The following is a 72,089-nucleotide window of genomic DNA, read 5'->3' as shown; positions in this document are numbered from 1 at the left end:
CTCTTTATTGTGTTTTCCTGTGACTGAAATGGTTAAGAGCAATTGTGACCAATTGGCTAGGAAACAACTATGTGCTCTTTCATGTTGATGTGTTAAAATCATTTTGAAAGTGAAATTACATTTTCATTTTGAAATTTATAGGAATGATAAAGCAGAACTTTCTAACAATGGTAAAGTAATTTAAAACAAATACATCCTCTCACGCAATGAACTGTGAATTTGATGAACTGTGGAATTTGATATAAGGTTAATTCTTGATATATCTTGATATATCTTGATAATCTTGATATAAGGTTAATTCTTATGCAACCTCCATTAAACAAGCATGTCACAGAAATAAGAGAAAATCTGATTGTAGCACTGCATTATTTTTCATACAATTTTATTGCCTAAGGGAGATGATAAATAATAAAATTAGTATGCAATGGTTTTATTTCATTCAGCCAAGATATGTAGTACATACTATATGCAAGGCATTATAATCTAAGCATGTTAAAAACATTAACATGTTTAACCCTCCCAGAAATTCTCAATGGCAGTAACTTTATTATCACTAATTTACAGATGTTTAAAAATGGAGATACAGAGAGGTTAAGTGTGCTCAGAGACACACATCTAGTAATCAGGGAAGCCAGGGTTTGAACCCAGACAGACTTGAACAGATCCCTGATTTTAATCTATATGAAAATGTTATTCTAATTAATTGTTAACTTTTTTCATATTTATCTTATTTATATATTAATAACTGGGTTGCATATGTCAAAGTTCAGGAAGAGAGATTTGCATTTTTACTTGAATAGGCTTTTGATGCAGTATAGCCTCTGGAGTTCAAGATAGTGACCACAATCCTTCATCTTTCCTGGAGAGATGCCTTACTTTATGCAACGATCTTATAAATTCTCACATCTGCTCTTACTTTCTCTTCTCTGTCCCCTATCGTCCAGGAGACTAAGCAATGTAGGTGTGGTGTAGGTGTGGCTAACTATGCTTTCTCCATTCACCCTTCAGAAGGATTACCAAAGGTCTAAAGAGATCTATTAATCCAATTCCCTAACTTTTCATGGAAAGTAATCCAAATCCATTCGGGTAACAGCGGCATCAGTGAGGACTTAATCTAGAATGGCAATGGCAAATTGATTCTATAAAGGGCCAGATAGTAAATAGTCTGTGCTTTGCAAGCCACATACTGTCTGTCATATATTCTTCCTTGTTTATTTTCCAACCTTTTAAATTGTACAAAACCTTATTGGCTCTCAGGGCCATATAAAATCAGGCTACAGTCTTGATTTGCCTACTGGTTATAATTTGTACACTCTGATCTAGATGGCACTTTAAAAAATTGCTCAATTCTAGTTTTACATTTTGATTACGAATCTAATTAATATTTCTTTCCTTCACTCACCTCTCTACAAATATTTAAGCATATAGTACTTGCTCCAATGCTGAGTTGTGTCAAGCAGACCAAGGCTCTATACTTGTTTGTCCTGTTATAGGACAGAAAATAAATACATTTACAAGTAGACGGAATACTATAAAATCAAAAATTAATAAGTGCAGTAGAGAATATATAGCAAGGCTCTAAGATAGTTTCAACAGAGCCTACTTTATTTTGGGTGGTTAGGGAACATCTTTCTGAAAAGATGTATTTCAGTCAGAGATATGAATGAACACATCATCAGGATTAGAAAAATCCCAGCGCACAGGGCTGTTGACGTTAGATAGTCTAAAACCAGAGGCTGGCACTTAGGTGCATATTAAAGCTCGGTCCACTTTCTGGAAAAACCAGGCTGCTGGAATCTGTCCATATAAAATTTTTGTACTTGTGGGGGTGAAAGAACTCAGTCAACAAAGAACATGGATCATAGGTGAAAATGTTCAGGAAATAGGCAGGAAAAAAACGAATACTTCTGGACCACAGTTAATTGAGAAGAGTGGTAATAAATGAAGTCAGGAATATAGGAATGACTCTTATTATGGGTTTTGCAATTTATTTTCATTGCAATGGTAAATTACTGCAGGATTGAAATAAAGGAGGAATGTCATCAGATTCATGCTTTCAGAAAAAAAAAAATCACTCTGGAGAATGCAAGGGTGCAAGAGTAGAATTTAAAAATGTAGATGTAATTCCTAAAAAAGAAAAAAAAAATCAGGCAAAGTCACCAAAAATGCTCTACAATGCATACTTTATTTTCAGAAATTCTAAATAAGGATTTATCTTAACATCTTAACAGTAACTATTTATTACACATTCCAGAATCTCAGGCTTCTCTTTCAAAAAAACATTTTAAAAATGCCCTCTATTCATTATCTTTTCAGTGAAAAAGAAAAGAAAAGGAAGAGCACTTCTGTGGTGTCAATATGAGAAATACAGCGACAATAGTTGGCTTAATTTTAACAATTCATGTTTTCCAAAATATTAGAAATTGGCAGATTCCGGAAACTCAGGTGCCACATCAAGTTGTATTGATTTTCCCTGGGTAATTAATTTGTGTTCTTTTATAAAGAACAATTTAAAGATATTTTTACTTGAAATTGAAAAAGCCTAACAATAGGCGAAAGAACACTTGATGTGCACCAATGACTCTTCTCCCTTTGAATCTATTGATTTCTAGCATAATCATAAGTATACTTGATGCATTTTGTTTAAAAGGAAAGTGAAGTTTTTCTTCCTTGTCTTTCCAAAAGTATGCCCGCGTATTAAAAGAAAACGAAAAGGGAACAAATGAGGAAATAAAAAGAAAACAGGGAAAGGAAGGTAATAAATATAAACAGTATCAATCTGTTTCTCACACAGACAGTCATTTCAATTGCTGTTTCTGTGGGGCATGTTCTCTTGATGCACCAAAAGGAAGCTGAGTTTTACATGTTCTCAAGGAAAATGCATTTAGTTCCACAATAAAACGGCTTTTATACCTGTTTCTCTTCTAGGGTTCTCCCCATTAGTAAACAACTAAGTAGCCTAAATTCTTCTATCCCCTTTCTGACACCCTTACTTCAGTATTTTAATATTTCTGTGCATGGTAGCTTCTTGCAAGAATGATCTGTTCAAAAATCCAACCAGGGGACGCCTGGGTGGCTCAGTGGGTTGAGCCGCTGCCTTCGGCTCAGGTCATGATCCCGACATCCTGGGATCGAGTCCCACATCGGGCTCCTTGCTTGGCAGGGAGCCTGCTTCTCCCTCTGCCTCTGCCTGCCACTCTGCCTGTGCTCGCTCTCTCTCTCTCTCTGACAAATAAATAAATAAAATCTTTAAAAAAAAAAAATCCAACCAGACCTTTAATATGCCTCCTTAAAATTCTTCCATATTATGAAAATGCTGCATTATTCAGACTCCATGCTGTGTATACCTTCCAAATGAACTGACTACCTCCACCTGTCGACCCCCCATCCCCAAGTTCTACACAACATCATCTTCTCATTCTTGAAGTCCATGGAGAGTCTCTTAATCACTCTGGTGAAATCTCTCTTCACTCTCTATTAGAACATCTTTTTTATTTCCTCCATAGTCTTTATTTTTATCTATGATTGACGATGAGTATTGGCTTATGTTAGTTTCCTTCACTCCTTGATTCCACGAAGTTCCTCTAGGGGACAGAACGTTTCTATTGACCCATTTTAATCACCAGTATAAAGTAGATAAAGAGTAAATGTTTGTCAAATGGATGGATAACTAAAACTATGAGCTTCCGAACATAACATACTATGGGAAAATAAATGACAAGATATTCCTGACTCTCTGTTTTAGAATATATAAAACTATATATAATTTTGTTTGTTCATACTTCTGGGTAAAAAGGCCATGTGAAGAGCATAGTATTTGATTTCTCTGTTAATTGTCATCTCCTCCATATCCACTGACATTATGCTTGATATGAATAGAAAAATACCAGAAGCCTAGAATTATGAGATATTAAAGAAAAGTGTTATTTGCCTCAATGTCATTAACTGAGAAATTTCTACTACATTCTGTACTAATGAAAGCCCTGCTTTGTCGCTTCTCAAGAAAAAAGTACACTATTGCTAGCAAGCAAGCGTTAAAGAATCATGAAGAATAACACTGACATAAATTAATTTAGAAGGCTATGGTCCAAACGGGGGCAGGTAGTGGAGACTAGGGGAAGGACTATATTTGAATAAACTTATAGTAGTTTCTGAAATCAGAAGTATTAGACAAAAGCGCTGGACAGTCTCTGGGGTCATATAGTAGATATGCTCAGCAAAATCCTTGTGGTGTGATAAAAGCTTAACTCTAACAATGAGCCAGACTGAAATGTGATCTTGAACTTGCCAATAAACAGGGAAATATTCACTTCATTCTGATAGTACAGATAATAATAGTAATAATAATAATAATAATAGCTAATGACAAGAGCACTTTTTCTTGCAGACTGTTCTAAGCACTTTGCATTTATATTAAATCAATTCTCACCTCAAAGTTATGATATAATTCTTATGTTTATCCTCATTTTATAGACAAAGAAATGTAAACTTCAGAGAGAAGTGAGAAAACTTTCTTAAAGTCCTATTCTACTGGGTGTTGGAACCTGGCTTCACATCAAGGCGGTTTGAGCTCCTCACGATCATATGCTGCCTTGGTCATTGGATCAACCAAAAGGAGAAATTAAAAAGTGGCAGTGTGACAAATGGTATTCCCCTGATGAGATTTAAGAGTTTTAACAATAATCCCTACTCTTTGAACTACTAAAATTGTTCTATCAGTGACCCAAATTCTCTGTATGAAGTGCAGCAGAAAAGTCCCAAAAGCATGAAGGTGGATAACAGTGAAACCAAAGAGGAAATTATCATGTAGTTAATTTTTCAGAGAGTCCATTCCTTATATAAAATAAGTGAGAAGGGGAAAGAGTTAAAACAAATACAATACAAACATCCCTCAAAGTCAACCAACCAAGAATGCAAATGAACATGAAATCCTAAATGGAATCAGCTGAAAATTCTACAACTTTAGAAAAAGAGAATAAACATCGAAAATGGGTGATGCAAGTAGAATTTAGAACAATAGGATGTTTATTTACTTATTTATTGAAATGGAGAGGGGAGGAGAGAGAGAGAGAGAGAGAGAGAGAGAGGTGGGGCAGAAGGAGAAGGAGAGAGAGAATCTTACACAGGCTCCATGCCCAGAGTGGGGCCTGGTGCAGGACTTGATCTCACAACCCTGAGATCATGACCTGAGCTGTATATCAAGAGTCAGACACAACTGTCTGAGACACCCAGGTGTCCCCCAAACAATAAGAAATTTAATGAGGGCTTCAATAAAAGAAGTTATAGGAAGGATAGAAAAGTGTTATAAAGCTGATGGGCATACTTAACTATTGCTATTTATTATATCATCAAAGAGCAGAATTGTCACGGCAGAAAATCAAGTCAATGATTCATATGACAGATTTGAGAATTCTCCTTCAATGCAGAGGAACTTAATCAAGTTTTTAAACAAAAAAAGAAAACAAATATTCCTAAGGAGAGACAGTATAATCTTGCCTGTTGGTAACTGGAATTTAAGAAAGATACAAGAACAACTGGGATAGAAGCAATCAGACTATTCTTAATGATGGATATAATATGAAAATATGACAAAAACTGAGCAAAACTAGTTTTAAATGTATCAATGTTGTATATACCTATATTTTAAATAAGAAAATAAAAACACTGATAGGCCCAAAAAAAAAATAATAATGGGGTTGGCCTCAGATTCTCTGTATCATTACATGTCTGATGAGAAGAAGAATTTAGAGAGTATGCAGCTGCCATCTACAACTATCTGGCAAATTTTCCCTCAATTTTTAAAAAGCTACATATATATATATATATATATATATATATATATATATATATATATACACACACATATATATATATACACATACATCTTTACATATTTAAAATTATAAGTACACTAGCAGAATACTTCTTCTGACCAAGAGAAAGTCACATAGGGAAGAATCAGGAGGTAAAGTATAAAATAATTGTAAGTGAACATTAAAACCAGTTATATATAGATATAAATTCAAATTATCCTAAGTTGATACCATCATCCTATGTGTTCACAATGTATTAGAAGCAGGGGAGACTGAGATGAATAAAGGAATGTCCCTAAACTCATCATTAGTTATCAATAAAAACTTGGTACCAAAGAATTGCAATTTATATAACTAATTTAGTAGATGTAAAATAGTAACAAAATAGGAGAACATGATAGTAGTGTGAAAGATAAGTGGGCCTAACAGATCCCAATATTTTAACATAAGACATTAGCAGACTCTGGCTTATAATTTATTAGCTTTTATTTGGAAAAATCCATGTAAAATGTTACAACATATTTTAAGCAAAAAGGGAAGTAGAGGGAAGTACAAAGTCCAACACGGTGCCTGGCATAAGATTGCATGACAATCAGTATTTCTTTATGGAATAAGTGAAGGAGTGTGAACATTAAGGCTCTACTTCAAACTGCAATATGTCTTTGAAAATGCTATTTTTCCTACATGTAAGTGGATAATAAAGTTGATACTAAAGTTTGTTTATTAATCTTGTTCGTTCTTGGAGACAAACTGTTATGTTGACTGTTTTGATACTGTGGGAAAAGAAATCAAATCTTTAAAGCGTGCCAGGACCTCATCGTTACTACTTAAAATGTATTTTGCTGCTTACCTTTTTTATTTTTTTTTCTTTTTAATGAACAGCTTGTTTCTGAAGAAGACACACACGATTTGGCACAGTTCTCTACAGTTCAGCACAATATGGTTGAATTGGCAGTCTCCATTCTGAGGAAGGCATTATTGTCTCGGTACCGAAACTTCATTAGTCAAATCCCTACAGAATGAGGTCTTTACAAGGCAGAAATAAGACTAATGGCATGATGAGGGCACTGATACACTAATCTGCATACTTGAAGCATTATTTACCATGTAGAAAATACAGCTAAGTAGCTTATAATGCATATGAGTTTTCCTTCATAATTCATTATGAAAAAACAACGTTTTTTTCTTTTTTTTCAGAATTGATTTTAGTAATGGTAATTTAAAGAATTTTTTTTTACTATGTACATATATTTCAATTAATTTTAAAATACTTGAATATGCTTACTAGTGGCATAAAATATAATAATAATTCACAAACATTAATTTCTTTTAAAAAGTGTCTAAAGCATTTGTTTGTGGTATTAAGCACTGTATTTCATAAACTCCCCAGCTAGCCAAAATTCAAAAATGATCAATCTGGATGATAAACACTTCTCCATATGCTAAAACTTTTTCTTTCCACTGCTTTTTGGGACTAATTCACAAATAAGTGATATATTTCCTAACTTAGCAAGGTATAAGAACATGATAAATGTATTTTCTTAGGCACTCAGTCACTACTATGAGTCATATTTATGCTAGCTTATAAAAGTAGGTGTTAAGATATTAAGTGAAATATTTAAACTTATAGAAAAAAATTACATTGGGCCCAGATTTTCCCTAAACATACACACACACATGCATGTACACACACACATGCACATGCACAGATGAAATTATATATATTTAATCTCAGGCACCATCAACATATAAAATTTAAAATGTGTATATTTAATACTTGAAGGAGTTGAAAGTTCCAACTGAATTGTAGATTCTAATCCAGACCTATTATGGAGTCAATAATATATTTTTTAAGAAAAAATATACATAATATAGATAACTTTTAAAATGTACATCATGAGGGGGGCCTGGATGGCTCAGTCAGTTGAGTGTACAACTTTTGATTTCAGCTCAGGTCATGGTTTCTGGGTTGTGAGATCTAGCCCCATGTCCAGCTCCCTGCCCAGCGGGACATCTACGTGGGATTCTCTCCACCTCCCTTTATCCCTCCCCACCACTCGCATGCTCTCGCTCTCTCTCACTCAAATAAAAAAATAAAAATCTTTAAAAATAAAAATAAAATATACAGCATGAGTCATAATGTTTAAAATGAGAAAAAAAAATTAAGACATTGCAAATTACTATCAACAGTAAACTACAATAGTTACTGTGAGCAAATGGGAATATTTATTAAATATATTATTAATTTGTATACATGATTTTATACTTTGAATGAAATTTTTGAGTGTTCTGATTAGATGATATAGGAGAAAATTCTTTAACATTTCTAAGATAAATGCATCTGAGTAGTTGTTCATAAGTGGTATAGTATACTTTATATTGTTAATATTGGCAAGTAAAATTGTCATATATCAAAATTGTTCATATGAATTTTTTAAATTTTTATTTATATTCTTTGTTATTTTTTAATGGACTTAGTTCCCCAAGATCATTCACAAATAGAGAATATATTTTCCTTGTCAGAAGAGTTGATTTTTTTAGTATTTAATACAAAAGTTTTTACATAATAGGTGTTAAGTATTTCCTCCTTAATTGTTTGACTAAAACCTAATTATTTTGTATACTCTTGCATATCCAGGATCTAAAATATGTGATATAATTCGTTAGAAGAAATATTATTTTAAGCTTAAATCACTAGGACAAAAGCGATATATTTGTGGGGCTATCAAGTTTTAACACAGGCATGCCTAGTCATTTTGCTTAAATATATGGAATGTGAAAATCTGGTATCTACCAGGGTAGACTTTCATAATTATTATTATTAGAATCAACTGGTTTTAAAGATATTGCATAGCTCTTAAGAGATAAACTGTTAAGAAACGGATTACTTAAAAACCTATAATTTCTCTGCATCTACAGAGTGCCTGGTTATCTAATTTATGTTTACTGTATGAAACACTGTAGTCTAATAACTACCTTGAAATGCTAACATCAAGTAAAATTCAATAAGTTGCTTTTGCACATGATACATAATTTTCCATTTTAATGACTCAGAGATAGGGACTTCTTCTGGTCTCTCCTAAAACCTCTATTATTGAATAAAAACTGAAGACACTATTGGTGTCCTGCCCATATTTCCCATTCTTCCTGGAAGCTCATTTGCTGACTGCTTTCTCTGTGTGAGAGCATTATCTGAATGCAAAACCCCCTCCCCTGTCTCTCCAAAGCCAGAGTTGGGCAGAGGGTGGACAGAAACAGGACCATCAACCAATGAGCATCAGCAATTCTGGGGCATGTTCTTAACAATTTTTTAGAAGGTTCCTAAAGAAATTGGAACCCGTTACTCACATTAGTTACTCAATCACATATATACCTTGTATCAGGTTGGTTCCTTTCCCTGTCTGAAGTTTACATCTCTTCCCTTCACAGTATTTCCTAGGATCTTTTCCCCACTAAAAATTTCCTTTTTCTAAGTTTTGCATTGGGGGTGGAGTTGGGGGGGAGGACCCAAACTAAAGTAGCTATGACCAGAAGTGTTTCTAGAAGGGAAGTCCTCAAGATAGGGTCCTACAATGTGATTTCTTGCCTAGTAGGTGATAACAAAGAATTCATGTTGTAAAAACAAATGTGGTAACTGAATGCTACAACCTCATAATTGCTGAGACTCTTACCTGCAGGGAACTGGAATGAGACAGAGCTCAAAAGGAAGTGCTGGCTTCTGCCATACTTCCAGCACCTGAATTACATGGGGCAATGGTAATCAGAGAGACTGTGGAGTTGGGTGGCTTTTGGTTACTCTCTTAGAAGACTTGAAAAAGGGAAGTATAGGCTCGGTCATCCAACTATCAACTCAGACCTTACTGTGAAAGCCAAGAAGCCTCCTTCTCAGCATTTTAAAAGGGTCAATTCCTACACCCAGAAGGAGAGACTATGCTGAAAATGGGCTCAATAGTTGACCATAAGCATGGCAAAATCCGTGCCCTGATGGGTAAACAGAGGGAATCTGGATATGGGGACTTTTGATAGGATATGTCGAAGAAACTTGAATCTATATAATCATGGAAGCCCTTAGGCTCATTCAAATCTCCTCTTTTCCTTTTTTTCTTTTCTTTTCTTTTTAAAGAAATTATTTATTTGATGATAGAGAGAGTGTGAAAGCACAAGCAGGGGAGGAATGAAGGCAGAAGGAGAAGCAGGCTCCCCACTGAGGAGGGAGCCCCGTGTGGGGCCTGATCCCAGGACCCTGAGATCACGACCTAAGCTGAAGATAGGCACTTAACCAACTGAGCCATCCAGGTCCTTTTTCCCTTTGCTTGAGTAGAATAGCCGCCTGATGTTTGTACACCATGCAAAAAGCAGATGTGAGATGGATGCATTGTACACATTGATGTTTGTCCCCTTCAAGATCTTCCTGTCACTTGCTTTCATTTCTTTTAGACCAGTAACTGAGATAAAGACTCAATATGGCCCAAAAGTATTGAAAGGAAATGGATTTATTCACCTAAAGGCCTACAGAACATTGCTATTATTTACCAGAATAGACCAAGAGGGCCTGTAAGTGAATTGCTTCTTAAATATGTTGGAGTGGGGGAGAGAGGTGAAAATAAAAGGCAACATTGAAGAGAGTGAATTTATAGGGAAGGATTTTTTTATGAGTCAGGGTTGAATTCTCAGGCAAGGATACCAGGAATGAAACTTTGAATCCTGGAGATAATAATGGCTGATAGTAAATGAGGTAGAAATGCTGGCACATCCTTGGCAGAGTATTGAGGAAGTGATCAGAAGATGAAGAAACATGAATGTTATCAAATAGATTTATTATGTAAAACCAGAAAACTCCTTTACTGATTATGTTTCCTCAGAAGGCCTAGAAGACACTTCTTCACTAAAGCAATAAGAAATGTCCAAATTAGAGGAGTGCTCGAATTGCTGCAAAGGTCAGGGTTGGTTTTCCACTAGAACCCAGGTTGGGTAATAAGAGATAAAGTAGGAAATGGTGCTTACTAGCATGGATGCAGATAAGATTCTGGTAAAGCAGAGGTCAGCTGATAGTATTTCAGCTTGTCAAAGACAAGTTGGATATGATTCCAGTGTGTGCAACAAGCCTGAAATGGCCACCAAGGTCCTGACCTATCTGTCGGAGTGACTGATAGACTATTGGTTTCCTAGGGGCAAGAAATGAAGGCAGCCAATGAAGATATTGCTTGAAATACAGATGCCATAGATGGAGGATGATGTTGATGGCCATGAAAGGAACTCATGATTCCGTTCCCAGTTTCTAGGATAATTCCCAGACATGAGACCAGCAGTTAAAAAGAAACTAGACCCTCTTCAGGAAGGACTCTACAATGCCAAAATAAGGGCTTTTTGTTTTTGTTTTAGTATTTTTAAGATTTTATTTATTCACTTGTCAGAGAGTAAGTGAGAGAGTGAGCACAAGCTGGGGGAGAGGCAGAGGGAGAGGGAGAAGCAGACTCCCAGCTGAGCAGGGAGCCCGACACAGGACTCCATCCCAGGACCCTGGGACCATAACCCGAGCCAAAGGCAGAGGCCCAATTGATTAAGCCACCCAGGTGCCCCCCAATATAAGCTTTTACAGTAGCTACTTTCCCAAGTCTTCTCAATCAGGCTTACGGTATTTTACCAAAGTAATTATCCAGCAGAAAAGGAATACGTCATAGATATTTAAGAAATGTTGGTTAGAGGGTCTTACATGGTACTGACACTAGGGATCCCAAAAGTCATCATTGTCCACTTTCAGAATGGAGTCACATGGAGGCAAAATGAAAAATGGTATCTCATCCGTTCATCTCATCATAGTGAGATGAATGAGTCTGGTCTTATTCTGTGGTCATTTCTCCATACCTTAACTGCATACCCAGGAAACATACCAACTCACAAAAATCATATTGGTTTCTTACTTTATGGAATGAAAACTCTCAAGATAGGAAAGACCAAAGAGAAGTCATTTCTGAAATGACTTCCTGTGGCCAATCTAATTAGAAGCAATAGCAGTGCCCAAAGTGGAATGGTAAAGAGTTGAGACACATTGAAAGACCTAAAAGTTATAAGGTTGCTGATGATGAGCCCTACAAATACTAGATGGATAATGGCAGATGATTATAGATTACTGTAAATTTAACCTAGTGGTAACCTCGATCATACCTGCTATACAGAATGCAGTATGTTTTCTAGAAGAAATTAAATAGCCTTGGCACCTGGTATGTGACTATCAATATGGGGATTGTATTCTTTTTATTCCTCATCAACACAGCAGTACCTACTATTTTTTTTTTTTTTTTTTTTTTTTTTTTTTGCCTAAAGGCTATGTTAAGACTTCTGTTCTCAACCACAATATAGTACAAAAAGGCCTTAATTGCCCAGACATTCCAGAAAACTTTATGTTGGTCTAACATATTGATCGTATCATGTTAATTATTCCTGATGAGCAAGAAATAACAAGTTCTCTAGACACCTTGGTAAGAAACAAGTGGACTAGTGGTTAGGAGATAGGTTCAGTTTCTGCCTCATCAATAAGGTCAGTAGATTATCCTAATGAGGGAAGCCAACAGTTATTTAAAATTAGTAACTAGGATATTTCAAGGGATCTCCAGACACAGGAACTGGACTACAGAGTTAACATGCAGAGCACCAAGGTCATGATCCAGAGGAAGAGATTCACCTTCCAGGTATGCTGATATTAACCAGAGGAGGCCTTGTTGTCTCTACTCAGGTTGACAAGCTCCATTTGAACTGATTTTCCTCTTTGCTAACAAATAGGGGAAAGAAACCAGGCTCTAGAGCCCTCCACATTTGTTTCTCATGAGGGTAAAAATGTACTTCTGCTAATATAGCAGTTTGCAGAACAGCTCTTTCAACTAGTTGTTCCAGCTTCCACTTTTAATGAAACAATTATGAGAATTCTCTTTGGCCCACATCATCACCAATACTCAGTATTAACAAACTTTTTTTTTTTTTTAAGATTTTATTTATTCATTTGATAGAGACATAGCGAGAAAGGGAATAGAAGCAGAGGGAGTGGGAGAGGGAGAAGCAGGCTCCCCACTGAGCAGGAAGCCCAATGCAGGGCTCGATCCCAGGACCCTGGGATCATGACCTGGGTCGAAGGCAGACGCTTAACAACTGAGCCACCCAGGTGCCCCAGTATTAGCATACTTTTAAAAATTTTCCTATCTGTTGTGCTTGAGAATGAACCCCATCATGGCCTTAATTTTCCCATTTCTATTCAGCTTGAGTACTTTTTTTAAAAATAGAATTCCTACTTATTTATTTATTTTTAAAATTTATTTGACAGACAGAGATCACAAGTAGACAGAGAGGCAGAGAGAGAGGAAGGAAGTAGGCTCCCTGCTGAGCAGAGAGCCCGATGCGGGGCTCCATCCCAGGACCCTGGAATCATGAACTGAGCCCAAGACAGAGGCTTTAACCCACTGAGCCACCCAGGCACCCCCAGCTTGAGTACTTTTTTTCTATCTTTACTGACCATGCAGATTTCCATCTGTCTAAACTGCATCTTTCACCATTTTTAAAAAGTGGATTCTTAAAATCATTATTTTTAAACCTCATTATATAATCTGGTTATTAATCTTTCCCACCTTTATGTGCTGCAAATGTCTTCTTCTAATCCATGGTTCACATTTCAATTGGTGTGATGTATTTGGATGCACACAAAAATAATGTGAATGTTAATTATTGTAGTATTTCCTTAATTTTTTACTTGTCTTATATGAGAAATCATTTCTTGTATCAGTGTCACATAGATAATTGCATACATTTTGCTTTACACTTAGTTACATAATGTATAAGAAAATGATATTTGTGTTTGGTATATTTTAGAAATCATTTTGCCCCCTCCTATTCATAACTAGGTGACCTCATCATAGTGCATTGAGGAATCAAATCATTACTTTCTTCACAAATTTAAAGACATTTCCGTAATATATCAAACTTCCACATAAACATGGATCTATGTCTCTACTTTCTCCTTTATTTTATTAACACATTTATCTCTACTGGCTTCACAGACAAAATGTTGCCTTAATTCTTCCGATTTGATTATTAGAACTAATATATCACAGAGTACATCCTCTTACCTTGTTCTTGTCTTCAAAAAGTTTTTCTAATCTTTAATCCTTTGTTCTTTTACTTACATTTGAAAACCAATTAATCAAAATCCACTATGAAAACTGCTAGGATTACAACTTATTGCTTAATATTTATAGCTTAATTTGAGGATAGTTGATATCCCTACAATGCAGTTGCTTCTTATCCATAATCATGTTAAATTCACTTTATTTAGTATTATCTTTTATGTTAATTATTTTATAGCAATTTTGCAAATACTTTTACAATGTAAATTCCTTGAACCCCATTCTTCCCAAAGGCATTCCCTGGTGACCTTTTTTTTTTTTTAAGATTTTATTTATTTGACAGAGATCACAAGTAGGCAGAGAGGCAGGTAGAGAGAGAGAGGAAGGGAAGCAGGCTCCCCGCTGAGCAGAGAGCCTGATGTGGGGCTCGATCCCAGGACCCTGAGATCATGACCTGAGCCGAAGGCAGAGGCTTTAACCCACTGAGCCACGCAGGTGCCCCTCCCTAGTGACCTTTTTATGTTATTTTATGAGTTTGGGGAATCCAGGGAGAAAGCTTCAGTTCCAACTCTTACAGCAGTTCTGTGATAACAGATCATAAACTGTAATTTTTAAAAAATTTCATCCAGAATCCAGATGAAGATAGAGACACTTTATTTTAATTTCTTTAGTTGCTGTCTAGATTTTTTCTGGTATACCCTTTCATGAAAATCGGAATCCTTTCTTGAGCCACTGATGATTGTGCAATTTTGCCGCCCTGCTTTGTTTGGGTTGAAAGTCTTTTTTTCCTCTGCCAGAGTGAAACTGAAACCCCAACTCCCAGCCACAGTGACTCCTTCTCTTACTTACTCCCAACAGCCAAACTACGGAGCCAAGCACCAGTCTGCTTTCAGTTTTCTCTTTATTTGTATCCTGAGGGGAATCTTTGTACCTAGTTGGGAATTCAGCTGTATATCTAGGTTTGTTCGATGTGCTTTAGTCAACATTTTGGGATACTTGCTATTCTATGGCTCTCGTATTTTCTGTACAACATGTTGCCAGAACAGGAAAACTTTTCACATGAGCTTTTTAATATTAGTATGTTCTAGTTGCTAAAAATTACCCAGTAATTTTACTACTTTTGTGAATAGTTTAAGTAGCAGAAATTTATGGGCATTTCAAATACAGCGAAGGGGAATGTTTTGGGATTTTCCTCAAGATTATTAATATATCTATTTTAATAATGGATATATAAATAATTCATATTTAAACAACAAGGATATGGAAAAACCATGGAACTTGAGTTTTATTGATGCAGATAAACATTCTCATTCACTGGGTGTTAAGCAAACTCTCAGAGAAATTAAGAAGATAATGATAGAGAAAAATTAACAGTCGTTTTCAAGAATATTAAGAACTGAAACTAAAATAAGTGTAGGCTAATAATGCACTGTAATGCACTGATTTCAAGGTGCCATTTCAAAATGTGTGGAAATTTGAATAACTTATATGTGTCCATGTATGTGATACCAAGTGGTCATCAGAAGTTTCAGTTGGATTCTGAATTAGATTTCTTGGTAAATCTGAACATAGTATTCAATTATGTTTTGAATTCCTTAATCTGATGTAAATTTGAAACTGATCCACCCATAAGAGAGCCCTCCCTCCCTTACACACACACACACACACACACACACACACACACACAAATCTTTGTGTTTGAATTAAATAACCACCTTTGAGGAAAATCTACTCTGGTCACTGCATTTTGATTATTAATCAATGAAACTGAAATCAGTTTCTTTACTGCTTTTGGTGGATTTTTCTTTTAGTTCTGTAATTTTTCATAGCTCCTTGGACAAGATTCTTAAACAATTTTCATCTTCTTTTAAAATCGGATGAAAATTTTTATTCTTTCTATATTTGAGATTGCTGTAACCACATAATCTAATAAAATTAGCTATTCATGAACTGAATCACTCCTGTGCTATGTGATGTTGTTGAATATTCTTATCATCCTGAATTTCGAATCACTAGTATAATGATAATTTGTGTTGATAATGAGGCTCCCAAAATGCTTTCTGAATCATCAAAGAAAGACTAGATTAGGTTCAGAATAGTTCCAAGTGACTCATCTGTCTCATTAATCTCCTAAATTGAGACTCAAAGTCCTTCAGAATCTTCAGAGAAACTCACACTCCATAGTGTTTTAATTAGTGTTACAGAGGGTTTCCTTTTTAAATTTTCAGTGGCAAAATATGCAGGTTAAGATAGGCTTGCACTTTCCATGCCCACTACTGATGAGGTTTGACCAATTTATATAATCTCCACCAACACTTGACTTTGTCTGTAAGACTGGGTTCATAATGCCTCACGCAACACATTGGTTGACAGTGCACACGTTATGTTTAGTCAGGACCTACCACAGTAGTTAGTACATTTACTCTTTTCAGTGTCATTATTTTACTAATGCCTTCTAGCCATTACTTTCATCATGTTCCCATTGTTTTCAGAAACAAGAAATTAACGCTTATATGCTCTTATACTCAGTCTAAAGTTCTCCAACTTCTTAACCAACAGAGGGATGGGACGAATGCATAGAGCCACAGTTCTCCCCTTGCCACACTTTTGGTGTGGTCTTAAGATCCTGATTCTCTCTGATTCAGAATTTCTCCACCTGATATAGAAGTTCACATTTACTCTGTGTAATTTTGAGTTTGTCTCTTTTTTCTCTGAGCTTCAATTCCTTCAACTGAAACATGAAGTTGATGGGGCTAAGTCCAAAGACTGAACTGTGACGAATGCTTTTGGAGATCATCTAGTACAGTGTCTGAGAAATGTCACAGAATAATATTAAGTCTCTGTTGTGTGACCTGATCTTTATTAAACCTCAGTTCCCGTGACACCATCAAAATTGCACTTGATTTCTCTTGCCATTGTCCTGTCCCCATTAATACTCATGTATCCATCATATAAATATTAATTATTATATATTAACCTTTGTCACTCCCTTTGCCGAGCAAACCTTCATGGCTCTTCAGGACCAATCCCAGAAACTGACATTTGCATGATCTTCTTTCACTACTTATGCCTCCATTAATATTTTCTTTATGTAAAATCATAAAATCTCACTTATTCATTGCGTACTTACTTAATAACTAGGAATTTAAATTATAAAAATAAGTTACATAATACTTGCATGTGGAAGCTCTAAATCTGCAGGAAATAAGTCATGTGTATAGATGAATTGCAATGTTTTATAGGAAAAATATTACTAATAATGCCATTAAGTGTACTATTGTACTCTTAATTCATTTATGTAATACTTTTTTTTTTTTTTTTCCGTGGGCAGCAAAGCAAAGTTTATTGAGCAATGGTATAAAGCTCCCAGAGAGGGAGGATGGCCCGAGAGGGTTGCCCTCAGAGTTTCTAAATCAGGGGTTTTTTTGTGAGCCCTTTTGCAGGACTATCTTAAGCAATCAGGGTGTGTTGAGTTGTGCCAATCAGGGCTTCGGTCAAGTATCTGTCTACCTATTAGGTTAATGTCCATGATGGTCTTTTTTTGCTGACATCTGGGGGCTTTATGTAATACTTTTTTACTTCTTAATTGTATTATGCATTTCTGAAGAGCAAGGATTGTCTCACGTTTCTATTTTATAACTTATGTCAATTATTCACAATGTTGAGCCCATTAAAAGGCCCAAAATAGGATTATTTGGGTAACTGAATAAAAATAATGTTTATTATTATAGATATTTTTCCATTATTCAGAATATTTAAATCTGAGCTCTATTTTGAAATCATGTTTAAGGTATTTAAAAATTAGAACTGCAAAGTCAATGTTATGTATAAGAGCTCATAGCAAAGACAGTTGGAGTTGTACTAAGGATACTAAAATGTTTTAAAGATGGATAGAAACTAAGAGATGTAGTAAAGAATAAAGTGCTTCTGATTCCTATCCCAGTGACAAACTAGCATCAAGCTAGCTTCCCCTAAAACCAACCCCAGAGAAAATTTAGAAGACAACATCATATACTTCAAGAATAAGCTAAGAGTGAGCAAACAGCACTTTTACGAACACTTGGATAGACTAATACTATCTTGAACTACAGATATGGATAGATATGGAGATAACAATGTCATTAAGATGATAAGTTTCACGAAATAATTTAAGTTTACCTTTTTTCTTTCTCTTATTTTGGACTTCACACAGAATTTTTCTGCAACAGCCAGGCTCTGATACAGGAGAGGGGAGAACCCAACACACTGTAAATGCCCATTGAATTAACAATCTACGAAAACTGATGCTTATGAACCAGTTGAACTGTCCATAAGCATTTGTTCTTCAATTTTTCCACCTTCAATTCCTAAAAGTTGAGAAAACAAGTATTTTCACAATGCTGCTGTTACTAAGAGTTAAGTGGAGAAAACCTCACATTTGACTCATTGGGTACCATGAACTTAAGTGGTACATAAGACCTCTGTGGTTCTTTGGCTCCCTTCCCTAATGTTCTGGTCACAGGGCTGGCGTTTAGCACATTTCCAGGAAAGATGACCAGATTGAGAAGTAAATACTTTCAGGGAAATTATATAGTATTTAAGGCTTATAAACACCCAGCCATCTGAGAAATGGAAAATACTGTAAAGAAAGATGACAAATTTATCATCTTATACCACTTGAATCTGAATTCTTAAAAGAAATGGACAAGAGCTTTACAAATAAGCATTTAAAATGTATATAATTAGATAACAAAGTAATTTATTACCATAAGATAATGCATTTAAAAATAGATTGTAATTATTGAATGGTATAGTATTTGAAATAAAGTTCTCAACATATAAAATACATAAAAAATGATGACAGCTGAAGAACAATTTCTGAGCTGAAAATTAAGACTGAAGAAATGCAGTGGAAAAGACAAAAATACTTCTTTTATCTTAAATTCAAGAATTTAAAAAATATGAAGAGATATGACAAGAAGACAGAGAAGGACCAACAACACAATAATTGGCATTAGAGAAGGTGAAAAATACAAATAAAGAGTAAAAAAATATTCAAAGAAATAATGAAAATATTTTCCCAAATTAAAGAAAGATGAAAGACCTAAAACCTAAAATTAAAAATGTGAATTCTGTGACAGAAGAGAAGAAAAATTCATGTCTAAGTACATATTAGTGAAATGTAAAAATATCAAATTCTAAAGGATGAGAGTGCAAAAGCAAATTGTAAAAAGCTACCATTATAAAAAAAACAAGAAGCAGATTGATAAGACTTCAACCTTGAATGTAAGAAAGAAATCAAATAATGGTTAGAAGAGTTTGAAGAAAAAGAACTTTGAACCTAGAATTTTATATCCAATCAAATTGTCGAAGTATGGATGTAATAAAAATATTGTCAGATATCCATGGTCTCAGAAGGTTTATCATATAAAGATCCACAGTCAAACACTCTTAGAAAGGTACTCAGCGAGAAGAGAAATAAGCCTAGGAAAGTGTTGCAATAGATATGATTATTGTCTAATGAAATCCTAGTAAAGAAGAAGCAAGAGGTAGAAGAAGAAGAGGAGAAGGTAGCAGAGAGCATGCTAGAATTAAAATCCTAAACATCAACATGATGGATAGATGCCAAGAGCAAGAGGGAGACCAAAAGGATATGTAAGCATGACATAATATAAGGTTTTGTTATATAAAGATACAACTATTATATTTTTAAACTTAAGAAACCATGATAAACATGGGTATAAATCTTAAGATAACTGCTATAAGAAAGAAAATAGATTACATAACACTTATAAAAATCTTACTATTGAAAATCAGAAAAGAAGAAAAAATACTGCAAGTAGGAAATAACAAGAACAATGAGTGATATCAGTCCCAAATGTTAGCAGTAATTAAATATATAGAAATTGCTTAAGCTAAACTATTAAATTCAGATGTTTTAAAATTAAATTATAAAAAACAAACAAACATAGGATTCAGCCATCTTTTATTTTCAGAAGAAACACTTAAAGACATGCAGACATTTCAAACATAACTGATGGGAAAAATTGTATCAGACAAAATATCAGTTAAAAGTCAGCTTGGGGGCACATGGGTGGCTCAGTTGGTTAATCAGCTACCTTGGGTCAGGTCATGATCCCAGGGTTCTGGAATCCTCCATTGTCTTTCTGGCTCCCTGATCAGCAGGGAGTCTGCTTTTCCCTCTCCCTCCACCCTTCGCCCCCACACATCCTCTCTCTCTCTTGCTATCTCAAACAAATAAATTTTAAAAATCTTTAAAAAAAAAAATAAAAGATGTGTGCTACCTTTGACAAAATAGAATTTAAGGCAACCAATGTTATAAAAAACAAAAGAAAACACATGCATTGGTAGAAGAAATGATAGAATAAAAACATTTAATTATTATAAAATACATGCCATTAACAATACATTTGCATAAATACACAAAGCTGTCATTGAGAAAGCTGTGGCTATAATAGAAAACTCCACAAGGACTTTAACAAATCTTTCTCAAGAGCAAATGGGTCAAGTTGAAAAAAAGTAAGTAGTAGTATTATTTAAAGATAAAATAGTATTATTAATTAAAATTAATGCATGTATGTGGTAATTATTAATTAAACACATGCATGTATAGGCTATATCTACATATACATGTGTATGAATGTACATATGACAAAAATACCATTAATAAATTTACAATGTTATTGTAGAACTCCACATTCAACAAAGAGAGAACATGCCAGTTTCAACCACACATACACATTTAGAAGAATATTTGATAAAGAGGCTTTCAATAAATTCTAAAAGCCAATACAGATTGTATCTTTCTTTGATATAAGATCATGCAGATAATATTCTGTCCAATGCCAAAAATAATAAGTTTAAAAATATCAATGTACTGATTGTTGCAAAATTTATTTCTCCAACCTGATCTCTTCTGAATCCAGACTTACAGAACCTTCCATCTAATTGGTCCTTCCACATGAATATTTATTTAATAGATAAATATCTCAAAAGCATACTAAGTCCAAAATTTAATTTTTGGCTCTTGTCTCAAACTTGCTCCACCCACTATCTACCCCACCTCAGCTGATGGCAATTCAATTGTTCTTTTGCTGAGACAGAATTTTTGACTCATGGCCTCCTGAGTAGTTTGCATCCTGTTTGCAAACCATAACAGGTAGAATTCTCTAGGAATCACACTCAGAGATGGAGATTCTATTCAGGAGCATTTGGAGCAAGTGTTCTTCTTCCTGAGTGACACCAGTGGAGGAGTGAATACTAGGAGAGTAGAATTGGGCAGAGGAGGGTTACGGGGAGTGTGGGCATAACCTGCCAGTCACTTCTTTCCAGACAAAGTGAGTGTAATAGCCCAAGGTTAGTCTGAAGTGTATGGCAAGTACAGCTGGTGGAATCAAAGGACATAGATAACCTAAGAATAAGCACTCAAAAATTTTAAATTATTGAGTACACCTATATAGAGTGCTGAAGGCTTCTACTACATGCCTCCAAGAGGAACTGGTGTGATAGCTTTACGAATTATATTACCTTGAAGATTATAGAGATACAGAGGACAGTTCCAGACTGGGGTCCTGAGCAAGAAAACTCTTTGGGGCTGGCTGCTATAAGGGCAGGAAGGAAATTACACTGAAATAAAGTTGGGGCAGATTCACAATGTCCCTGAACCTGGGTTAACCGATATAACTTCATTCCACTGGGGTCTACCTTTTATTGCTACGTACCCAAAATACTCATGTAATTATTCTCCCTCATAAATCATAAATTCCACTTATCCTCTCTGTTAAATTATTGGCAAGAACTCCATTCTTAACTGATACTGGGTATCTGGAGATCCTAGAATAATCTTCATATATTAAAATATATGTGTTTAGGAAAATTAGTTAATGTAAAGTATCATAAATACTAGAAAAGTAGAGATCTTACAAGTAAGCCAAGGAAACTTTTATCTCTTTACTAAAGTCGTCTACCAGAGTGTCCAATTTGTTCATTGAATTGTGGCTAATGGAAGATGCAGTAAAGTCTCAAATTACTAACTCCAAGCTTCATTTCTTTTTGCTTCCACTACCTGCTGGATAGAAGGAAAGGCAAAGAACATGGCAGGGGAGATGGGCAAAGCAAGATGTAGAAAAATAATAAAAGAAGATCGATGATTTAAAGATATAGAAAAATGAGGACTTAGAAGTTGTCTGTACTTCCGTTTTTACTAATTGTCATAAAATCAAAATAGAGGGATATGCGAAATCAGTGATTATTTTTGCTGTACTGAAGAGAACTGTACTCAAAAGGAATGAATTGATTGATGAATTTGCTTGTTAAGTATGATAAAACATTCTGTACTAGGAATTTAGGTATGTGATTTTAACATCTTTCAAACATGATGACATATTCCTTGGTAACTTTTATATTGCAACAAAAGAAATATTGATATGATAATCAAATAAAATAGCAGGCTAGATTTGTTTCAGGAAAAAAAATCACATAATAATAAAATAAAATCAGGGAAGCATATTTTGAAATAAGCAACCATCAGCTAAAGCTGCCCAAAGTGCTTTAAAACAGAAAAGAATACAAAAGAAATGGACAAAAGCATTACTCAAAAACTTTCACTTAAGGCAAGGAAGCAGAAATGACCATATTTTAAAGCTCTTGTACTTGAATCTATTTGATTAGAATGCTTTTTTGCAATGAAGCAGAGTTGTTAGGAGTCAATTCCTTTTAAATTGAAGCAATAATGTCCCTCAAGCAAACATTTGCCTATTTCAACCCTTCATAATGACTGTAAATCAAGCAAACTATACAATGACAGAGATTAATTTAGAGTCAAAGCAAATAAAGATAAGAGTTACAGCAAACTCGTCTGGAAGCTTTGTCCAGTCAAACCTCCAAGGCTGAATGGTTTTAGCTTAAAATGGCTCTGCAATTTTCTTGGAATGTTTACTATTCATTAGAAAAATGCACATTTTCGGAAAATTTGACCAAAGAGTAAGCTTAAATTTATTCTGGTAATGACCACTTCATTGGCAAAATGTGAATTATGAGCAGGTCCAAATTGCTTGCTAATGAATAAAAGGTAAAGTTCATTGTTGTCTTTAGTTTGTTTTTCTTGCTCTTTACTGTGGCTAATCTTAATTCTTATTTTCTTAGTTGGTTAGGTGTTAAAATATTCTAAGGAAAGAGAAATGAGAATGTAAACATTTTAAGCCTTTTATTAGTTTAATGGTATATTTATACTGCGTTTGCTGCTAAAACTTCAGAAACTGGCTCCTGAGGATACTGGCATGATTTAATTAAATAATGCAGTAAAACATACAGGAATTCATTTATAATAAGCGTTCAGGAGAAGGAAGGAAGAAGTGATTTAGCACCTACTGTATGTCTTAAGTATCATGTCAAACACGTTTTTTTTAATATGTTTTTCAGATTAAGAAAGTTCACTGTTAGCGCTATTCTGCTAAGATTGCTAAGAATTTTAAGCTCATCAAATGCTATTTCTACATCTATTGAATTGAATGAATGATTTTTCTTTACTCTTTTAATATGGCATATTATGGTGATTTTTATGAATGTTAAAATAACATTATAATAGTTGGATGAATGAAAATTCTTTATGAAGCAGGTTCCTGCTTTATAGGTTTGTTTTATATTCAAACAGTGAATTCAGTTCGCTGAATTGGTTGTGTTGGTTTATATTTCTGTATCTATGTCCATGTGAAGCATTAATCTTTGTTTTTTTTTCCTATTATGTCCTTGCCAGATTTTGGTATAAATTGATGCTGGCCTTGTAAAATATATTCCAAAATGTTTCTTCTTTTACTACGCTGAAACTCTAAAAGATTTTCTCTGAGATAAGGGTTATTTCTTCCTTTAACATTTGGTAGAATTCACCAATAAGTTTGGGTCTTGGAATTTCCTTTTTGGGAAATTTTAAATATTTAAAATTTAAACATGCTTTATATCTTTAACATTTATGAAATTTTTAAATTTTCTGTTCTTTCTTGATTCAAATTTAGTAATTTCATACATAAAGCATCTAAATGTTCTAATTTATTCACATGTTTTTTTAAGATAATTTTTTTTAGTATCTGTGAGTTCCATAGTGCTTTTTAGGTTATTAATCTCAGGCTAATCAACTTTACTGAAATACTAAGAGAACAAGTCTTGGGGATAATTTGCTCTTGTTATTTGTTTCTGTTTCATACATTTCTTCTATTCTTATTCATATTATTCTATTTTTATCCATTACCGCTTCCTTTTTTAAGTTTCTATAGAGAACATTTAAATGACTGATTATCTTTGCCTTTGTTATTTCTAATGATTGTATTGAAAGTTATGCTTTTTTTCTAAGTACAGGTTAGCTGCATATTGCCAATTTCCATATGTAATATTTTCATTATTAGTCATGTCAATATTTTCTAATTTCGCTTATGATTTTTGCCAGTCAAATATTATTTAGAAGTGCATTTCACAATTTCTAAACATTTAGAGACTTTTCAATTACAGGTTTTTTAGTTTAACTTCAGCTTAATTTCATGTCAGAGAAAAAAATGTATGGTTTGATTTTTTGCAAACGTTGAGACTTACTTTAAGTTTCAGCATTTGGTCAGTTGTTATTAATGTTCCATAATTATTCGTGGAAGAAGATATATTCTGACAGCATATGTAAATGTTTTCTAATTTATCCTACATTTGTGAATTTTCATGAAGGGATTCTTTGTCTTCTTCATGAGGATTACCCTTTAGTATATAATTTTTTGGTGCAGATCCAGGGTAACAAACGATCGGAAGTTGTGTTTCCCTAAAATATCTTTATCTCCCTTTTTCAAAGGTTATGTCCCTGTGTATAGGATTTTAAGCTGGCAGCTAATTCTTTCAGTACTTTGGAAATACAATTCTTTTGTCTTTTGACATTCAGTTTTTCTTTCGTTTTTTTTTTTCTTTCCCTGTTTTGTATGCTACCCCTTTGAAAGTGATACACCATCCCCACTCCACCCGTACGAGCTCTGGCTACTTTTAAGATGTCCCTTTGTATTTGGTTTTGGCAGTTTGACTGTGATGTGCCTCAGAGTGCATTTCCTCTTATTTTTGCTGCTTAAAATTTGTTGAGCTTCTTAAATCTCCAGCTTTCTGTCTTTCATCAATTTTGTGAAAGCCTTAGCCCTTATTTTGTCAAATATATTTTTATATGTCTCTATTTTCTTTTTTCTTCCTCTTCTGGGACTTCTATGACACTCTCACACTAGTCTCTATGCCCTGAAACTTCTTTTCCATATTCTTAATCTATTTGATATTTGGGCAATATTCTATTTATAGATAGATAGATACTCTCACACTAGTCTCTATGCCCTGAAACTTCTTTTCCATATTCTTAATCTATTTGATATTTGGGCAATATTCTATTTATTTTTTTCTGATCTATATTCTGTTCTGTTTTGTCTATATACAGCAAGACTTAATCTACTGTGAAACAGAATTATGGAATTTTGCTTTTCAATTATAAAATCCCCTTTTTGTCCTCTTGTAAATTGTATAGTTACCTACTAAAATCCTCAAATTTGTCTTCTCTTTCTTAAGTGTAGTTATTTCAGTCTGCTTCTAGAAACTCCTTGTGCAGATGCACTCTCCTGTTTTTGATCATGTAAACTTCTGTCTGGTGTGCCTGGTCCTTTCCCACTGATTTTTATACATCATATATGAAAAATGTGTACATAATTTGAAACTTTGGTTATTTACATCTTCTTACAGAGAAGATTTATATTTACTTCATGCAGAAGGTTAGGGTGTAGTATTTCAGCAACATCATTGACAATTTAGCAATATTATTCAGAACTGTAAACATTTTAAGCTGGTTTTCAGATCTTCTGAGGGTCAGATATTTCCAATTCATACTTCCAGGTTTCAAGCTAAGCACTGTGCCGACCAGTTAACCCAGAACTTCCGACGTTTAGTGACTTCTGAAACTTTCATCAACTTCAATCAGATGTTGGCAAACTAGCTTTTCTACCTAAAGCAGAAGAAAAATCTGGCATGAGGATTGTTTTTTGTAAATAAAGTTTTATTGGCACACAGTCATGCCCATTCACTGACATGTTGTCTGTGATTTCTTTTTTACTATAATAGCAGCAGAGTTTGAAAGTATAACAGAGACTTTAAGGGCCACAAAGCCTAAATATTTACTATTTAATCATTTGCAAAAAAAGGTTGCTGATCCTAAAATTGGCAATAGACCCTAACATTGAAGCAGTACTTTGTGGTCTCTCTTGGCATCCTTTAGAGTGCCTAATTAGCAACCTAAAATTTTGAAATAGGGTCCCCATCACACCCAGCACAAGCTATTTATCCAGTCTTTCTCAGTAGAGGAGTGAACCAAAATACTTAGTTCAACATTGTCCGGAGTAGAAATCTTTTTTTTATGCTCCAAGAGGAGAAACAGCAGAAGAGCTTTAGTGGGTAGGCATTTAATGTGGTTTAGAATACATGAAGCATGATACCAACATCTGTTGGGTGATAGAAAAGATAGTAAACCCCTTCTCTTGATGAATTAAAAACTGTTCGTAAGTTATGGAGTGATAATACATTATGCATTCTTTAATCCTCTCAGAATAAGTAGGATGTGGGGCTCATACTAACTTGGCCAAGCGAGGCCATATCTGTGTTTGTGAAGTCCATGGAGTATTTTTGGAGTACTTTTAGAGGTCTGTCTATAAACAAGAATATTCAAAATTTTTCATTAATAAAAATGAATATCAAGAAGATTGTGAATGTAACTTTTATTTAAGTAGATTGTCAGAATTCAGACTCTGCCACTTCCTACCACTATGCTCAGATTTTCTAAGCCTAACCACGTTTGTCCTTTTTAAAGTGCATTTAAAAATACTTCGCAGAATTATTTGAGGATTAAATGAGATGGCATACAACATGCCTATCAGAGTGCCAACCCTTAGTCTCCTTTATTTGGTTTGAGGTGAGATGCAGGACAATGAATCACCACACTCCTTTATATTAGAATGCCTGGCCGTTAATGCTGACACCTGCAACTGACGCAGAGCAATTAATTCAGAATCTTCCAGGGTTAAGTTGCAGTATTCCCAAAGGATTCCTTTGTTCATCCATCCTTAAGAACCACTGAACAAGTAAAGGAATTTCAAGGTTAAAGTTTAAAGGGTTCAGATTTTGTCACGGTTATTTGTGTGTGATCTTAGTTCAATTTTATCAGTTTAATTTTGTCTCTTAATTTCCAAATGTTTAAACCGTGGGTAACATTACCCTGTGAAACAACTGAGAAATTAGCGAGCGACGTGTGTGTGTGTGTGTGTGTGTGAGAGTGTGTGTTTGTGTGTGTGAGTGTGAGTGTGTGTGAATGTGTTTGTGTGTGTGAGTGTGTGAGTGTGAGTGTGTGTTTTCTGATGCACAGTAGTTTCTCAATACATGGAAGCTTTCACTAATTTTTCTCTTATTGATCCTTTCTCTCCCAACTTACATTTAGGTTTCTATTACTATTTCCGTTTTGATCATTTTCCGAGTTCTAGATTTCCCTAGAGCTTTTCAAAGCTGCTTACTTCTCATCATTCTGCATTCCACTGAATTACTCTGAAGGTTTTTCTTAACCATCAAAGCCAAGGTAGCCATTGGTACACAGTGATTCTCATTTTAGTCTGTCTCTGCATTTTTCATATCACTCAACCATTCATTATCTGTGTACTGTGAGTGTGTTTCTTTCTTTCTCTCTTGGTGTAATCTGAGCCTTATCATCATAGTTTTTAATTTTACTCCAAGTGCTTACTACAGATATGGCTTAAAAGGCATCCCCTAACTGCATGTAAACTGAGTATGTTAAGTTCTGACTTAGAAATACAACTAAAGAACATTAAGTTTGCTAACTTTATACACAATATTCTAACTTGACCTGAATGAGATATGCATGCTGTATCTGTTAACCTCTATCATTTCCTTTAGAATATATTATACTCCCTGAATTTGGAGGCCATTTATTATGCATGTTGATTCACTCAGCCATCTAGTAGTGAATGTTAATAAATAAAGCAAATTTGCCATATTATAGGCAAAATGGCTGACAACAGCCCAAAACAATGAATTATTAAAGACATATGAACTATATTAAAATTGGTAGAGCTACGTTTGTGCTGGGATTTTGTTAAAATATAGAGAAGCAATGGACTGTAATGGATATGATCTTATATGACTGAGATAGAGGAAGGAAGTCCCAGGGGGCCACTGCAACGAAGGCTCTTTGTGTCCAATGCATATCCCTGGGACCTTTCTGTCTGCTTCCGTTTGTATCCTACCCCCAGAATCTGCCATCTGTGTACCTGAAGTTTCTTTTTTCCCTTTTCATCAGTGGAAAGCAAGACTGTCCGCCTGTGATTGGCCCAGGGATTAACACCAACGGGAGCTTTCCTCAACGGATGACTGGATACTTGCTCTAACGTTATCCCAGCTCAGTCCTCTGCTGCCTGTGGCCTTCCCTCCGTGGGGCCTTTACAGTGACTCCTGATTTTCCCCACTGTATGAAGTCGAACTGCCCACAGCGTTCGCTGGCTGATGGTGAATGCTACAAAGCATTCTGCCTTTGCTTCCCTGCCTCACTCCTGCATCCCCTGCCCGTCTGACTCGTGTTTCTTAAGCCCATTACTTGGACTGGAGTCCCAGGCTTAGGGTCTTCACTTACCAGCTCTGGAGCTTAGAATCTCACATTTGCCTCGATTTGTTATCTATAAAACTCAGATACAAAGTCATTTATGTCACTGGTTCGCTGTGAGGTTTGGATGAGTCGGTACATATAAAACACCCAGGAAAGAGCCTGGCGTGTACTAAACACTCCATAAATGACATTTCGTCTTTTTACTGACTGATTTCACTTTGGTGCCAAGTACTCTGCACGTATTAGCTATGTCATCTTTATAACAGCCTTACACTGGCATTTAAAGGGGGGAAGAAACGTACCTGAAACCTTAGAGCAGATTTGAAAATGGAGGAAAATGGAGGAGTCCATGTCGCGCTCTGTTCACTTTTTAAATGAAGATTTTTTTTTTTAGCATTTTTTAAGTCTCATCTTTACTTTTATTTTTTTTAAATATTTTATTTATTTGACAGACAGAAATCACAACTAGGCAGAGAGGCAGGCGGATAGAGAGGTAGAGAGGAGGAAGCAGGCTCCCCGCAGAGCAGAGAGCCAGATGCGGGGCTCGATCCCAGGACTCTGGGATCATGACCTGAGCCGAAGGCAGAGGCTTTAACCCGCTGAGCCACCCAGGCGCCCCAAGTCTCATCTTTTTTTTTTTTTTTTTAAAGATTTTATTTATTTATTTGACAGAGAGAGATCACAAGTAGGCAGAGAGGCAGGCGGAGAGAGAGGGGGAAGCAGGCTCCCTGCAGCGCAGAGAGCCCGATGTGGGGCTCGATCCCAGGACCCTGAGATCATGACCTGAGCTGAAGGCAGAGGCTTAACCCACTGAGCCACCCAGGTGCCCCAAGTCTCATCTTTATTATTAGGAAATTGTTTGACCTATTTGGCCAGTACTGTAGAGATACCTGATGACTAGACAGGTAAAGAAAGCATATATATGGTATACATTTGAAAAATAGTTTTCAAATTTTAGAATGCACAAGATTCACTCGGGGGACTTTTTTTTTTTTTAAGGATTATTTATTTATTCACTTGACAGACAGAGATCCCAAGTAGGCAGAGAGATAGAGAAGGAAGCACGTCCCCTGCTGAGCCGAGAGCCTTATGTGGGGCTTGATCCCAGGATCCTGGGATCATGACCTGAGCTGAAGGCAGAGGTTTTAACCCACTGAGCCACCCAGGTGCCCCTAGGGGGACTTTTTTAAAAGCTAGATTCGTACGCTCATACCTTAAAATATAGATTCGGTTGGTAGGGGATAATATCTGTATTTTTAACAAACACTCTGATTTTAAAGCAAGCCATAGTGAGAACACATTAAGAAATATGCTGGTAATTGTTTAAGAATAGTTTCTGACCAAAGTACTAGGATTATAGTAAAGGTCATAAGGAGGCATTTATGGCTTTTAGAACATATTTTGTAAAATTACAACACTTCTTCGTAGTCCATCTCACCAGCCCCAGAGCAACTCCCATTTCCTAAAAGAGAGAGGACTAGCCTGTGTTTTCATTAGTAAGTTAAGGAGACCTCATTAGAATGAGACATTAAGACAGCTTTTAAAAGTTTTTGTTTTGTTTTTTAACACATTGGGAACATTTGGATCCTTTGCAAAAGAGAGTTTGCTTACTCTCAATTGAATAGATCCTATGGTTTCAACTTCCATAAAAATTAAGGGAGAAGCACTTTTTAAGCACCTTCCTTGCAGTTACCACATAGAATCAGTGGGAGGTTGAGCCATTGCACTTTAAGAATAAAGAGAAACAGCACTGACGAAGACAGAATGTAATGTTTGGGCTCTGTGTTCTATTCTCAAACTCAAAATGTAGCATTAAAATTCTCAGGATTGTGAGAAAGTATGCACCTGTTGCCCCCCTTGCAAAGTTTTCTTGCAAAGAAATGTTTGTTAGAAGATGTTTAACTCCCCCAATTCTCTGATCACCATCACCCTTCCTAGCTGGCAAATACCTCTGAATTTTCTGGAGGAGCCAAACATTTGTTCTTTTTCATTGATAAATACAGAGATGCTGTAAGAACTTCTGTTTCCCTTCTACTTCAATTGGAAACTTGCTTCTCTTAAATGAAAACAACAAATGGCTACATGATTTAAATTGTAACTGTGTACCAAGACATCATTTCTAAATCCTGCAGACTAGAAAAAAAAAATTGTCTAATGAAAGAAAACATGAAAAGCAACTAATGTAGTGAAACTGTATTGTGCTTTTCCACCAAATCAACAAATGAATTTTAAGCCCATTTCTGCTCTTTTTCTTCCACTTTCTCTTAGAGTTGGCAGCTAGAGTGTTTAAGTCAAACAATAACTGGATTATGAGTGTCTGCCAATTGCCTTCTTTCTTTGCTAGCAAACACAATTTTTAGATTCCTAGCCGAGTCAACTAATGCCTACACCGAATAGAAAAATTAACCCATGCAGAAGAAACTGAAAAGAAGTCTTGATTGGTAGTGTTGAAAGATTTATGAATTACTTTATATTTTTATATAACAAAATGAGACCACTAAAAACACTGAACTTTAAAACTCTGTATACAAATGTATTGCATTTATTACTATTAATTAACCAACAATGCTTTATCATTCAGTTTTCATATCTTATTTTATGTATTCACCAATAATCTGTTCTATTGACGAACAATAATTTCCAGAACAGTGTACAATAAGTTGTTTTTTCCCCTTTTTGCTGTGTACACAATACATTTACCAAAAAAAAAAAATCAGTAAATAAAGAATACTTCTTCAATCAGTGTAAGCTCAAGATTTTCTCTAATGTTTGCATAAAAACTGTCAGATAAGTTTATAATTAAGTTCATTTTACTTTGTCAGAAAATAAACTTTTGAGGCTGCACAAGAAAGAATTATCTCAAATTGAATAATTTTTTACAGAAAATTGTGATAAGAAATTTTTATTATTATTTCGTTGGCAACATGGATTTTTATGTATTTGTCTAATTTGGTCATATTAATCAAACTCTGTAGAAAAGAGAGGGAAAAATTCTTACAGACAAAAGAACATTAACCTACTTTTTAAAACAATAGTTCCTCAAATGTGGCCCCAGAAAATTTCATGAAGTTTACTCAGAAGTGGATAATGATAAAAAGAAATAAAGGGGGTGAAAAGAGCTTAAAGGGGGTATCATGGGATTTGAGGTAAAAGAACTAAATTAAACTGACAAAGTATTGGGCAATTTACTGCAGGCCTGGTGATGGCGACTGGATCTGATGTGGGTTTTTTTTTGGTTTTGGTTTTGGTTTTGGTTTCGGTTTTGGTTTTGGTTTTGGTTTTTTTCTGCTGCAGTTCCATATTGCTCTCCACTCATAATGGGTTGAAGAGAGAGACGGGCTGAGTATAAATGTTATAGAGAAGGCAGTAACAAATATTTATTATGCTCACTATGAGGGCAAATGCAAAGATGCCTGATTTCTGATATCAAAGAGTTCTTTACAGTAGGAGCTCCTTTTTACAAGTAAACCAATGATATCAGGGCAATGGGCTTGCATTTAGATTTACTGATGTCCTATAACAGGTCTGGGAACCACGGTTTTCTTAGGCAGTCATGGCACCCACAGAGCCTGGCAGCAAGGTGCAACTCTTTCTAAATATTCATCATGACAACTACAACAATTGACAAGGGTCAGCACAGAAATAACTTTTCATCGTCATCCCTAGAAATGAGAAATCCAAATTTTCTCATGTTTCCCAGCTATATAAAATTTGAAGAAACCCTACAGGAGACCCTCATGCTATAACTTTGTTTGTAATGACTTGGACCTTAAACAGTTTCTGCAAAATTAGCTGCCGTTCCATAACTTTTCCCCAGCAATAACATGGTAAAGTCATGCGATGCACACTTTTTGAGGATCTGCTATATGTCGGGCTCTTGGCTACATTTCGGGGACACATGAATAAAAATGACTGTAATTTTTCACTTTAGAGCAAGTTATATTGGTTGAGGTTAGTGTTCTAGGGGAAAATAAAAAGCATTTGGCATTTTAAGATGTAACATTTGATTCCTTCCTCCTCTTCTTCTTCCTCATCTTCCTTTTCTACTCCTCCAACTTCTCACCCCTCTACTCCTCCTCCTTCATATATTTCAGAATTCCCTTAGTAAAACAATGTACATGAAACATACTCAGTTCTGAATCAGGAGTGGTTCTTCCAGTATTTTAAATCACTTTCTAGTTGGGAAGACAATGAAGACTATAGAATAGTGACCTAACCCTGTACAAAAAAATTGAGTTTAACAGACAAAACACTAAAAAGATAATAAAAAATTACCACTGAGTTGCTTGGAACAGGGAGAAAATCCTTTCTCTGATCCAAACATAGATAAGCAGCATAAAGGGTATTTGTAAAGAATTTAAGGATAGGGTAGTAACAACAATAATAATGAACACAAAGAAAATCACCATGGACTTAATAAAGAGAAAATCTATAACCTTAAGTTGAGGGTCTACAGAGGGCTGGATATTAAGCATTTGGAATAAGAACTGATGTTTTAATGCCTGCTTTAGAATGGGAGCTAAATATACGCTGCAAATAAACCAAGATCTGTACATTAATTTTTGGGTTGATCTCCACGATTATGGGTAAAGGGCAAATAGCTATTTCCACTATCCTCAACTAGTCCCTAGAAAGGTTGTGTTCCTTTTTGAAAGGGGTGGGGGGGAAACATAAAGGTATCTGCTTGACAAGGCATTGGGTTATAACCTTAGAAGCAGAATTGCACTTTTTTGTGCAGTTGGAGAGACCCAGAGCAGTTAAGTCTTGGAGAAGAGACAAAGAGATATACAACTTGAATGGCTGGCTTGTTTAGGGAGAAAAGAAGGTCATTCAAGATGAGTTCACAAAAATATTTTTAATTCCAAGGGGAATCCCAGTGCCATGATTGACACAAGATTGATATGATTGGCAACAGGTGCAACAAATGGGCAAATTTATACTTCATTAAATTAGTTTAATAATGCATTAAAAATGCTTTTTAAAATGTAGAAGTATTTTTTAAGTAGCCTCGGTTTAAATAGGGTGGGGAGATAAAGCCCAATAAAAGAAGAACAGATGTACTTGAAAAAACAGAAATTGTTTTATTAAAAATAAAGTCACTGGAAAAATAATTTAAAAATCCTACAAACTGGATGTGCAACAACTAATATCATAATTGGCAAACTAGGTGGTAGAATCGAATAAATGTTTCAAGTTGTATGAACAGAGTTAGAAGGATAAGAAGTATAAACTAGTCACAAAATTTAAAGAGAAGGAGCTTACTAATAAAGCATGCATCATTGGAGTTCTCAAAACTCTGAACTGAGGAGGGAGGAGATTTCAATTACAGAAGATTGTGGGGAATTCAAGAAGATATTAATCTCTATAATTGAAAATTAGATGTATCCCGAGAAGGATACGTTTTTAATCATGTTTACACAGACACACACACACACACAGACACAGACACAGACACACACACACACACACACACACACACACACACATATATATATATATGTATATATATATATATGTGTGTGTGTGTGTGTGTGTGTGTGTATAATATATATATATATATATATATATATTTAAAAGAACAATCCCTAGAAGTAAGAGGGTAAAGACAAAAGCAGAAAAGCAATTAGAGTGAAAAGTGAGGTTAGCTGTGATGCACAGGCAGAGAATGACTCAGATTTCTTATCAGAGCAAAATAGATATGAGTAACATCTTTAAAATACTGAACTCAAAAGTAGAACCTAGAATCCTGTAACAAGCTATCTTTTTCTTCATGCACGAGAGCAAAATAAAGCTCGTTAGACATAACATCACAAAAAAGTTTCACTGCTCACAGACCTGCTGTTACTACAGCAATACCCCCAACAAAGCTGGTATGGGCACCAAACAGGAAGAGAAGGCAATGTACAATTATCAAGCATAAGCACAGAAATTAATCAAACTGTCATATAAGTAAAACTCATAATTATGAAAGAATAATTGTTTACTGTCTTAAAATATGATAAAAGTAACATTTTAGGTTCAAAATATGAAAATTGGGCAAGGGAGAAGCAGCAGGATATTAAACTTCTTGTTAGAAGATCTAAAATGAATATATACGTTAATAGTTAATGAATATAGTTAATGATATATATAATATATAATGATATATATAATAATATAGTTAATGAATATAGTTAATGAAAGTATATATATAATAGTTAATGAATATATACATTAATAGTAAAATGACCATAATTAGCAGAATAAAACTGAAATGGGTGTATTTCCAACAGGAGGAGAAATAATAGAAATTTAAAAACTAGATAAATCTATGAAAAACCAGAAAAAAGAAAATTAAGCAAAGAAAATTCATACTAAATAGGAAAAAAAATGATAGAAAGAGTGTACAATTTCAAACCACAGATACTTGGGTTGAGTTTTTTAAAAGCAGATATATGCTTCTTATAATTAGCAACTACTTTAATATATAATAATGTAGAAAGGTGAGAAATGAAAGCTAGTTCTGAAAACTAATGGTCAGAATTCTGTTCGACTAATGACGTCTGTGATAAGGAGCAGAATTGTCCAACTTCCCCTTGGATCTCCTATAAAATCCTCATGAGACTGCTTTCTGGCTTTGTGTTTATTCCATATTTTGGGGTCAGAGATTTTCAGGCTGTTATTCACACAGCCTCTTTCTAGTTTCTGGTAGGGAAACCCAAAACACTGTAAACCATGGTTCACCAACTATCAGGGCTTCTTTCTGTTAAGAAATGTCAGATCTGCCATCTCCTTCCCAAACTCCTTCTGCTTCCCACGTAAAGTTGCACCTATTTCTATAAAAGGCAAAATCTTGACCTTAAATGAAAATAATCATTATGCTAAAGTTTTTACATGTCAAGAGCTAGAAATTAATATGTTTGGAGGAACTCAAAGGGGAAAAAAAAGAGATATCATTTGAAATATTAAATAGTCAGCTTCTTTAATTAGCATATAGAGGCTCAGAAATAAAATTCTAAATCCAAGATCAGATCCCTGAAAGGCTATCTCCTTCTGAAACTTGCCCTCCCTGCAACTTTCTCTCTTACCAATCAGACATGTCTGCACAACACATTTACAGTCTCTTTATTTCTTCTGCTCTTTCCTCTGACCTTCTAAATTAGTTACACTTTGTTTAGGTATTCTCAGGAAAGGAACAATCACATTGTAAAATTGCTAGACCACAAGGTAGAAGGTAGATCTATAGAAGCTGAATTTAAAACCCAGATCCTGAGTCAAGCTAAGAATTATAAGTGAGGATTTTCTTAAACCTTAGGAAGACAGGCAGAAATTTTCTGCAGAATTTAGGACTTTGTTAATAATCATTGTCCCAGATTATTAGACTCATCAACTTATTAAATTATTAACCCTTTGAATGGAGAAAATTAATTAAAATTAGCAAGATAAGAAGAAGAAGATTTAAGCTTTGCAAACATTTCAAATTGCCTTAATAGAGCATGAAAAATAGATAACAGACTACAAAAGGGCATTTTAGAGACCTGATGAAGGTTGGAAATTCATGCACAAACAGATCGATCATAATTCTGGAAAATGACCATACTCTAAAGGATGATTTGAGCATCTCCAAATAGCCTTAGAACACGTGTTTCCTCTCCTACATATATGAGAACTGATAATACTATGTTCACTTTCTCGTGACAAAATCCTTTAACGAAAAGGTGATATTTAACTCTATTGTCCAGGAGGCAGCAGTTAACGGAAATACATAGAAGCACGGAGCCCAGCACGCGTAGGTCTGAAATCAGACTATCCAGTGAAAAAAACGGTATTACAGAATGATACAAAGACAATGATGCCATTTATGTAAATTTTAAAACACAGACCAAGAATAACATATTGTACATGGTTGCACATGTTGCGTGGAAAAGTGGAAAAATAGAGACAGAAAAGATGTATCACGAACTCATGAGAATGGTTGCCTTGGGGATAGAATAAAGGCATAGGTTTGTGCTGGTTGTCAAAAGAGACTTTGATGTTATAAATAAATGTTCTATTTATTTTGTTTTAAAACTTGAGGGAAATAAGACCAACATATGAATGCTGTTTCATTGGGCAGGATGGTTCAGTTCCGTTTAACTGCCCCTCTATCAAAAACACACACTGCTATCAGATAAAGAGGAAAACAAAAGTTTTAATGAGGATTTCAGACAAGATAAACATCTCTGCAGGACATAAAGAGAAAAACAAAAATGGTGAGCAGGCTGAAGTGCAGACCTGCTGGGTTTTTGAATCAAAGTGGTATAATAAAAGAGTTTAAAATGTTTCCCTCAAGAGGGGAGACTGATTTAAAAAAATAAAAAAAGATGGGAGAATGCTTCAGGTTTAATGTGGAAATTCAAAGACCATGGATACAATTCTTCAACTGATGAAAAGATGGTGGAAAAAATGTTGGGACTGAATTCTTCTGGGAGGGAGGCATATGGGCTTAGAGAAAGACAACACAGAGAGGACCTGTGCACCATGAACTGAGCCAAGGTATTCAATCACACAGTTGAGGCAAAAAAAGTCAAACATCATCAGTCACACACTCGCAGTCCAATAAAGCTGTGTTTAGTACTCAGTGTAACACAGAGCGATGCAAACCGTCAGAGCCATGGGATGTCTCTTTCAACCTCAGAAAGGTTTGGGAGGCCCTTGTTTAAGATTTGTGCAGCATTCAGTGAGTGGGAGGAAGGTTCAAAGACATGGGAGTCTGATTCAGAGTGGGTGTTGTCAGAAAGCAGAAAGAATCGAGGGACTGGGTGTCATAATGTGTTTTATATAGTAGGTTAGAGAAATGAGCTGAGCTGAGTTATCTTTGGAGAAGAAGCCATAGCCCCTCAAGTGAGCTGGTGGAGAGGGATGCTTGGTCACTTACGTGGTTGTGCTGCGTGTTTGTTTTCACAGTTCCTGATTACAGAATGGTCTTGTTTTTGTCTTGTTCCATCATGATCACAGAGAGTCCACATCTGATGTTGATATTCTGTGAAAATGTTTATTTTCAGCAAGAGAACAAGACAACCTAGCTGATGGGAACTAGACCAGATACCAGATGTCAGCTGTCAAGACTGAGTGTTTTCTTTCTCGTCACCGTGGGGTAATACTGACACGCTAAGATCTGTTTTTCTATGGGTCTTAACAGAGGATTTATTGGAAGCCATTGACAAGTCAAATATTGGAGGCAACGCACAAGGGACATAGGGGCAGGAGATATTTAAATGTATGCTTTACTCGAAATGTATGGGCAAGCCCAAACTCTGAAATCTATGAGAAAATTCAATAAGAAAGACAAATCAATAATAATTTTTTAAATGTAGTCCAGATTATTTTATTGGAAGATTCTGAATGACTATTTTCAAATAATTAGGTTTAGGCTATTTGGTGAGAGGAAGCAGTCATCATTTTCTTAGAAAATCGCAAAATGATAATGGTTGTCAATTCTGGGTATGGAAATAGAAGTGATTTATTTTATTATTTTTATATACTTCTGTTCTTCTGTATTTTTAAAATTTCTGGAAAAAAAAAGTCCTTGAAAGTATTACCAGAATAATTGAGTATCCAACCTGGATTTAACATCTATAAATCAGAGTTCAGTTCCTGTCATTCTGAATTATAAAGATATAGAAGGTCCAACCTTCCCCTCATGAAGGCTGACAGTGCCATTGAGATGACATGGTTAACACAATATGCAATGAATGGGAAAGAAAACATAGCAGAGGATTTACCTAAGTAATAGAGGCTGTAAAAATCCATCAAATGTATACAGAAGCAAAGAAAAAGTGTTTTCCCTTCAGTAGTGAAAAGGATTTTTTTTTCTTCATATTTTGGTCAAAAGTAAAAGAAATCATTGGTAGTTTAATTTGGAAGAAAAATAAGAGAGAGTGGATGTTTATTCCTAGATTATCATTAAAGATTAGTATTTAGTTTTATCACATGGGAATTACCTGGTGTACAACATGTATGTTAAGGCTGAGTATGCATGGATTTTTTAACAGTTCAATAAATACAAAATAAATGACAAGAAACGATATATTTCATTATCCAACATAAAGGAATTTTTAAACTTTAAATGGTTTTTTTTTGTTGTTTTATTTTGTTTTGCTTTTACACTTTACATGCTTCTACTTCTCCTGCCTTATCTCAATGTAACTTGTTATACGTATTAAATATTTTCTTTCAGTTTCTCCCTTTTCTTTTGCAAGCTGTAGTATAGGCACCAATCCAAATACACCCTTCAGGGCAGAGGCCCCCATTTCTGTGGTTGCTGGGAGTTTATAATACAGTGCCTTCCCAGATTTCCCCTGGCTTAAGGAAGTTTTTCCTTCAAGGAAATGACCCACTCTCTGGGGGACAGACAACTTGTTCTATAAACTGAGTGATGAGGAAGTAAGAGTCTTCGATCCTTTACTTCAATGAAAAACATCTCTGAAGGTCTATCGCAGCTCCAGACTTGCTTATAGGTTGTGGCGACTATATACCAACGTGACTTCTTCTTCTGCCCATCTTTGCTTGCCTTGACTCCTTCATAAACTTTGTTCCAAAGATCACCGCTAAAAAACTTACATGCGAAACTTCTCCAGGGAATCTCCTAACGATGGGAAAATTTTTTTAAAAGTCTACTATCTGTAAATGGAAATGTAAACCTTGTACAAATTTGGAGGTGAATTTGGATTTTTTTTCCCCTCAGGGATTTTTTACACTATTAATATTTGGTAGTTACCAAGTAAAAAATTAGTTTTCATAGAGCTATTTATAAATATTAAATCTAAAAATAAATGAGTTTTTTCCATTTTTTGTCACTTAATTAAAATTTTTGAGTATTTTTCCTTTACAAGTTCATATAAAGCTAGAGATTTCCTCACATATACATTGAAATGCTTGGTCATAGGACACATAAAATGTTACTATGGGAAAGATACTGAAAAGGGGTAAATGGCACAACCACATTCTTTGATCATAGAAACCCTAAATAATATTAAAAAATCATGCCACAAATAACAGTCTCATCAAGGCTTCATAGTAAAAAAATAAGTATAAAGACTCTTAGTCTAAGTGTGTCATCTTGTGATCACAGAAAATATCGTATTACCAAGGAAAAACTTGTTACACATATTTGTTGACTTTTAAGATATATGAAACAAAAATTCAAACTCTATTTTTTGGTTCCCGCTTAGTATGTTATCCCATGAATTTTTTAACAGCTTCACTGAGATCCAATTCATATACTGTACAGTTCACCTATTTAAAGTGTACCTTCAATATTTTTCAGTCTATTCAAAGACATGTGTGAACATCACCACAGCTTATGGAACTTTTTTTTTCACCTCAAAAAGAAGCCTTGTTTCTTTTAGCTATCATTTCCCTGTTATCTATCCTCTCCAACAATCCCAATCTAGCCTAATAATCTAAGTAGTAATCTATGTTCTGTGTCTATAGATTTTCCTATTCTGGACATTTTGTATGAAATTATATAATATGTACAATATGTGGTGTTTTGTGTCAGGCTTCTTTTACTTGGTGTGTTGCCAAATTTCTTCCATGTTGTAATATGGATTAGGGCATCATTCTTCTTTATTGCTAAATATGTGTGTGTGTGTGCGTGTGTGTGTGTGTGCAAATATATATATATGTAGAGAGAGAGAGTGTATATCTATAATAACATATATAGATTATTTTGTGCAATTGCTTTTTTTTAAATAGTAAAGAGAAGAAAGGAGAAAAAATAGGACTTCACTGGTGTCTATTATAATTCCATAGTTAATTTTACCAGTTCTCTTTATCTGATCTTCAAGATGGGAGGATAAATTGAACAGTTTTTCACTTGAAGGGACTTCCATGAAGTTAAAGGAGAATTTATAAAAGTATAGATATTATAGTGGGGCAGAACTGGTCATAGCAGGGACACAAGGTAGGGAATGATCCTTTTAATGAAGAGTTTGATGAAGCCTGGAAATGTAGGTGACATTAAATGACTTTTATTAGGAAGAGAGGTATTCCAGGGGTTTCTGGGGAAAAAAAAAAAAGAAAACATACACACATGAATGGGCGTGTCATATTTGTATAAAATGGTGCTATGGCTCCTCCTTCATTGAAAGAAGGGCAAGTATATAATAAGCTACATATCCTCCAAAGTAGAATATATTACTATACAATATGATTGTTTCATCCACATCATTTGTAACATTAAAATATTTTCATTTCTGTTTACTTTCAACTCCATGAATGGTAAATAGATGCATTTAGAGTTTGTATAGATACTGGAATATTATTATATTTGAATGAATCTTTCAAAGTCTGCTAAACTTTACAGGCTTCTTCAATGAAATAATTAGAAGCAAATTACTCACCTTCCAAATTACTTATCTTCCTATTTAAAGATTTTGTTTCACGGTCAGCTGGAAAGGGTAGATATTATATAAAATGAGTTTTAATGAGTTTTATGCTTTTCTTTCTTTTTTTTTTTTTTAAAGATTTTATTTATTTATTTGACAGATCACAAGTAGGCAGAGAGGCAGGCAGAGAGAGAAGGGAGGAAGCAAGCTCCCTGCTGAGCAGAGAGCCCGATGCTGGGCTCGATCCCAGGACGCTGGGATCATGACCTGAGCCGAAGGCAGAGGCTTTAACCCACTGAGCCACCCAGGCGCCCCAGTTTTATGCTTTTCTTAATGCTAGAATGAGGAAATACAGTTTTTCAAAACTGAAGAATAAAGTGTATTTGTTAAATTATAACCATCTGAAGATTTTTGAATGGTTAAAATAAAGACTTAAGTAGGAAATATAGAGGGATGCCTGGGTGACTCAGTCAGCTTAGCTACCAACCCATGATTCTGGCTCAGGTCATGATCTCAGGGTCATGGGATTCAGCCCCATACCTGGCTTCATGCCCAGTGGATAGTCTGCTTGAAATTGTCTCCCTCTGCCACTTCCCAAAAGCATGCACAGGAGCGTGTACAATCACGCATTCTCTCAATAAATTTAAAAAAATAAATAAATAAAAATAAATAAATAAACTTTTTAAAAAGAAGGAAACATAGAAATGTATTTACTTTAAACACAATAGTTCATTAGGCTCACCCAAGCTTTCTCAGTGACAAGCTGTTTGTTCTAGAGCTCATTTTCAGAGACCAAGTAGATTTTAATGAAATTGTAATTGTCTACAAAAATGTTATATTGGAAATGACTGAGATTAAGTCAAATGAGTCCTCCTCCCCCCAATTTACTGCTTCTGGAATATTCTACAAAATATTGGTAAATTAAACATTTTTTAAATGTTATTTAATTTAAAGAGATAAATTAACTCAAATCTACAAACTCACCCTGAAAATGCCAGCAAAAAATAAACATAATGCAGAATTCTGGTAATTGATCAAATTAAGAGTGGCATCCTATGTATTAGGGTCTCTCCCTTAATTAATTTCTCTCCAAGAAATTATCCCTGTCCCTTCTTAGGAAAATTAGAGGGAGCACATACATTCTGTTTTCAGTTTGTGTTTTATATAATATGATGTTCATCAGTAGTGTCAATAAAACTGTAATATTTTGAAAATTGATAGCATTAGAGGTAACTATGCTACAGCTTTAATAATCAGCTGTAAGATAGGTTTTCTGTGATGCAAGATGAAAAGAATCTCCTCAAAGGATGAGGAAAAGTCATCAGGTGAAAAAGAAGTTAATTACTTTGAAATTACTTTAACTGTTTTGATTATTAGTTATCTGTCATCAAATAAATATCTTCATTTAAAATTACATTTGTTCTTTTCTTGATTAAGTTTCATTTCCATTTTACATATCACAATGTGACATCAAAAAGCTGGGAAAATACAAAAATGAAATCATTTATTAAAGGCACAAACCAACAAGTAAATTTAATTTCAGATTCAGAACTCTAGGATTATTATTTGGTTTACCAACTCCTGTGATAACCCACAGCGTGTTGAGAGGATACATAGGGGAACAAGATACCAGTATAAGGTATGATTGTCACAGACTGTGGGTGAGTAGAAACTGAGATGAAAGAAAAAAAAAGAAAAGAAAAGGAAGTAAGGAGAGAAAAATAAAGGAAGAAAGAAAGAAACAAACAAAGAAAGAGAAAGAAAGAAAAGAAAGAAGGGAGGAAGGAAGGAAAGAAAGAATGAACAGAACTCCATTATGCTTTAATTCTTTCTGAAGCACATCTTGGTTTCCAAATGCATACCTGGATTTCTAGAAATTTTTCTTTTAAACGTATTTTGTGGAATTTTCTCAAGTGATGGGTAATCAATTAGTAATTAAAAATATTTTTAAAAAAATAAACCGCAACAAAACTAAACTACGTTGGACATTTCTCGTCGCATATAAATAAGTTTATGAAAACTAAATTAATTTCCCCAGTCATTTACTATATTAGCAGGAAACTGAGAGAAAGAGGGAAAAACCGTGTGTGTGTGTGTGTGTGTGTGTGTGTGCACAAGCGCACGCGCTTTGACCAAGATGGCATTAAAGTTCTGTTTTCATCTAAGCATTAGGTTTCTTCCTGAATACAGTCCCCTGACCTCTCAGTTTTTAGAACTTCTGTTTTAGAAAATCTGAGATTGTCAAATTCCTCCCACCCTTTTAAGATGTAAATCTTCTCCCTGCCTCTTGCCTGGAATTTAGGAATGCCATTCTCAAGGACTTGGGATCCATCCCTTGAAATAGGATCCTCAAGGAAGGTAATGCCTTAAGATCAAAGAGGAGGGTAGGACCCTGGCTTCTGTAAGAGCCATTAGCAAACGAATATAGCCTTATCCCATTGCGCAATTCAGCCCTAAACGTCCTTCAGTGCTTTTCCACAGTCGCACTCAGTGATTAAAAACTCTCCTGAGTTTTGTTTCAGCAGTTGAGATCATGTTTTCTCCCCAGGCCAATAGTCTTAATTCTGTACTGCAATAGTCCTGACTAAAACGTTCCTTGTCTGTTTAACTCCTTCTGGGTGCAAAGTTTCCTTGACAGTTCTATAGTTCTCCACTTTACTTGGAAACCGGAGGAGGAATGGGAATTAGGGATTTCTCCCTCCATTTTCCAAACAATAAAATTAAAGAGCCATATGTTTCTGGACCACTAGGTGGCGCATGTTTTAATTTCACCTTGTTCGCTTGGCATAAAGCACTAGAGGAAATCACGACCGATGCTTTAAAATACTTTTATCCAAAATAAGACTATGATCACTGTAATACATTACACACAGAATATGAAATTATTTTAAAGATTATATAGATACTCATATTATTAATAATTCTTGATCGCAAAGACTGCTTTAGCATTGGAATTATTTCTGCATCTTCCATTTTAAGCAGTAATTTTTCAAAATCCGCTAGAAGCTTTTTTGCATATTCTCTGCATCCATGATAACAAACATATAAGAAGAAAATATAGTCTTCTCTTCGTAAACAGTTGAGTTAAGTTTACTTCAAGTGGAATCATGCAATGTCTTTCTTATGTTCCCAGGTTCCAATGACAATCTTCTTGGGTTTGTGTCTACTTAGAGAAATTCAAGTTGTAGATCAGGGGTCCGATGTGATTGAAACACATCTCTGGTAGACAAAAAGCAGCACATCTCTGAATGGAGCTTCCGCTTACGATCATTACACTCGGAGAGGCTTTCAGTAGCCTTCCCCCTTGCACCCTTAACTGAAATATAGACGCAGCAAGTTTATATGATATCTTTTATATATAAAAACCCCTAGGTCAGGATAGGAAATATTTTACAAACAAAATGAAAAAAAAAAGAAACTGTAAAATATTATTATTTATAGATAATATGTTCCTCCAAATTATGTCAAAGCCTGTTTTATTATTCCACAAGCCAGATTATTTTTCATTATTACTATCCTCACCTTACACTAGAAACATTCATGAATGATCAAATGCAAGGACTTACGCGAACAGTTCAGCATGATGTTGTGCATTTTCCATTCTTCCATACCTTTTACAGAAACTGCACTGAAATATCAGAAGGCCTGAAGATATTTTACATTTTCTTTGAGTTAAGCCTGGCAACCAAGTGTAACTTACAGTGATAAGCTGCTTTTGCTTGAGCCCATCAATCCTGAGCAGTAAAACTATCTAAAAGTTTAAACATTTAAATCAGAGAGATGAAAAGCAAGCCATAACGACTAGGCATGTTAAGTATTTCAGAGGACTTTGGCTCTTGTTTCTCTCTCTAGCTAGATTGGTGTGAAGGCATATTCTCTATTATGAAACAGACAATGCTACAACAATTGGAATGTAAGGAATAGGGTCAATTCTCATTTAATGGATAAAGATTATGAAATTCAAAAAGTCTTATAGATAATGAGAGGGCTAAATCCACAAGAAACATTTTTCTCCAAATGTCCCATATTCATGATTCCCCTAAACCCTACTCTTTCCCTTTACCAAGACTACAAACCTTTGACTGATCCCTATTTTCCCATTCTCCATCTGCATTCTCTTGTATTATATTAATAGCTCAGTGCAGACCAGAAAAGAAACATTTCAAGCACATTCTTCTTACTAGTATCAATTTCCTCAATTCTTAGACCAGCATTTTCACAATGAAAGTATGCAGCATGAGGAATATTGATCACCAAATGTTGAAAAGTGATCTCAGCCTGCCTGGTTGGCATAAACATTCTCCTTCCATTTTCCCTTTAGTGGTTACTAGGACACTATTCATTACATCACCAAAATCAAAGCAGTTAGAAAACCACATTATACCTGTGCTACTCCACAAATTATTGTTGGTCTACAAGTCCACGATATAAGCACATCATCTGAGAGACAACTTTCATTGCAATTTTACATAAGCGACATTTACATGCAAAGTATAACCAGTAAGGGGAGCCTGGGTGGCTCAGTGGGTTAAAGCCTCTGCCTTCGGCTCGGGTCATGATCCCAGGGTCCTGGGTTCGAGCCCCACGTCAGGTTCTCTGCTCAACAGGGAGCCTGCTTCCCCCTCTCTCTCTGCCTGCCTCTCTGCCTACTTGTGATCTCTGTCAAATAAATAAATAAATAAATCTTAAAAAAAAAAGTATAACCAGTAAGTATTAAAAACCTCTTCGAATGTCTTTGACAGAAAGAGAACCATATTTAAAGCCGATAGAAGACAGTATGCAATATTTCACATATCAAACTTAATGTTTTGTCCTTCTTAATAAATTAAAACTAAAATGAATACTTATATACAGTTGACAAGACATTAATCATAGCCTGCATCAAAGATGTGTGACAGAATAAAATTAATTTGTGGCCAAATAGTTAGCTGAAGCATCAATTTCCAATGACATCATAGCTCATAGTTTGACTAAATCACACAGCAAAAAAACTTAGCATTGGAACTCTCATTATAAAGTGATGAACGCATATATATTCCTAACATAGACATTCTTCCAGCATATGTGCAATTTGAATATAATGGCGATATAAAGAGAGGATACATTTTGAGCTTATGCTCACAAATAGTCATATTGAACTGAACTATGAAGGTTTACATTGTTAATATATATAACTTGAAGTTTAAAATTTGTTGTGAAATGTAATCTGATGACACAGCTACAGTTACAAAAAACATACTAGAATAGTTATCCACATTAAGAAACCTGTGTCAGAATATAAATCAACAGAATGCTTCCTTCCTTAAAGAATTTCTATGAAAAAAGAAAATCAGTTGAAATAAACAGTATGCTTAGTGGCATAGTAAAGTTGCATATGATGAAGAGGCTAGTATATTATAAATTATATAAAATATAATATCATTAAATATTGTTGTTTTATGATACTATAAAAGTTGATTATAAACAACTCATAATACATACTAAAATAGAAAGGGTATCATGGAAAATTCCTGCCAAGAATGTTTGAACTGTGGAATAAACATATAGTATATCTACAAGATTAAAAACAATTTGGCCCCAATTTTATTTCTTTATTTTATTTTTTAAAAATTATTTATTCATTTACTTAATTGACAAGAGAGAGACAGCAAGAGAGGGAGTACAAGCAGGGGATGTGGGAGAGAGAGAAACAGGCTTCTCGCTGAGCAGAGAGCCTGAGGTGGGGCATGGATCCCAGGACCCTGAGATCATGACCTGAGCCAAAGGCAGAAGCTTAACGACTGAGCCACCGAGGGTCCCCTGGTCCTAATTTTGAAAGATGCTAATTGAATAGCATAACTGAATAGGTCCTAATTGAATAGGACCACTTATTTTTCTGATACCATTTATTTTTATTTACTTATTATTTTAAATTTATTTTTATATTTCTATCCAAGGAAAAGAAGGCAATATGTTTTCCAATGGAAAATAAGGAAAGATAGAGTTTCTATAGTAAGTTATGACATGTTCCATATTATAACTAGGTTTTAATATTGAAGTAGGTAATGATCTAGATACATGCCATCTGCTAGAGACATCATCAAATACCATATAAAAACATTTTTCCATTTTACTTTATATCAATCTAAACATCTTTACACAGGAAATTCATGGATCCAGAATCCATTTAAATGATAACATATTTTTATCTTAGATTTATAAAACAATGTTGAAACAGGTCCATGATTAAGGGTTGGAAATTAATTTTAAAACTATAACATAACTTATTCTTATGTATATATAATTTTTATTTAAGTTCCTGAATTCTTAATAATTTCTTTATTCAATTCCCATCATATTTCCTTTGGAAATTGTACCTTAACAATTTCTATAGTTCTATGCATTAGAATATAGAGAACATTAAATTCTAACCAAGGTCAGATTCACTCTCTTTCTTGAAACAAATAAAAAAATGTTAACAGTGGATTTTAAGACAATACACATGAGAAAATGAATGGCAGTGATCCCCGTGAGATGAAAAACAGATGAGGTGAGTTCTAAGATTGCCTCACTTTACTACATTGAGAGAATTTCCTAACTGCAGTGTGGTATTTGGAGCCTAGGTTGAGCCCTACAGGTTCCTGAGGTGAAAGAAGTAGAGTTGAATCTCGACAGAAGCCAAGACCTTCAGTTTGCAGAATAGAAGAGCAGAAATAACATGAAGAGAGTCCCCCCTCGTGTGTTCAGCTGAGTACTGCCTACTGGAGGTCAGTGAAGAAAATGCTGGAGTTTGGGAAAAGAACAATCGCTTCTGACAGGTAACAGTACCTGCAGTTGACCTAGAGTTTGGGATAGTGCCAGTTACCACCTGTGGAGTAAATGAGATGCTCATACATTGCTGGTGGGCATATAAAGAAGTATTGCCATTTTGGTAAAGAGTTTGGCAGTTTTTTAAATTTTAATTTTAATTTTTTTTTTTTTTTTTAAGTAGGCTCCATATCAAGCATGGAGCCCAACATGGGCCTTGAACTCATGACCCTCAGATCAAGGCCTAAGCTGAGATCAATACTTGGACCCTTAACTGACTGAGCCCCCCGGTGCCCCAGTAGTTTCTTTTTCGGTTTTAAGATTTATTTATTTATTAATTTGAGGGAACTGGAGAGTGAGCATGAATGGGGGAGGGGCAGAGGGAGAAGAGGGGAGAGAGAGAATTAGACTCCCCACTCAGCGCAAAGCTTGACATGAGACTCGATCTCACCACCCTGAGATCATGACCTGAGCTGAAATCAAGAGTCAGAGGCTTAACCTACTGAGCCACACATGTGTCCCCCTGGTAGTTTCTTATAAAGGTAAGCAAACCCTTTATGCTCCAACCATCCTTCTTGACCCAGTATAAAACAAAGCATAGATCTTTACAAAGACTTTTGTATATAACAGCTATACTCATATAAACCATAATCTGGAAATAACCCAGGTAAATGGATAAACACATTTTGGTATATCTATTAAATCTAGTACTACCAAGCAACAAAAACGAAAGAACAGTTGTGATGAGCACTGGGTGTTATATAAGTGTTGAAACACTAAATTCTACACCTGAAACTAATATTACACTGTATGTCAACCAACTGGAATTTAAATAAAAACTTTTTAAAAAAATGAGTGAGCAAGTAGTACATGCAACAGCATAAATGATTCCCCAAATAATTATCCTTTGTGAAAGTATCCAGACAAAAATATACATATATCATATAGTTCCATTTACATAAAATTTTTAAAAACTGTAAGCTAATCTATTGTGACAGAAAGTAGATCAGACAGAGAAAGTATGGCAGGAAAGGATCACAGTGAAGCCTGAGAAAAATATATGGGGTGTTCGATATGTTGATTTTATTGATTATGATATTTCATGGCTGTATACATATGTCAAAATGTACCATATTATACACTCTAAATATGTGTGATTTTTTTGTATTTATATCATTCTTTGGTAAACTTGTTTTAAAAGGCATATAAGCAATTTACATATTATTCCCTTAGTGCAGGGCCATCATCAATCTAGTCTCTACTTGGTAAGTTTGAAAAGAAGCAAACTCTCTTGTAATATAAAAGTCTTCAAAAATTGGTACAGTGTTGTTAGTTCAAATAATGTATATATGAAGTTGATATAAAAAGCTGCTATTATACTCAAAACTTTGTTTCATCATAATTTCATAATTTCAAAATTTACAGTTTAAGTATGGGTTTACACCCTTTTAATGAGTAATGTATACACCCTTTGAAAGATTTTTCTTTTTTCTTATTTTTGTTCCTGTTGTATTCCTTTAGTTTAAGTCTGTTGAATCTGGTAATAAAAGTAAATTATATTCTTATGGTTTTTAATTTTCATTTTATTTTTCTAGTAATTCATCTCTATTGTATTTTACAGAGGTGTTGGGTCAGGAACCCTTCACACAGAGGCCTAGAGAAGGACTGAACTAGACTGGTTCCTCTATTAGCTTTCCACTGCTGATGATGAATGTCTTTAAAGTCTGCTGCTTTAGAATCTTTCAAATTTATTTCTTCCTTTGCAAGCCAGTAAGTATTCTTCCTTCCTTCCTTCTGTGTATTCTTCATTTTATTGTCCTACAAGTTAAAAAAAAAAAAAAACAATCTAGCCATTTTAATAGCCTTTAAACTATTTGGGGGACGTTCACCAACCAATCTCTCCACTGCGTGTTCTATTCTACCAAAACTTTTATTTATGTTTCCATTTTAGTTCCTCTCATAGTACACTTTCTTTTGGAGTTCCATGAAGGTGGAACCAATGCCATATTCTTCTATATTCTCCAAGATTCTAGCAAACTGTATTTTCTATTATACTATGGGTTTTAGCTCCCAGCCCATCTCTGTAATCATGTTCTTCTGATGTACAAATTCTACTTGTTCTTTACAAATCAACTTAAGTATATCATAAGCTCAACAAGAAGCTCTCATGATCTTTCCCAAGAATACTCAGTTGGAGACTCTCATTTGTTCATTTACATAATTAATTTATAAAAATATAACATAATAATAAAACAACTACATACCATTTTGTTATGTAGTCATAGATAATATGCCAGTTGCAGATATATAAGCTCTAAACTTCAGAACCAGATTTTTTTTTAAGATTTTATTTATTTATTTATTTATTCATGAGAGACACAGAGAGAGAGAGACAGAGAGAGAGGAAGAGGCAGAGGGAGAAGCAGACTCCCCACTGAGCAGAGGGCCCCATAGGGGGCTTGATTCCAGGACCTGGGATCATGACCCAAGCCAAAGGCATACGCTTAACTGACTGAGCCACTCAGGTGCCCCCAGAACCAGATGTTTTGTATTGAAATGTATATATATATTTTTTTAATTTAAGTTTTTCAGTGTTCCAAAATTCATTGCTTATGCACCACACCCACTGCACCATGCAATACTTGCCCTCCGTAATACCCACCACCAGGCTCTCCCAACACCCCCCCTCCAAAACCCTGTTTGTTTCTCAGAGTTCACAGTCTCTCATACTGCATTGTGATACATCATGGTAGCTTTCAATGGTTAATTTATTACCCTTTCCTAGACTAGATCTGAGGAATTAGTTGGCAGAAATTCTGACCACTCCAGCAGAATGTCATCCTGGCACCTAGCAGATGTTTAAGAAAAGTTAAAAAAAATTAAGCAATCAGGTGGAAAATGATAACTAAGGAAGAGTGTAAAACAGATAATTTTTTCTTAAAATAATTCTTTAAGTAATCCTAACATATCCCAGCAAAAATCACAAAAAAACAAGTGTTCACAGCGTCTCATTTATTTTGGACAGATACCATTTGTCAGTTCACACATGGCATATCTCTTCAAATGAGATTTTACATAAATATGCACATATATCAATATCCAAGTAAGAGATATAGTTATATGTTTAGTGCTAGTGTTTAAGTTATATTAGAGACACATAGCAGGAATTCACATAAAAATGCACATCTTAACAATGATAAGCTGTTAGATCTAATTAATTTCATATAGTTATTTAAATTATCAAATTTTACTATTTAGCTATTGTTGCTTGGTGAAGAATTAATCTAAAATCAGTTGGCGGAGTCATCATGTAGAACTATCAAGGTTTTTATTGTAAGTATAAAAGATTTCTCATCTAAGTCGTATGTATAGAATACATTTAAAAATGCATTTAAAAATCAATATTACATTTTATGTTTAATGCAGGTCAGTGACAGTGTATCTCAAGTGGAACCAAAGGACATTTTCCCCAAAGGTAACACAAAAATTCTCTATTTCTTAATGCACATTACAGTTCACTGAACTTCTCTATTATCTAATTCTGAAATGCCCCCAGTTCATGACAAGCAGCTTCATAGAGTGAGATTCTTAAGACTGAAGAGGATGGAAACCAAATTTCTGGTCACCACCCAAGTTTTCTTTTAACAAGTGGTGTCTTCTATCACAGGGTCCTGTTATTCAGCAAAATTACCGTTCAAGTTAGTCAAGAAGCATTTCATATGTATAATAAAATTTCTCTTTTGTTTTATAAAAGAACATTGTTCACATCTCTATTCCATTTCATTGTATTCTTTTTTCATTTTTCATATTCATATTTGTTGTTTTTATTTTATATCCTTTTATACCCATCCCGGGTATAAAAATCATAATGATTGCAAATGACTGGGTATTTTCCACAGGTCATTTCTCCTTTGACCCCAAAAATATGATAGTAAGTGCTTAATGAATATATTCTCAAAAAAAATCAGAAATTTGATTTAATTGGTATCTTTGGATCTGTTAACCAGCTGTGTTATAATATTACCCTGTACCATTGTTTTAAGCCCATTAGTAAGATGTTAGAAATTCTATATGTAAGTAGTATAATTATGTTTTTGCATTATTCCGTACCCTGTGAAATACAAGAAAAGTCATGAGCTTGTTTTTGCTTAACAAAATCACCCCATGTTTTGAAAGTATTTCTCAAAATTTCATTTTTTCAGGTACCATGTATTGTAGTAAAGAAATTCTTAAATTTCTCTGTATGTGATCCCTTTTGGACCGTGCAGTGAAGACAATGGATCACTTTTCAGAAAAATTTTTAAATACATAAATAAAAGATGTGAGTATGCAGAGGAAAAAGACTGTAAAATTTACTTATCAAAATAAAACCACAAAAATTAGAACTTATGTTTCCTTACTAACAGGGTAAGATAAGATATAGCAGCATATTTAATAGCAATGATAATTTTGAAGTCGTAATGAGAAAAACTTATTTGGGATATCTGCAAAAGCTGCAATATTGTATTAAAATCTTTGAGTTCTACTGCTAACAAATATGCTGCTTTTATTTATTTCCTATGTTTATGATTGAGAGAAATAATCTCTTTTTGTCTAAGGTTAATAAAAACGGAACTATATTCTTTCCACTTAAATTCACAAATGCCCTGATTTCCATTCACAGATGACTCTGTGGTCTGTGGATTCCTGTATTAGTACTTTAATTCTCCTACTAGAAATTTCACAATGGAGCGTTTTAAAACTATGAAATGCACATTTTTACTCCTCTTATATATCCAGATCCTATCAATCTTTTGAAAATAACGTGATTTTGACTCCTATTAAGTCAGAGGTGAAACAAATATTTGTCATTTCTTAGCTGCCTAAAACTAGACAAGTCATTTGTTTTCCAAGCATGCTTCCTTATTCACTTCTTGAAATTCTGAGAATTATAAATAATTACTATAAAAACCCAGTACTCCATGGGGCAAAATTGTTCTAAATAAATAGTAGCTTCAAGAAAAGGCTCAGTATAAATCTGAATTTATCCATGTAGCAAGTTATGTCCCCCAGCGCAGATTACAAATTCACAGATTAAAAATTCCCTTTTGAATTTATAGGAATGTACAGAATAAAGAAGAGAAGTGGGATGGTGGTGGGGAGCAGTTTAAAGGAAACATGAAGAGGTAAAGTGAAAAGTAAGAGAACTTGGGGTGTTGCTATAAATGAGTCCCCAACAAAGATGCATCAGGAGGACTGAATCACAACAATCAGAGCATGGAGCCACTGGGCATTGCTGCCTGGATTCATTTGTCTGGGTTTGTTAAATACCCCTCCGTGTTCAGGGAATGTTTCCAGAAGCCTCTTAGCATATATTCATGTTTCCATAAATGATAAATTAATATTAATATAATCAAACATAATTAGAAAATAGTAGTGAACACTTATGTAGAACTTCCATATCTAGCATTATACTTCGGGCTTTACAAAACATATCATTCCCCCAACAAAAATGAGATAGGTACCCTGAACATCCTTCTTTTCAATGACGGAATGAGGCCCAGCGAGTCTAAGTAACTTGCCTGAAGTCATTTTCTATGAACACAGGCAAAGTATCCAAGACTTTCAAGTCACAGCCACATGGTGAAGGTCAGAGGGAGAATTACAAAATATTTTATGAATAGCTCTCATTTATAAAATTTTGTACACTCTTCATAACACCAGTTGAAATGTGGCCCTGGAAACAGTATAAAACATGGACCCTAGTTTTACATTGTTCCCATTTTAGTTAAGTAAGTAAGATATATATATATATATATATACATATATATATATATATATGTAACAAAGGATGTAAGTCAGGATTTTGTAACAGATAAAAGTAAATTAACAGTTAAAGTTACCGAGTAGCTTACTATCTTCCTTTTATAACTGAGACATGGTTTTATTCAAGTATTGATATTCAAAGCACATTAAAAATCAAGCAAAGGACAAGACATTATGAACATATGGAGCATTTGTCAACAGTGACGTGATTGATGATGAGAATAATTCATGAACTTTTCTGAAATTTTAACTCTTGCTCTCCATCTATTTTGTAAGGCATTACTATTAACATAAATAAAATCTAAAGACAGCATTTCATAATTAAACACTCAGTGGATTAAAATATGAAGAAGTTGATATCATTTGCATTTGTCTCCAGGAACACCTGCATTTATTTCTAGGATCTTTTGGTAAGGAGAAACACAGCTGCTAATGTTGTGACTAGTGAAAAACATAAAGTCATGAAGAACTGGTTACATTATGTATATTTCTACTATTCTAAACAGAAAAGAGACAACTTGCTTTGGGTTCAGAATATACATTGCATATTATTTTGACTAGTAATTCATTTTGAGGTAATATTATGATATTGGCAGATGTATAAGTCAGCCAGGCTACCATAACAAGATACCATAGACTGGGTAGCTTAAACAACAGACACATATTTTTCACAGTTCTGGAGGCTGGAAGTCCAAAAACAAGGCACCTGCCGCTTCAGTTCCTGGCAAGACTCCCTTCCTGGCTGACAAAATAAGTCTCCTTAAATATAAGCACTGAAAGTGATGCTTATTCATCAAAAGGCCTCCAATTTTTGAGGGTAAAAGATTTTAAATCTACACGTTTGCATTAAATATGTTCTAGAATCCATTTAGTTTTAAAAAATATATTTGTCACTTTAAAAGAAACTTTGAAAAGAACTACAGATCTTCCTCAACTTATGATAGGGTATGTACTGATAAACTCGCTGTAAGATGAAGGTATCATTAAGTTGAAAATCCACTGACTCTATCTAATCTCTGGAACATCACAGATTAGCTTAGCCTCCCTTATACATGCTCACAACACTTCTTACAGTTGGGCAAAATCCTTGCCCACAAAGCCTATTTTATAATAAAATATTGACTACCTCCTGTAATTTGTTGAATACTGTACTGAAAGTGAAAAACAGAACACCGGATGGGTATAGAATCGTTGCTAAGTATATCAGTTGTTTGACCCTCGCCTCGTGGTGGCGTGGCTGACGGGGAGGGAGCTGTGGCTTGCTGCCAGGGTCTGGCATCATGAGACAATATCAACTGCTTATCTCTAGCCTGGGGAAAGGGCAAAATTCAACATTTAATTTTTGAACTTAATTTAATTTAAAAATTGACTTCAGTTTCCACTAAAAGCGTATTATTTTTGGACTATCAAAAAAACAAAAAAAAATAAAAATTTTAAGTTGAACCATTATAAGTCAGACTTGTTTGTAGTATTCTTTAGAAAATAAACCTACTGGGGCGCCTGGGTGGCTCAGTGGGTTAGGGCCTCTGCCTTCGGCTCAGGTCATGATCCCAGGGTCCTGGGATCGAGCCCCCATCGGGCTCCCTGCTCAGCAGGTAGCCTGTTTCCCCCCCTCTCCCTGCCTGCCTCTCTGCCTACTTGTGATCTCTGTCTGTCAAATAAATCAATAAAATCTTAAAAAAAAAAAGAAAGAAAGAAAATAAACCTACTGATTATAAGAAAAACACATGACATAGTAGTACATTTTATGGTGTCTGGGTCAAAAGATGAAATTTCCTTTTTTAAACTAACCATAATAGAAGTTGGAAAATCTATATAAAATATTCTAAGTGATTGATTTCTAATAGTGGATGATTGAGGTAGTCAAGGTGATATAAAATAGAATGGTTATTTTATGACATTGTATTTGCATGCATTAAACTAAAAGTAAGGTCAAATAATTACTCAGATAATTTAAATAATAGATTATATTAAAGTGAATAAATCAGGTTAAATATTGTGATGATGGATTAGTTGAATTAAAAATTTAAATTTCAACAGCAATATATGAGATGGTCACACATGACTATTTGATATCAAAATAATATAAATACTGTCTGTGGGCATGATGAGGCAGAGGGGAAAAAAAAGTGTTATCTGTTTTAGTCAAACTTTAAAATTCTGGAAAACACTTTTGTTATTTATGAAATTTATCTCTTTCATTTTGTATGTTATTATACACACTTTTATTAATTTTTAACATAATATTAATAATTTTAATTCATATTAGCTCCTTAGAATAAACAGGCTTCTATTAAACTGAGCTCTTTTGAGAAGTATCAGTGTTTTTATTCCCAAAAATCTATTACACACTGCTAAGAACATGGGTCAATTGGATTAATTGTCTTAATTTTGAGCTTCCTTCACCAAATGAAACTAAAATAGCCAAATCCTTGAATTAAAGGTATTTTAAACTAGAACTTTGTATGCATCTGTGTAGTTTCCACTTCAAGGCCTTCTTGACAGATTTTGCATTAACAGACCAACCTAATAATAATCCTGGACCAATGTGCCTTTGAAATTAATCATAAAAGTACTGAATCCCAATGACTAAAATGGTACAGCCTAACTGCTCTTGAACAGTGCTTCCAAAATTAAACAGGAGCTTTATTTCTGAATTTTACATGGTATAAGAAAAATCTTTTCCTTCAAAATCATTTTATGATGTAAACTTACATTGAATTAGTCCTTTTTGATAAGCTCCCTTTACATTTACTCTGTGTATCTACACATATGTGTGTTTTGTTTATCTAGAAAGATAATTTCAGAGCCAATAACATTGTGGTTCAGTACCAGTTTTCTTAATAAAAACTTAATGTATCACATTACATTCCCAGCACACACTAATTAAATTCCTTTTCATTTCAGTCTGTCTCAGAGGGTTAGAGAAGCTCAAGAATATTTAACAAAATTCAACAAAGCAACTACCTGAAGTTGATACATTAACCTTGGCACTGAAAGTTACTTTATTCAATTCACGTATGCCAGAAACACCATTATACAATGACCTAAAAACGACAGTATTTCACTCTAACTGGAGAGGCTATAAATGAATAACGATCATTTCTAACTCATTATATGTATTATGTATTTTGCCCTGGGAAATTTTAAAGAAAAAAAAAAAAAACATCAGCAACAGTAAAAGCATGTCCTACCTGAATGTAAAAGCTAAAATATAGCTAGATCTTTTCTTGATAATAAGGAGAATGGATGGACTTTCATGCTTGTTAGTGTAATCATTTATAGTCATACATGCCTCACAAACTAAAAACTATATATTGATCAATTCTGTTCTCCTCACTTGGATTCTAAAATGGAAACATGTAATTTCGTAAGGAAAATAATTCTTACTATTTAGACTTACCTCAGGATTACGCTTTGCTCAAAGCAAGAACTCCTTCCTATGGGTGATGAGGTTAATGAGAGGTCTCTTTCCTTGATTGATTCTTCAGTGTCATGGGGTCTTTTTCTTCTATAACTATCACAGCTATTCAGACCCACCATCCCACCATGGCTTATCCAAATCTCTTATGGCCATATAGATTTCAGATTTCCTTTTATTTTCTCAGATATTAGGAAGGTAACATTACACATGTATACTTTATATTATCCCTAGTTTTAAACCCTCTGATCAAAGTCATTCTTTTTTTTTCATAGTGATACAAAAATATCTCCACTAGATTGGGTACATAATGATCAGAAGTAAATTTATGTCAGTTCTGTCAAAAGATTTAATGTAGGTTCAAATTTTTCTGCCAGTCAAAGAGCTTGCTTCCCCTCCAACAGCTTATTGAGATATAACTGACATATAAAAATGTGTAAGTTTAGAGGCACAATGTGATGATTTGATGCATGCATATATTGAGAAATGATTACTAAACTAAGGTTATTTAACGCATCCTTTAATCTCACATAACTATCATTTTTGTTGTTTTGGTTAGAATATTTAAAACTAATGCTCCCAATAACTTTCAGGTATACAATACAGTATTGTTAACTATAGTCATCATATTATACATTTTATCCCCAGAAATTATTCTTTTTATAACCAGAACTTTATACCCTTTGACTGATGTCTTCTCATTTCCCATACCCTAAGCCCTTGGCAACCACCAATCTACTCTTTGTTTCTATGAGTTCAGCTTATTTTATGTCACTTATTTATTTTTTTTTTTTCATTTTCATTTTCATACCAGTGTAGTTAACATACAGTGTTATACTAATTTCAGGTATACAGTATAGTTGGAATTCAACTATTCTATATATTATTCAGTGCTCATGAAGATAAGGGTATTCTTAATCCCCAAGATCTATTTCACCCATTTCTTCCCCCTGCCTCCTCTCTGGTAAACATCTATTTGTTCTCTACAGTTAAGAGTCTATTTTTTGTTTCCCTCTCTCTTTCCCTTTGTTCATTTGTTTTATTTCTTAAATTCCACATATGTGTGAAATCATATGATATTTGTCTTTCTCCATTTGGCTGGCTTATTTCACATAACATTATACTCTCTAAATCCATCCATGTTGTTATAAATGGCAAGATTCCATTCATTTTTATGGCTGACTAACATTCCTTTATACATATATCCGACCTTCTTTATATATTCTTCTTCCAATGGAAAGAACTTGGACTGCTTCCATAATTACTTGTCGTAAATTATGCTGCAATACACATGGGGGTGCATATATCCCTTCAAATTAGTGTTTTTGCATTCTTTGGGTAAATACCCAGCAGTGTGGTTGCTGAATTGTAGGGTAGTTCTATTTTTAATTTTTTGAAGAACCTCCATACTGTTTTGCACAGTAGCTGTACCAGTTTGCATTCCCACCAACAGTTGTAAGAGGGTTCCTTTTTCTCCACATTCTTGTCAACACTTATTATTTCTTGAATTTTTGGTCTTAGCCATTCTGGACAGTGTGAGTATACCAAATGCCAAATGCCAAACAGTAGTTTGGCATTTCCTTGATGATGAGTGATGTTGAGTTCACATGAGTGAGTTTCAAGTGTCTGTTGCCCATGTGCATGTTTTCTTTGGAAACATGTCTGTTTGCGTCTTCTACCCATTTTTAAATTAGATTATTCGTTTTTTAGGTGTTGAATTATATCAATTCTTTATGTATTTTGGATACCGACCCTTTATTGGATATGTCATTTGAAAATGTATTCTCCTATTCAGTAGGTTGGCTTTAAGTTTTATTGGTCGTTTTCTTTACTGTGCAAAAGTTTTTTACTTTGATGAAGTCTCTATAGTTTATATTTGCTTTTGTTACCCTCTGGTCAGGAGACATATCTAGAAAGACGTCACTATGACCAACTGAAGAGCCTTTTGATTTTGTAATATTTCATTAGAAACTACACCCATGCAGTCACTTTTTGAAGACCACTTATCCTTTCCATTTGGATGACAGTGCACCTGCCCCTCATTCCCCTGCCATAGTACAAGCACGGGATTAAACAGATGGTTCACCTTCCTACAAAGCTAGATGAGTCAAATATTGGAACAACTCCCAGGTTGAAATGTGTTCATTTGAATCCACTTTTATTTAGTGGTTGTTACTCATGTGGTCAGTTCATTTGGATTGCCTGTTGAAGCCTCTGAGAATTTCCAAGCATGCTCTTTTTTTTCTGTTTTTGACAGTGGCTGAAGCAGCTTCCTTAAATAAAGCATATTCATCTTTATGGAACCAAATGGTCTCTCTCCCCTTTCTTTTCATTGACCACCAATTGTCAGGAGAAACTTTCCTTTAAAGTCATAAATTATCTGCATAGCAGCTGACCATCACCACACCTATCCTTGCTCTTTCTTGCCCCTTAAATTGTTTTAGCAATTTTCCATCTATTTTCTTTTCATCCAGCTTTCTGTCTTCTTGAATAAGAATTTTAAAAGAAGAGCAATGAAGGATAAGGGAGGGAATAGCATCAAATTTTAACACATGGGTCTGGATGTTAGTCCATGCTCCATATTAAGGGATTCGAACACTATAATGGCAAAATGCACCTCTGTTTCAGGGAAAATAAAATGATAAGTGTTTGAATGCACTGAAAGCTGTTCAGTATGGTAATAAAAATAACAGTTTGGACACTGGCAAAATTGTTAAGCGAGACATATGGAGTCCATGATCTAAATGCTAGTGATAGGAATAAAAGCAAAAATTGGATTTTAGAGTGATTTCAAAGTGAAAAATCTCTGTCATGTTCCCAGACAGATTTGGGGTGAGGAATTATAAATACAAATTCAGGAAGCATCTGCACAAAAGCAAAGGTTAAAGCAATATTATCTGATAGAAAGTAGAGTTCTGAAAGAACATATTGAGAGCTGATAAAATATGTGGCTAATAGGACACATTTGCAGGAAGGACATAGATTGTTGAAAACAGGAAATCAAGTAGAAAAAATATGGTTATATGATTGAAGAAAAGATGGTATTTTTCCTTTTATGAAAACTCATTCATATTACTTATTCATTACCTTTTTCATTGTGGATTACTGGTTATTTTCATATAGATACTTTAGACATGTATGAAGTCTTGTGTCTTCTTTGAAGTGTATATTGTCCTTTTTTACATGGTATATACATCCAGTAAATAGTAGTAGTAGTAGTAGACAAGTGTAAGAAAAGGTTGACTTAAAGACATCTGTTTTTATAATAGTTGTTTTTACACAGTGAGATACCACCTCACACCAGTCAGAATGGCTAAAATTAACCAGTCAGGAAACAACAGGTGCTGGTGAAAATGCAGAGAGAGAGGAACCCTCCTACACTTTTGATGGGTATGTAAGCTGGCGCAGCCACTCTGGAAAACAGTATGGAAATTCATCAAAAAGTTGAAAATAGAGCTACCCCACAACCCAGCAATTGCACTACTGGGTATTTACTGCAAAGATACCAATGTAGTGATCCAAAGGGGCACATGCACCTAAATGTTTACAGCAGCAATGTCCACAATAGCCAAACTATGAAAAGAACCTAGATGTCTCCATCAACAGATGAATGGATAAAGAAGATGTGAGATATATATATAGTGGAATACTATGCAGCCATAAAAATGAAATATTGCCATTTGCAACAGTGTGGATGGAACTAGACTGTACTAGGCTAAGTAAAATAAGCCAATCAGAGAAAGACAATTACCATGTGATCTCCTTGATATGAGGAAATTGAGAGGCAGGGAGTGAAAAATGATACAAGATGGGGTCAGGGAGGGAGACAAACCATAAGAGACTCTTAATCTCAGGAAACAAACTGAGGACTGCTGGGGCAAAGGAGGGATAGCATGGCTGCGTGATGGGCACTGGGGAGAGTATGTGCTGTGGTGAGTGCTGTGAATTGTGTAAGACTGATGATTCACAGACCTGTACCCCTGAAACAAATAATACATTATATGTTAATAAAAAAAATAGTTGGTTCTGAATAGAGGATTTATTCCATATAAGTAAATCAAGGAGAAATTCAGTACTGCACAGGGATGGATTAACCAAATGTCATAAGAGAAATGCTAAGTCCACCAATATGATCCATCTTTGTATAAGAAATAAAGCCTCTAGATGACATATAATTAGCTGCACATGTAATTAGCTGTTAATGAGATATAATTGAATAATAAACATTATTACTAGTGAGAGTTTGATGGACATGTGGGGAGCAGATGTTTGAAAGAGATGAGGCCTATTGGAGGTAGGAAAGGTGTGGAATAATAGAAGCAAATTCTTCTCTATCATTACCTAATGTGTAGATGTATATTGTGTCACTGTGACAATGCTAGGCTGCATCTGCTCAGATGCACTCTGAGAACATGCATGAGTACTCATTGGGATAAAGTGAAAGTCCCTTTGATCTATGTTCTGTTGTCTCTGCCTTGTTACAAAAGAAAGAGACTAACAGCATAAAACACATTCATAAGACTACTTTTCTAGAATTTGCTTTAACGATATTGCTGCAAATCCTTGCAGCAGAATGAAAGTTGTTTAATGAATATTCAGTTACATTCCAGGGTACACATTAGGGAGTTAAAATGTCTTCATTTAGGAATTAGTCTTGGCAAGTTAAAAAAATATTGCTTTGTATGTTAAGCAGTTGGATGAAACCATTTATATTTTTACCTAAGAGTTACACCAGTCTCATATTTGATCAGTTTTCATATTCCCTTTAATCAACATGATCATCAACATGGGATCTGAGGACCCCTGAGGTCCTCGAGGTCTTCTCTTTTCAAATACACATCTTTTCAAATACACATCTGTGTAGAACAGAAATTTTTTATAGACCTCAACCCAAAACACTTGGCATCAGATTAAGTTATTCATTACAGGAATTCCAAAAATGCAAAACAATGTCATTCACCAATTAAATTTTCTTTTGTTTTTAACAATGTATGTTTTCTTTGGAGAAGTGTCTGTTCATGCCTTCTGCTCATTTTTTTATGTGATTATCTGTTTTTTGAGTGTTGAGTTTGAGTTCTTTACAGAACTTGGATATCAGTCCTTTGTCTGTAGTGTCATTTGTGAATATCTTCTCTCATTCTGTGGGTTACCTCTTTGCTTTGTTGACTGTTTCCTTTGCTGTGCAGAAGCTTTTTATCGTGATGAAGTCCCAAAAGTGCTTTTGTTTCCTTTGCTTTTGGAAGCATGTCTTGAAAGAAGTTGCTGTGGCCAGTGTCAAAGAGACATGAAAAAATGTTCATCATTATTAGCCATGAGGGAGATTCAAATCAAAACCACATTGAGATACCAACTTACACCAGTTAGAATGGCCAAAATTAACAAGACAGTAAACAAGTGTTGGAGAGGATGTGGAGAAAGGGGAACCCTCTTATACTGTTGGTGGGAATGCAAGTTGGTGCAGTCACTTTGGAAAACAGTGTGGAGATTCCTTAAAAAATTAAAAATAGAGCTACCCTATGACCCTGCAATTGCACTACTGTGTATTTACCCCAAAGATACAGATGTAGTGAAACGAAGGGCCATCTGTACCCCCATGTTCATAGCAACAATGGCTACAGTCGCCAAACTGTGGAAAGAGCCAGAATGCCCTTCAACAGATGAATGTATAAAGAAGATATGATCCATATATACAATGGAGTATTATGCCTCCATCAGAAAGGATGAATACCCAACTTTTGTATCAACATGGACGCGACTGGAAGAGATTATGCTGAGTGAAATAAGTCAAGCAGAGAGAGTGAATATCATATGGTTTCACTTACTTGTGGAGCATAAGGAATAACGTGGAGGATATGAGAAGAAGGAAAGGAAAAATTGGGGGAAATCAGAGGGTGATATGAACCATGAGAGACTGTGGACTCTGAGAAACAAACTGAGGCCTTTGGATGGGAGGAGGGTGGGGAGGTTGGGTGAGCCTAGTGGTGGGTATTAAGGAGGACATGTATTGCATGGAGCACTGGGTGTGGTGCATGAACAATGAATCTTGGAAACCGAAAAAATAAAATAAAATTTAATAATCACTAAAAAATAATTTTAAAATGCCGTTGCATTTTATTAAAATATGTTACTTATGTTAGGATGGGATTATTTTCATTATTTTTAAGAGAGTAAATATATTAAAAGTTTCTCCATTCTAATTTATAATTTATAAATCTTGGGAGATATAACTCACATAAATCATTCTTGGGTCTTCAATAATTTTTAAGAGTGTGAATGGTGTAAATGGAGGCTGAGATGGAAAAGGTTGAGAATGGTCAGAAGAGTTCATTCTGGACACTATCATCAGAGTGGTGGGATTTCATTATACTGATACACCTAGTATGCCTTTCCACAATTTTAACAGTGTTTTACTTTTTTCTTTTTTTTATTTTTTTTTCTTTTCTTTTCTTTTCTTCATTTCTCATTACTTCATTTTACTTTTCCCACTTTCTTGAAGTATAACTGTTTTTCAATATGCTTGTTGGGCCTGAAAATCTAGTGGTAGATCTAAAATGCCCCAGGTAGAATCTCTCATAAGATCAAATCTGACTTCTCACAGTCTATAAAGTTCCTACATCTACTTCATTTATGATCTCCAAGTAGACTGTAACCACTTAAAATTTTACAGTTTTCCTCAATCTAGTCCCTCTGTAATATTCTCATCCTCTCTAAATTTCTAACATTTACTCGTTCATCATTTTCCCAATCTGTATTCCACTCTAAAAAGGATCACTAAAAGAAGCAGTTCAAACTAATCTCAAAGAGTGTGATTTGGTTGTGTGCAATTATTTCTCTGGGCTCCTAATGAGACACAGTTGAATACTGCATTCCTACTTTATTCTGCATATCATGTTAGCTGCTGAGAACGTTACTAAAAGGACAATGTGGTGTACTAACTAACCTGAGAATGTATATGTGTCTTGAGAGGACAAAGAAGAAATCTGAAACTGAATCATAATGGACATATAGTATTTACCAGATGATAGGAAATGTGAAGTTAGGAAAAAGAATTCCAGGTAGAAATGAATGAATGTACATCTGCCCTGGAGGGAGAAATAATATTAAAATTACAAATGTGGCTGTCGGTATAGTAAAAAAGAACAAGAATCAGGTCATAAAAGACTTTATAAGATATGCTATTTTTAAAATTAATGTGGGGGCAATCTGTACTACTCTAAGTGTGTAAATGAGAGGTTAATATTTCAGTATTTCCCTGTTTAAATCTGTGTGTGAGAAAAATCCTTGGAAGTTTAATGAGTGAGTTATCTTCTCCAAATATTCATCTATAAGCAAATGAAATAATTTTACAAATACACCTGTCATCAAAAGTAGCTGGATATTAAGGATAATAATAAAATAATTGAAACAATTATCGAAAATACTGCTTTAACTATTGTTATCTTAACCTGTGTGTTCTGTTTATATAGTCCAAAATCATGACAGAATTTTCAAATTTATGTTAAATTATTAGTATCTACACCATTTTGCTGCCTACAGTTTGTTAAAAGACCAGAAGACTTTCTTTTTCAAATCACCTGTAGTGCCAATCTAAAATGACTATAATTTCTAAAGTTCTTTTTTTTAAATACATCAGTTAACACAGTCTGTTCTTCTGATTGTCCCATAGCTTCCTTACATTTTGAGATATAACACTTTGAGTTAGAAATATGGAGTTAATATTTTAAAAGATACATTAATCCACAACAATGGGATGTAAATTTTTAAATTCTCTTTTCTTGAAACTTTCTTTAATGAAGAGCTAACTTGAACTTCTGTAAACTACTGAAACATAGCATCAAGGTACGTTCATGGCAATGCATCAGTTGGATTCATTTGAAACTGGAAAATGTGTGTGTTCACTGGAGCATTTAAAATGATGAACAACAGAGGCTAATTTATTAGAATAAAGTCAAACCAAATCTCAGTTAGAGGAAAGGACCACAATTAAAAGTCAAACCAAATCTCAGTTAGAGGAAAAGACCACAATGAATTGTTAGAGGACAGTCCTCGGGGTCAGGTTAGAACAGACTACATAAATTCTTTGGTCATGTATTTTCCACCCCAAACTTAAAGAAAAAAAAAAGAAACCTATACTCATTGACTCCAATCTCAGTTAATTATTTCAGTTTTGATATGCTTTCCCACATAAAATAAATTTTAACTTCCCAAATCTCTGTTTGATTTCAAGGTCAACATTTTAATAAGACGCTATGTAAAACAGTCTATTAATAATCATTTTCCACATCAGCTTCTATTCCTTATGCATTGTTACTCTATTTATGTAGCAAAAATAGTTCAGCCTGCTAAAAGCTAAACAGTTTTAAGTAAATCTGAAATATCAAGTTTAAAAATTATATGATCCTTTATGAATGCCTACCACATCTCATACAACTTCAATATATTACATTTAGTTTTGTCCCAAGTACGAATGTGCCTTATTTAGAACATTTTCTGGTAATTAGGAATAAATGCTCTGAATATTATTTCTGAATTTTCTATATCTCTTGTGATATTTTTAATTGAACAAAACCCCAAGGGAATGCCTATAAGCATGTGGGCATTATTCAGAAAGAAGGAGTGCTGTTAAGAGACTTGAAATTTTAATCAAAAGGCTTTGGGGATAGAGATAGAAGAAGAAGAGAAAAGCAGAGAATCAGTTCAAAGAATTTTAGTAATTATGGCAGCAATAGATAATACTTTAAGCTAAAGATTAAAAACAAAGGAAGAAACTTTTCTTTTTTAGTTTCTCCTGCTTAAGAAGTCATGAATTTTGAAATTCCAGTAATGGTTATGTATTAGACTTATCAATGTACTAAATATTTTGAGGTTTATAAAGTATAAGTAGATAAAAATAATTTGACAAAGCTCCACATCAAAGAGCCAATACGGTTGAAAATAAACATACATAAGCATTAAATATAATCAAAGATAATAAAATAATAAAAAGTGTATAAATAAAAACATAATAAAAAGTGTAAGGATATAGAAATTATTCTATTTAAGTCTTTCTAAAAGAATGTAAATCAGATAAAATCTTTTGAGAAGTATAGGAGTAATAATTTCTTCTTATATATGGCCTCAAGAGCTGTTGCTCATATATAAAATCTGTATCCTCCCATCTCATTACTTAAATTAAACCAGAACAAAGTCCTTATCAAAGGGTAGCTCATTTGGAGACAAATGATGTTCTCCCTCATTTAACATAGGGGCAATTCACTCTTTAGTGTCCACAGTAAATGCTGCCCACATTAATAAAAGACTTACTAAATAGTTAGAAAACAAAACACAAATAACTAAGTATGTAAATATGATATTTAACTTTATATGTTAACAAAATATACTATTAATTTTTACTTAAGTATGGATATTAGGTACATGTAAAATAAAATCTATAATAAACATAGTAAAAAAAAGAGTTTTATATTTCATAGCACTTTTGTATTTTCTTAAACTTTAACAAATAATTAGTTGAGCCAAATGTTACTAAGATTCTATAACTTTAAACTGTAGGTTCTAACAGTATAATTTTTATTTAATTTTAATCATAAATGTAAAAGAAGAAACTGTAATTGATCCCCATTATCTAATATAGTACTGGAAGTCCTAGCCACAGCAATCAGACAACAAAAAGAAATACAAGGCCTCCAAATCAGCAAGGAAGGAGTAAAACTTCCACTATTTGCAGAATACATGATATACCATATAGAAAATCTGAAAGACTCCACCAAAAAACTGCTAGAACTGATACATGAATTCAGTAAAGTCACAGATACAAAGTCAATGTACAGAGATCTGTGGGATTTCTACACACCAATAGCGAAGCAGTAGAAAGAGAAATTAAGAAATAAAGAAATCTTATTTTATAGACATTTTTTATTTTAGTTTTGTCCTTGAGAGTATCAAATATTGAGGGATCTGGAATTCATGATGATTTTGGTTAACTTTGATATGGATTTTATACTCTTCATTCTACTTAACTAGATTCATTTGGGGAGGCACTTGAGGGTATATGTACTTCTACAATTTTTCTTAAAGTCCTCAGTAGAAAATAATGAACAATTTATAAAATTCATAGAATTATTATAATTTTCATAAAATTTGATAAACATTTAGTGAATAAACTTGCTAATTATCTAAAGATAATATTTTTATTTTTGCATTTCAGGTTTCTACTTTGAAATAAAATATAGAATTTATATGAATAAAGTATGAATATATCAAGTTCCCTGTTGATGACTGCTAATTAATGTTGAGAGTTGACTTATGAGGTATTTAAATTTTTATTTAACAATAGTTAGCATACTCTTTTTTCCCAGGAATCTAAATTCATTTATAAAATGATTGGAAGAGTTTAAGGGAGGAAAAATGAAAGACATCTCTAAAAGTCTATATATCTCATTACTTATATTAGTATGTATATTATATATCATAATTATATAATTCTAAAATGTGTTCATTTATAAATTATATAGTCTTCAAAATAAAATGACAATTTATTATCTGAAATAAGGGAGGTAGAATATCCTTGAGAATGTTCAAAATTTTCCTTTGCAGAATAACCTGAACATTGTATAGGAGGGGATGGGGTAGGTGTGGTAGGAGGGAGATAATCTCTTATGAAATAAAGGAGTTAACTGCAACTGAAATAAAGGGATTTAGAAACACTGCTGAGATAGAATCAAGACAATTTGTTACTTATTGAATGTAAGTGAAAATTAGGAGGAAGAGGAACAATGACAAGTTTGAATCCGGAGTAACCGTATAGAATACATGACTACCTGGAGATAGCACATCCTTAAGGATAGGAGTTATGAGATAAGTTACTTTGGGGTGTGTTTGTTTGCTTGATTGTTTACTTTCTCGATGTGGATATAGTTTGGAAATATAAATCTGGATCTCAAGAAATAAGTGGTCACTGTAAACTCAAATTTATGAATAAGCTACTGAGAAGTTATTTTAGTAAATACATGAACGGATGGAGAGAAACATATAAAAGTAAAAAGAGAAAGGGAATATGCAATCAGTTTGGTTGCAGAGAAGTATCAGAACAAAAAGTACTGATAGAAGCTGTTAGATATCTGTAATTTTGAATCACTGTTCATGAGTAAGGGCTGAACAATGGAGGAAAATGTAATGAATATTACTTGAAGAATCCCTGGGGGGACTTACCCAGTAGCAAATCTCAGACAAGACTGTCAAATATTGTTTTACAATAAAAAAGGTGCATCCTGACAGTGGAAACCAATCAATCCTGTATAAAACAGCGGGGCTGGGTGCACAAGCTGATAGCCAGAGATTTGCTGGTGTGCATTCCCAATGGGAGTGAGGAAACTGATCTGATGCAAGCACTTAAGAAAAGATATATTTACAGAGTTCAGCGAGTCAATGAGACAGATAGGAGAGATTATGTTGATTGGAAGAAGTTCCAGCTGCCAACATGACATGGGCTGCAGATTCATCAATCAGATTTTTTCAAAGAGCTGGAAAGAAGGGAAATGATAAAGCAACAGTTTTCAATAAAATTTTATACCTTCTGAAACGATCACTAAAAGTCATTTTCAGACCTTCTAAGTACTTGAGACAGAGTCCTATGTTACAATCCTGCCCTTGTCACCTGTTAGTTGTATGACCTTGGGCAAATCAGGTTTTCTGTATTTACCTCAAAATTTCATGTGTAAAACTTTTGAAAATAAACGTAATTGAATTATTAAAGATAAAGCACTTATTGAAAGGCCTAGAAATACTAATTACTATCTGTGTTATTATTATTGTAGTTTTTACTATCTGTGTTATCATTATTGTAGTTTTAACTGCATTCCTAACATGCCAGACATATAGTAAGCCTAGAGGAGATATTGGTCCCAGGTTAGAGCAAGTCAAAAGTCTCAAGAGGAAGAGTGATATTTCTTCAAGAAATGAACATTAATAAACTGTCTGTGGTATTGAGAGAAGACTGACTCAGCTGGGGAAACTATGTATTGCTAAATACATAAGAAACTAAACAGTGGAAGAGATAATAACATAGTTCGCTCCATGATGGAGGTGTCTTACACTGGAGCACCATTCTGCCGAATGTGACAGTGGAAGTGAAATCACACCCTCAAATGGATTTGATACTGTTATCTATGTAAGTCCTTCAGTCCAAACTAAAGAACTATTTGAAAATAATAGTTTGGAAACATTTTTCCTATAATACTGCTGTATGCACTCAAACAACTCCAGTGTTGTATGGGCACATTAATCTCTTTAGATTTGTGCACTATGAGGTCAACTGATAAAAGGAAAAAAAATGGACTGGACAAAAGGAGAGGATGACGAAAAGGGTTCTTCTAATTTATTTTCCAGTGTTTAATAGCTACATGCTCCCATGGGAACTCTTGGTAATAAATGGCTCTGTTTTATTCCAAAATTCTCATTTCTTGAAATCCATTACTTTTGTATTACCTAATAATATAAGAAGTCTTAGCTTATTATTAGTTCCTTGAGAACATGTGTAGACATGTATATTTACCTCTATATGTCTAGTACACATTTTGCATATAATAAATATTTAACAATTGTTTTTAAATGAATGTTCAGACAACATCCAAGGTAAATTTAACTTCATAATAAATTCATGATGGACAGGATCTCTGTAGTGATTCCTTTCCATTTCCACAGATCATAAAACATTCCATACGGTTTGTTTGGTTAGTGATAGAACACCAGTTTTAACTAGTTGAAGAGGAAACATATCTTGCTGCTCACAATTCTGTGAAATGAAAAGGAAAGCTCTTGCTTAAGACATGACTGGGCCCTGGGGTTCAAAAGATGTCATCAGTTGTCTAGCTTGTCTATCCTTTTCTGTTCACTTTGATTCACTTTGATTTATGTATTTTTAAAGTTAATTCGTAGGCGGGCCTTCCGCGTATTGGCCTTAATACCCACTGGCAGTCCAAGGATCACCTGTTTCTCAGTCATATCCATTTTAAAAAGAGAAATTCCCTCATTCCTAGAATCAGTAATGATCTCATAAAAGGATTCTTTTTTTTTTAATTTTTTATTTCTTTTCAGCGTAACAGTATTCATTGTTTTTTCACCACACCCAGTGCTCCATGCAATCCGTGCCCTCCCTAATACCCACCACCTGGTTCCCCCAACCTCCCACCACCCGCCCCTTCAAAACCCTCAGGTTGTTTTTCAGAGTCCATAGTCTCTCATGGTTCACCTCTCCTTCCAATTTCCCTCAACTCCCTTCTCCTCTCCATCTACCCTTGTCCTCCATGTTATTTGTTATGCTCCACAAATAAGTGAAACCATATGATACTTGACTCTCTCTGCTTGACTTTTTTTTTTTTTTTAAAGATTATTTATTTATTTGACAGAGAGAAATCACAAGCAGGCAGAGAGGCAGGCGGGGGGTGGGGAGGGAGTAGCAGGCTCCCTGCTGAGCAGAGAACCCCATGTGGGGCTTGATCCGAGGACTCTGGGATCATGACCTGAGCTGAAGACAGAGGCTTTAACCCACTGAGCCACCCAGGCGCCCATCATAAAAGGATTCTTATTATTTACCTTTGTATAACCTCTAATACAATCACTATATCAGGAGTGGAATGGGATACTATTGACTATCCAGGATCATTATCTAGGAAAAGTACTGCAGAACAGTGACAGTGCTGACCCCATCAGTGGGGAAAGGACACTTCCTGAAAGGAAAAACAAATTAAACAGCCAAAAAATAACTGAAGGTCATTACGCAGCCTAATTTAATTGTTGATCTACTATTCTCTACTATTAATAGAATTCAATAACTTATGTTTTCACTGTTTTTACTTTCCCTCCATGCAACTATGGATGTTTTAGGTCATGATACTTGGGGATGCAGCCCTGCATTGGGCTCGTTGCTCAGCAAGGAGCCTGTTTCTCCCTCTCTCTGCCACTCCCCTCCTTATGCTCTTTCTCTCTCCCTTTCTCTCAAATAATTAAATAAAATCTTTAAAAAATATTTAAAAAATTCATTTTTTCATGACTTTGTAGAAGGGCCCAGTTCGTGGTTCATGTCCAGTTGGCAGAAAATGGAGTGCCTGGAATTGGTTGATCCTTTTCTTACACATCTTAGGTGTTTTTGTTCTCTCCCTGTCTATATTTCATCTCCTCTCTAAGGCTCTGGCTTTCTTTCAGGTTTTTTCCCCCCCTAATGGAATGTTTGTCTCAGGGCAATTGCACTTCCTACAGGGTTTCTGGAAAATGTAAATGGCTAGCCATTTAAAGACTGTGCTCACTGCTAGTCCAACATCATTACTTCTACAATATTCCATTGTTTCAGACTCAGTGAGTGACATACATTACTCTACTTTTGGATAGGAGAGAGACAATTTCACTTTTCAGAAGAATGTGTGAGAAGAAAGATAAGATTATGATGTTTTATGAACAAAGGCTGTTGCACTGGGTAAATAAGATACCTCCTTATTGATCCAAGACTGAATATATCCATTTCTATGACAGAAAAAAATGATATGAATTCTACTTTGTTAAGACAATTAGAATTTGAGAACTCATACATTGTGATTATCCTTCTATCAGCAAGAGGCATAACAACTAATTATTATTTTAACTATTAAAATTGTTGATGTGCATGTTCCTGCAAATTTCTTTTATAAAACAAATAATTAGCGCTCTATGTCAAAAGTTGATTACTGATTAACACCATGATATCATATAAGTTTCTTGATTACCTTTAAAAGCAGCTGTTTGCAAAGATCTCACACTGTGTGATTAGAGTTCCACTTTCCCTAAACATGAGTCTCTAGAAATGTACACATGCATAATATAAGCTCACGATTTATTTTAAAAAGGATAATATAATAGGTATATTCTCTGAAAAACTAATACTACAAAAATATGGATTTCACGTTATGTCCATTAATGTCATTTTCATAGGCCAGTATTTAATACTGTCTCATAGGGGGATTAAAATGATTATATCTGATAGGCCATCAAATTCCACTATAATTTCTAAATTAAGATTATTAGTTATTTTTGCCTTTCTTCTTCCAGGAATTTATAGAATATGAAGTAAAGATGTTATATAAAGAAAAAAATTAAAATACATGTTTAATGTGCAGA

This window comes from Martes martes (genome assembly GCF_963455335.1).
Source record: "Martes martes genome assembly, chromosome: 3".
Taxonomy (NCBI): Eukaryota; Metazoa; Chordata; class Mammalia; order Carnivora; family Mustelidae; genus Martes; species Martes martes.
This window is presented reverse-complemented; position numbering follows the sequence as displayed.